The 69637-nt window shown below is 43.2% G+C and overlaps 2 protein-coding genes across 4 annotated transcripts; one reads left to right on the top strand and one right to left on the bottom strand.

Annotated features, from left to right (window-relative positions):
* Positions 1–9486: 9486 nt before the first annotated feature.
* On the bottom strand, positions 9487–23991 carry TMEM129 (transmembrane protein 129, E3 ubiquitin ligase). The gene is made up of 4 exons (XM_067567630.1): positions 23243–23991; positions 20823–21297; positions 15911–16070; positions 9487–14412 (listed from the first exon to the last, which is right to left on the bottom strand). The coding sequence occupies exons 1-4, from the start codon at positions 23445–23447 to the stop codon at positions 14164–14166; spliced, it is 1089 nt and encodes a 362-aa protein (XP_067423731.1). The 5' UTR covers positions 23448–23991; the 3' UTR covers positions 9487–14163.
* A 7335-nt stretch (positions 23992–31326) lies between these two features.
* TACC3 (transforming acidic coiled-coil containing protein 3) lies at positions 31327–57279 on the top strand. Of its 3 annotated transcripts, none has more exons than XM_067567675.1 (16): positions 31327–31486; positions 35408–35570; positions 35813–35958; positions 38683–39762; positions 41146–41227; positions 41804–41999; positions 43454–43506; positions 44042–44178; positions 44283–44376; positions 46486–46641; positions 48816–48892; positions 48972–49015; positions 52726–52886; positions 54526–54632; positions 54893–55013; positions 56379–57279. In XM_067567675.1, exons 2-16 carry the CDS (start codon positions 35409–35411, stop codon positions 56442–56444), a joined length of 2682 nt encoding a protein of 893 aa, XP_067423776.1. In that variant the 5' UTR covers positions 31327–31486; position 35408; the 3' UTR covers positions 56445–57279. The 3 variants fall into 3 exon arrangements, with proteins under 3 accessions (XP_067423776.1, XP_067423775.1, XP_067423774.1); XM_067567674.1 differs by having other exon boundaries at positions 44262–44376; XM_067567673.1 differs by having other exon boundaries at positions 44256–44376.
* Positions 57280–69637: the final 12358 nt, after the last annotated feature.

Raw genomic sequence — 69637 nt, 5'->3', positions numbered from 1 at the left:
GGGTTCCGAAAAACTAAGGTAATACACAGAAATATTTGTTTAACAGAAAGGTTTGTTCTTTCCCAGCCTTGCTTCTCTTACTGATTCTTTAGTGGCCACAATACATTATAGACAACCAGGACTTATATTACACAGCAGAATTGTGACTGTGTTGCAGGATCAGAAGAAAGAGTGGGGCAGCAACAAGGTGTCACCCATGTATTAAACATATGCATATCCATGTGTTCTTGCTTACTAGTTTCTGAGCTCTTATGTTGATGTTCTATGTAGGGAGACAGGGCTGATTGGAAATCCACATCTGGGTGGCATGACTTACAGGTGTTGGATCCCCTTTTTGGCAGATTGAGGAACAGAAAGGAGCAAAAGGACTAGGGCTTAATCATGGTTACCTATTGTGGTATCACCAAATAGTGCTGAACACTATTTGTGCTGGTCTACATTTAAATGCTAAACCATGTTCAGCCCCCATTCAGCTAACATGACTGCTGACAAACATGTTCTAACACATATTGCAGTCCAGGCCTGCTAGAACAGAAGAATCAAAGGAAGCTGGACAACACAGAAAAATATTAAACCATCTTCATTATTAGCAAAATGAGCAGATAATAAAAGTCAAGTATGTTCTTTCCCCAGCCAAATTTGCTCACATGGAAAGTTTCCCGTTAGGTTTGCTAGTTGAAAACAGTTCTTAGTCCAGGTGTAAGCTGGTGGCACGGTCCAGCTGGGGCATCACGACCCTTTCTCAGGCCCAGACTCCAAGAAAGGCCACAACGCCTTGGTCTAGGAGAATAAGTGGTGCCAATTACAAGTCTTTAGCCCCAGCCCCCGGCACAGTGGGCTTCCCTCACACTCTGTAGCCCTCTGGCCCTCATGTAAGGCAGGGCTGATAAGGAATCTACAGCCCCCAGCCTTCCAACAGGCGGGGTTAGCAAGCAGTCTAGTGCCCCCCCGCCCTCCAGCGGGCAGGGCAAGCGAAAAAGTCGAAAGGCCGGGGGCTCTAAACAGGCAGGGCAAGCAAACAGTTTACAGCCCCCGGCCCTGAAGCCGGGCAGGGCTGGTGAGATGGTCAATAGCCCCCAGTCCTCAAGCGGGCATGGCAGGTAAAGCGACTATAGCCCCCGGCCTTACAGTCAGGCGGGGCTGGCAAAGCTCGGTATTCTCTGGCCAGTAGTTCAGAGGAAGCCAAGCACTCCCGGGGTGGTTAGGAAAGGAGGGGGAAGGGGGACGCAGGCCCACCCAGTTGCACTGCGTCCCAGCCCAGGGCCCTATCAGTGGCAAACCACTTTGCCACTGAGGCAGCAGGGATTCAGCCACAACACGCTGATAGGTTTAGCCCCTCTCTAGTCGACTGTCCCTGGGCTACTTCCTCCCACCCTTTTCCTGGGTACCTGCAGCCAGATGTCTCCCTCTGGGTCACTGGGGTAGACGGCGATTGGGAGCCCCACGAGTCCCTCACCCTCGACTGGCGGCAGGTCCAGAAACTCCTCAGTGTTATCAGTGGACGGCAGCTCCTCCAGGTTGCAGGGTCCCAGGGGGTCCTCCGGTATACCAGGCTCAGTCTGCTCTAGTGGGTCCCTGACATCAGGCAGCTCCTCCAGGTCAGGGCTGGCCTCAGGGGGTTTCTCCCACTCCACAGTCTCAGGTAGCTTCTCTCAGCTACTAGGGCCCGGCGGCCTTCTCCAGTCACAGTCCAGTGGGCCCAGCAGTCCATGCAGGCTTTAGAAGTTCCGGTCGGTGGGGCAATTGCTTCAAACAGCTGCAGGGCCTGGATCAGGCCTAGACCGCAGCCTCTGAGAAGACACATATGCTTCTCGCAGCAGCTTCCCCCGACTGAGCTGCTGGGCCAGCCTTTTATACTTCCCTTTCCTGCCCTGGCTCCGCCCCTCTGCTCCCGGGTTGTTTGGCCTACAGGGTTTGGTTCTACCCAATAGGGGCGTCGCAACCCTTCCTCTGGCCCAGGCTCCGAGGAAGGCCACAGCACCTTGCTACACCAGGATTTATTCATAAAACATATTGAGCTAACCTAATGAAAAAAAGCAAGCTGTGCACTGAACTGCACACATCAGTTGCAAGTCAACAGTATTCATCTACTAGGGCTTTGCAATGCACACAACTTATCTTGGAACTTCTTTAACATATCTGTGATATGCAAGTGTGTTTTTTCCAAAAAAATCGATCTGTTTTTTGTCTTCTCATCAGAACCATTTTTTCCACTGAGATAGTAAAGTAATTTGAAATGGACCTAAAATAATAGTTAGAAATCTTTTTTTTTTTTAAATGGTGCCAGAAGTCTCATACTTAGGTGCTAAAACTGTAGACATTCTTACGGGCACTAGGCCAAATCTTCTTTCCTTTTCACCTGTATAGACTAGGAGAATTGAAGCAACTGGAGCTACTAGTATGAGGGATTGCTGTTTGCTAGAAGCTGGGAAATGGATGACAGGATGGGTCACTTGATGATTACCTGTTCCGGTCATTCCCTCTGAAGCTCCTAGCATTGTCGGAAGACAGGATACTGGACTAGACGGACCATTGGTCTGATCCAGTATGGCCATTCTTATGTTCTTATGAGAAGAATCAGGTGCTTTCTGTTTTGATCAAGTTTATTGATTAACTGATTGTTTAGATAATAGGCTTCTGCTATTTGCAATAATATGGACATCTTCATATCAGGAATTTATGGTTAGATCCAAAATAAGGAAACCAAGTAATAGCTAATTCTAGCATGCATGCATAATCTCCTTCTTGAAATAAGAGTTATTGGGTTCAATACGGAGGTAACTGGGTGAAATTGTCCCTTCTGGCCTTAAACACTATGAATCCATGAAAGGAAAAAGGAAAAAGGAAAAAGGAAAGAATTCCTTTTTATATTGGAAAATAATTCACAATGAAAGTTTACTCTACATAGAGGATATGCATTTTAATAGTTAAAAGCAAAAGAACTTAGAATGATTGTGTCAGCGGTTTCTGAAGTGGTACTGAACAGGATTTCTCAGCTCTTCAAGTTTCCTTTTAGACTTGGGAAGAAAGGCTGGGAATTTGGTTTTTGCTATGTTAAGTTTAACATGAGGGCAAGAAATCCAGGAGGAGACGATAGAGAGAGAGGCAGGATAATAGGACTTAAAGGCATTTATGAGTCTTCAGTAGTGCCTGTAAAGTGCCTGAAGATCATCAGACAGAAAGCGCTAGAAATGCAAAGTATTATTAAATAATCACACAGTACTTACTTTGCATTTTTTAATTAATTGGTGTCCTCATTATTTTGCCTTCTTCAATTGTAGTTCCCCAGTCTGAGCAACTTGAAACAGCCTAGAGCCTTCTGGTGTTGTAAAGCTGAAAAATAATTAAGTCGCCGCATTGATATTTGTTGCTCAAGTGCCCCTCCTAATTTGTTACTTAACTGACAGCAACCTAGGGTATATTTAATACTTCAGCTTCATGGCAGTATCAAGTAGTACAGAACCTGATATAACTTCAGGTTAAAGTGATGGTATTCAACCCCCTGGATGCATCTTGTCATTTTCAACACCGCCCTCAGCAGTCAGCAAACACAGAATGAGGAGGGAGGGGAAGGTTTCTTTATGAAACAGAGTTCTCACCATTTGACCAAATCTAATTGTTAACAGAACACCACTTACGTTTCATCCTTTTCCTGAATTTATTTTCTAATTAGGAGGCTGAATGATCTGTTATCTAAAACAAAATAATGGGAGTTGGGAAATTTCTATTTCAGTAATCGGTTGAGCCACTAACATCCTGTGACCTCGTAGAAACTCACCTAACTCCCTAATGTTTAAATCAAACCAACTGAAAATTGGGTAGTGTTGTAACAGGTGAGGATAGTAGGAGGTAATGTATCCAAAGTAGACCTTTGAAGTGTTAGTACCTTGTAAACGGCATCCATATCTGTGTCTTTTGGTGTTGTGCATCATAACCATATCCTCTCAAGTCCTTATTTTCCAATACATTAACTGTATTGCTTCCAGCACTAACTGTAAAGTTGCTTGATTTCTGTATAATAAAATGATTCTGAATGGCTGTACACATAGAGTCCTCCTAGCTATTTCACACCTCAACTCCTACCTCTCAAGATTCGCAGTAAGGTCTCCAGTTTGACCTATGACACAACATTTCAATAATTAGGATATTCTTAATGCAGAGATTGCTCTCCAAGGCATTGGTACCTCTACTAGTGTAAGCTTGATTTTCCTATCTTCTTCTCTGTTATAATCCAAGAGACCCTTTTATCATCCTTGTTGCCCACTTTGATAATGACTTTTCAATTCAATAAACTTCATGTGCCATGGTCCTCAAAATTTTACAAAGGACTCCTAGCCTTTTATTCAGCAACATCATGCTCTCTTTCAGTTTGTGTTCCACTTAGTTGCAAACATCCCAGCACTTTTTTTGTATCTGCTGCAAGACACCCAGAAGTAGATGCTTATCCCCACCATTTCCCCTGTGATCCCTCTTAAAATATGCAAGAATAAAACACAGAACACTTTGTAAACCAATTACCACATCTGATCTCATTTTGAGTTGTCACCAGTACATGATTGTAAAGAAAATAAGTATTTACTACCAGATTGTACTATCAATGAATGGGTTGAACATGTTGACAAAGGAAGAGGCTTCTATTTACACACACCATTCTCCACATTCATAGCAAAGGACATACTGACAAAGCACAGAATTTAAAACATATTGCATCCCATGGGTGTTTTCCATTACTGCAGAAGAAACTTTTAGATTCCAGCAGCTACAGTTTTCCCACTTACTGTCTCATCAAGTGTATTTTCCACCCTTTTAAATAAAGTGCTTGCTGCTTTTATTACATGAACTTAACGAATTATGTAGCCAGACTGAAAGCTCTATTCCTGTATAACAGAAGTCATATAAATATAATATATCATCTTTTGCTGGTTCTACAATATTAAATGTTTTATAATAAAGAGCTCAAGGTTACAGATTCAGAAAGTTGTACTCTTATTTAAAGAAAAAGGGACAAAGGCACCACATTTTGGATTGTTTCAACTTCAAGCACTGAATCTGTAGAATCTTTAGATGCCCCTACATGCAGTTTATGCCGAACTGGTATTTATCAAACACTAAGGAATCTGAATAATTTCTGTCCTTGGAACCAGTAAGCTGGAGGTTGTAAACTGCTGGAAAGTAAAAAAAATAGTCTTCCATTAGCAATTGAGTTGAATGTAGTCACTGCAACTTCATCCAACCAAAATGCAACTAAATTTACAGCATAACTACTTGAAGGTTATCATCACTCAAAATTCCAAAAGGATGGTAAGAGATTTGGTATAAAGATGTTTTAATAGAGGCTGTAGCACTGTGTAAGTGATCTGAATAATGTAACTACATCTTTTGAAAAATACTGTTCTAAATTAATGAATCTAGGTAAATGTGCTAGCTAATGCAGCAGAAGCCAGAAAGGTTTTTGCATCTGAAACAATGAAGAAGTTAGTATTTTAAAGAATTTTATAGTGAACAGCTTCCCCTCTCTCCACCAAAAAAAAAAAAAAAAAAAAAAAAAGCAGGATGTGAAGGCTTTAGCAGTGTTTACTATTGGACAGTCTGATTATAGAATACATGCCAAAGACTGCACTATGATGACAAATGTATTTATATACTATGTTTCATTGCACTATATTCCAAACTGCTTCATAAACAAGCTGATCACTTCATCCATCACCAACATGCAGCCATTTCTCTGGAGAAACATGGCACTTTCTCAGTAGGACACAGCTACACTAAAGGACACATCCAGACAAGAACTGATTAATACCTGGCGCAATGGAAAGCACAGAGTTAATTCCCCAATTCTTCACAAAAGAGTGTCGTGGAATCCCCAGCAACTTGGAATTGGAGGAAACAGGCTCAATGGGGAAGCCCAGTGGAATGTCTCAGTTAGTTGGAAGGAGAGTCAGGGAATACTTTTAAAAATTAAATATCTAACTTTTAATTTGTGTCTTTTCTGGTTTCCCCACCCTCTGATTTCTTAATCCCTTTTTGGGTTCTAGGTTACTTCAACAGAAGGAACTTCAGCCTCTTTTCTGTATCATACCTGGCTTCTGGTGTAAAGACAGTACTGGCTGTACATCCTACACTGTGAGAGAATGATTCTGCACTGATTCCAGATAGAAAACGTGCTGAGGCGTGAATGATAGTTTGCAACTGCAAAGTCAGCACTTTTTCAAATCAACAAGAAATGCGAGGGAACAAAAAGGGGAAGGAAGGGAAATTCTTGTTATTTTATTCCTGGCTTAAGAGCCTCAGACTCCCCTTCACATTTGCCTCTCCCCCCACTGATCATTTTCATTTCTTCTGACAGACAAGGACTATGAGTACCTCCCTGAAGCAAGCAACAGCAGAGATGACGAGCTATGGTTGTAAGAGACCAATTCCAGTCCATCTGTAACCCACTGAAATAGGCAGCACTTGAACACAGGGACACTTTTAGTGTATTTATTTCCTTTTTGAAAAATCACCCATTAACCTTTGTTTAATCTTCATCTGGTATGGTGGTCAGTTTCAGGGGAGTTATTAAGGCATGACAAATAGCATTTGTCCCCTAAGGACAACTTTCTATTTATGGGTAACTGAAGGCCATACAAGCTTCAGCTGGTTTGACATGCCTTTTGGATCAGACCAATATGGGCATATGACCCCATTGGTTCATATGAGCTCCTTGTTCATTTCAGTATCAGCTTTAAGGCCCTAATTCTAATTCACCCACCAAAGAAGGCCATTTAAGGCCAAAAAAGAAACCACTGTGATTATCTGGCCTGACCTCCTGCATAACACAGGCAACAGAATTTCACTCAATAATCATAGACTATTAGGGTTAGCAGGGACCCCAGGAGGCCATCTAGTCCAATCCCCTGCTCAAAGCAGGACCAACCCCAACTAAATCATCCCACCCAGGGCTTTGTTAAGCCAGGCCTTAAAAATCTCTAAGGATGGAGATTCCACCACTGCCCTAAGTCACCTGTTCCAGTGCTTCACCACCCTGCTAGTGAAATTTTTTTCCTATATGTCAAACCTAGACCTCCCCCAAATTTCTGAATTGAAACCATAACTTCTGGTTGAGCTAGAGCATATCTTCTCAAATCACTTCTTTTTGTCCCTCCGCTGATGGTCCTAAGGTTGAAACTGCAAGAAAAGACTCAAAGCATTCTTAGTACAAAGCTTTTGGTTGCAGGTTTCTCCAATCAGCAGAACTAAGGATGAGCCAAAATCTTGCCATATTTAGATGGCAGTCATCTCTTTGTTTGCTTAGCAACAGCGGTTGCAGTATGACCTGCCATTTCTCCCAGAAGTGCCGGTTTTCCTCACCCTTTTCTCTAACACGGAGAAGGTAAGAGGGTTGACGTGGGTTAGCATTTATTGGAGTCAAGGCGGAGTCTTTAGAAGAGATGAGTGAGGACAGATTAGGGGTGTGGCCTACTTAATGAGCAACATCCACCTGCTGCAGGGATCACCTCACATACAGGATGGAAGGAGCACAGAAGAATACATGAGATGTCTGCACATCTAGTAAACGACTCGGCGGTGGGGGAAGCTGTCATCACTGGTAGGGCAAGAGGAATACAGGTGCATGTAGATCCAAGGGGTGACTGGTATGTGGGCAGGGGAGCAACCCCACACAGGTCCTGAAGCTGACAGCAGAGCTGAGCAAGCAGCACCCTCACGCTGAGTTACAGCCTTGAACAGATTGGGCCACGCAGCCCCCCATGAGCCAGCAAGGATCATAATCCCCTTGGGGTTGGTGGGCACTAAGAGAGACAGGAACTGGCTACCATCACCCAGCCTATTAAGAATGGCACAGGATAGCAATTAGGAACCCAGGAGTCCCAGCAGAGGCTTGGACCAGCGGCACTGACACTGGTCAGTGAGTCGAGGCAGAGGCCTGCATGCCCCTAGCTCCAGAAGCACTAACAGAGGTCTGGACCAATAGATAGCCCATACAACCTTACTCTCACCACCGTCTATCTCACTCAGGCCACTTATATGCTTCCAAATCCCCTGTGCTATACCGCCTCCCATTCTCAGCTTGTTCTCCTATCACCTATCATCATGGTGACATTTCCAGCCTATTATTACTATGTTAAAAGTGAAGTAAGGCCTGCCACACCACCCTTGCCTCGATCCTGTTGATCAGCATCTAAACTTACTGAACACGCCAGGAGTTCTGCGCTTCTTTGGACCATTATACTCCCTCCTTTCCATTTCCTGCTACTCCTTATGCTAGGAAGATGTGACGGATTGTCTGCCACTCACTGCCTGACAGGCACCTCCTGCTGGCGTTTTGGGAATTAGCTCGTGGTGACACCCCCTGCCCGTCCACAGCCTGTGCTCCGTCACTCTTCCCTTTCTGCCATCATCACAGCTCTCCACCATCTTCACAGCCCAGCCCTCTGGCCAAGCCACAGTCCATGTCCCCTCCCCTCCATTTCATTTCAGGGAGGGATTCTTTCCCACCACTTGTTTCAGTGACTGCTGTAGTCCGCCGCAACTCCACTGGTGGCCTAGGCGAGATGGAGTGTGGCTTGGCAGCCTTCCCCAGCCTCCCTTCCAACTCCTCTATAGCCTTCCCCGAACCGCTTCCCCGTAGCCCCGTACCTCCTCCCTTGTATTAAGGCCTCAGTACCTCCTCTACCCTTGTCTCAGGACTTTCCGCTCTTGCCAAGCCATGGCTGTCAGCCACTTCCCTGTGCTGATCTCCCTCAACCTACCGGGCAGCCAGCCTTCCTATCCCTTCCTGAGCTCCTGGGAATGACTGCCCTGCATTGCTTGCTACTCTCCCTTTTAAACTGGGCTACTGGGTCCTGATTGGCTGCCTCGCCGCTCCTGCCCATTGGCTGCTTCTCGCCCAGCTCTCCTTAACCCCCTCTTGGCCAGTGCTGGGTAGGTGCCCCGCCCCAGAAGAGTATTCAACTTCTTGTGTCAGACTTGGCTGAGATGTCCAGGTACTACCACACTATAAATTATATTTATTTTAAGGTTTTCCATAGAGCCCGTCACTGCAGTGTCTAAGCACTGCCCACATAAGACAGCTCTATGTGCAGAGGTCTTTATTTGATTTAGTGGACTCTGCTCGTCTCCACTCCCTGGTCATTCAAATCATTTCTTGAGATATACATCTAGATATTTCATTCCTTATTTCCCCTTCTTCTCCTCTTCCCACTCCCCCATTCAGGTGATGGCTGGGAGACTTTGTCAAAGGAGGACATTTTGCAGCATGTGCTGAAGGCTGTCAGACTCAAAATTAGTCTAATCCAGAGGTACAGCAGGGTACCCTTTGGAGTATCCTAAATTCCCTTAATGCTGACTTCTCTTGGGCTAAGGATCTGGCCCAATATGTATGATCCAATTTAACTTCCACATATACAGTATTGTAACTGGTAAATATTAGTTTAAATTGAAATCAGAAGCATTACTCAAAATGAAATTAATTTTTAATTCAGCTCTTCAAACAGTGTTTAAACTGAGCTACAGTCATTAAAACCTCTTTCTTAAAGGCTAATCAAGTAAACTATAACATTCTAAAAGTAGATAAAGTACTTAGCTAAAAAAACTGCACTAAATCTTTGGGAGAAAGTGTAATGTGTGAAAAGTATTTCCATAAACTAAATCCGTATTCAACAGAAATTAACTCCTGAAATATCTCAAAATCAAATTTGTATCCATCCTGAGAAGTGGCACTGAGAAGAATTGCCTGGAAAGTCATGGGTCATTCAGGTTTAACCTGAGGATGTACACAGCGGAAGTATATAGAGATTTAATACAATGAAAATACACTAATCTGAAGTCACTGGTTACAGATCTCTGCCTTTGGACCATATATTTTGGTCTCAAGTTATACAGAGCCTCGTTATTACAATTTCATTCATAACATAGAATTGGTATAAGACACAAAAGTCATTCTTGGTTGGACAAAATTTCTTTTGTAGCATAGCACATTATGCTTGACAACAATGAATGGACACACACGTTTTGCCAAAGTTAGCTGAAATATAGATGCCACAAGTTTAGAAATATTCATACTATGGCAGTAGTACAAACTAATGTAATTAATGCCTGAATTTTTAGAAATGCATGGCCAGCACTACTGAAAGTGGAAATTGGGGATTTGTATTCAAATATACAGTACATACAGGTATATATACTAATTTTGTGTACAAGTTAAGGATGTAGAAGTGCAGACACTTTTGAAAATGTCTTAGGATTTCCACCTTAAATCCCTATTTCCAGGAAGTTGTTATTCTATAAATAAATATTTTACGTTACAAAATAAATTTGGCTATTTTTAAAGACCAACTGTAAAAAGAAGAGTTCTAAATAGTGCTTTTATGCTTTAGCATGTTATCAGGACACAGTGGAACATACTTTAAAAGTAAAAGTAATTACTTTCCATGGAAGAGAGAAAAAGGACCCTGTTCTCCCTATGCTTTTTAGGCCATTGACCTAATGAAGCCACAAAAATGGATGTCCATTCTACACTTAACTTAGTCTCCATTAAAGGATGCAAGACAATTAAGAAGTGGGGTGGGGAGTAGTGCAGTAAGAGGCCATTGCTCATTTTTGAATAGCACTAAATGTAAAGCTCAATGAGGTTTCAAAATAGTTAGTTCTCTAGTCTAACATATCCAATAAGATACTGCAAAAACAACAAGAGATCTGTGGCACTTTAAAGACTAACACATTTAATATTTGCAGACATAAGCTTTCGAGAGATTTCAGCTCTCTTCTTCAGATGCAGTAATACTGCGGAACTTAGAGGCACGATGGACTTGTTCAAACAATCTAAACCTCAGAAGCAGTTTATTTTAGGAATTTATGTCAATTAGTATTCATGACATTACACGCAAAAAAATTATTTTGGTAAATATTAGTGAGTATTCTAAGAGGCACTTCTATAGACACAGCATTACCCATAAAATGTGCAAGAATATTTTACATTTATATGTGTATTACTGCATTTGGTATGCTACATTATAAAGTGTTACGAAGCTCTACTATTATGACACAAAGTTCCACTGAAATTAAAACTTACATTCACTTCAAAAAGAGGCTTTTTATAGTTAAAAAAATAAAAAAATATGTAGTGACTCTACTGGGCAAGCTGCTCAGATAGTAAAGCTCTTATTAAAAAGACATATTGACAATCATCTTATTCTTACTTTATAAAAAAATACTTTGCAATTCTATAGTGCTTTTCAACCAAGGATCTCAAATCCTTTATGAATTAAGTTTCATAACACTTCTACAGTAGAAGAAGATTATTATTCCAAATGGGAAAACAGACATAATAATTGAGTAACCATCAGTGTCAGAGCCAAGTTCAGACTCCCATCTCCCTGCTGCAATTACTCCATCAAAGACCATACCTCCTTACAATTGCATTGTGCAAACTTGATTGAAAGAAATGGTTCATGATCCTTATTTGCAAAGATTATTATACAGTGGGGAAATGCACACACCTATTTGAGTGCAGAATTCAGCCCACTAAGACTGTGTAATGTAGGTTGAAAGAATACTGTAAATGCCACTTCAAAAAAACCTCTCCACAAACTACTGGACAGCATTTTAAATGATTAGTTAGTGTCTTGTTTTTATTTATTTAATTTATTTATTTTAATTTTAGACTTAGCACAAGCCTATCTGAAGCTAAGGAATTCAATTTGATTCTAGTCAAATAAAAAAATTGATGTCATTTAGCAATTTTTATGAAAGAGATTCAGATCCATGTGGCCAGCCTCCATGTCAAGTTTCCACTCCATATGATCTGAAACAGCTGAGATTTGAAACCCAGGAAAATCATCATTATTAATTAATATATAGTATAAATAGTAGCCAGTATTTCATAGTAAAGAATGCATGCCTTACAGTTGTGATGCATATCCAAGTGATTATTTTCCCCAAACACAAGTAGTTTGGCAGCTTACAAATGTAAATATTTAAAAAGAAAAAAGAGGTCTATGTATCATTTCTAAGAGCCCTTAGCCCTGTCCACAATACAATTTTTAACCATATTTGTAACCAGTTCTTGACATACCTGACACTAAGCATGGTTTTTGTGTACACACCACACACGCTGTGGCTATAACAAAGTTTAAATGAAATCTCCCACTGTTGCACCTCACTGCTTGTATTATTACTAGGATTGGCAGAGCTGTTTTTTAAAAAATCATTTTGGCAGATAATACATATATTTATTTATAAGCATTTATTTAGATTTTTATTTATTTAAATTTTCACCGTCGCAAGATATTATGTTTGTGTGTGTGGGTCAGACAATAATTATTTAATGATATTGAGATTCAAAATGTTAAAGCTACCTAAATGGCATCCCTGCTCTGCTAATGCCAGCATTACAACATGTTTTATATACTTTGGGGTGAGACGCTAATAAGTTCTCAAGCAGCATTTTTCTCACTTTGCCCTATCTATAAATTTGTTAGTACTGATGAAAATATTTTTTCATCAGTTTGTGTGTGTATGGTGAAATCGACCTTTGCTGACATATACCAATAAACATCTAATCCTCCAGAGCCTAGTTATTACCAATGATGGGAGTTCTAATGTAGAGTGGCTGCTGTCATTTTTTACAATATGCCATCTATTTCTGCTCAGAGAAGTCTTATGTGACATAATGATTAAAATGCTGGCAACCACTAGCACCTTGTCTACACTCCCGATGCTACTACCCCTTGTGGATCTGCACCAGAGGGAGGTTTTAAGAAAAGTTCCAGTGTAGACAAGGCCACACAGGCTGACATGCTAGTACTAAGGTTTTGTTGCACCAGGAAAACCCCTATGCCTTTCTGCATTGGAGCAGCTCCACTGTGGAAGCTGTAGTAAAGGAAAGCACAGGCATTTTTTACCACTGTATTGTCTAACCCACACCTTGTCTATACTACAACTTCCACCACTGCTACCAACAGTGCAAAATCTGCTTATAAATTGAGCTGGTGGAGACATACTCGAAGAGGTATGCAAAATTCTCCTATTAATGTTAAAGCAGTGATAAATGCTTATAATGAGGCTTCAAAGTAAAGCAAAAAAACCCAAAAACATTTCACTAATAATGGTCATACCTGAAACAGCCAGGATGGCTACATGTACTTATCCAGCCCTGACATCCCATTCATTTGGAAAGGCAGTTCCCTAGGAAAAAGCTACAGATTTTGACACAGCTGAACATTCTTTTGGATTACTCAGATAATTGAGATGCTTGATGCTCTCCTTCCAAATATGGGTAGATGTCATGCTTAACATTAGCATCAGCTAGAGAGTACTGAGACCCCAAACAGTACAGCTTGAATGAAAAGCTAGGTTTAGCTATAAGATGCTCTACACAGCACCAATAGCAGTTCAGGTTAATGAACTAAATCAATGACCCTTTTTTAATTATTCTTTTTGGATACTAAATATATCTGGAAACAAACTATTTTTTATTTTCTATTCCTCTTTGCTCTAAGATCACTGCAGAAGTAACACAACTTTGGGAGCAAAATTTCCTACATGTCTATAGTAGCTGATCTGTGGGCCTATTTTGGTAGAGAGGAAAAACACTGCACTGAGACATCTGTTTTGGGGAAAGTCCACAATGATTAATATGGACTTTACAAACTGATTCAAGATAAAGAAAGGTAGCTCACAATTTGAGCCTACTATCCTTAACAATAGCAACTTGCTTAGTACATCATATTATAAAGGAAAAATTAGCCCTTAGCTAAAGAATCATTAAACACCTGTGCTTAAAACCAGTAACTAGCAAAGCACTGAAAATATAGCTAGGTTACCAGGATTTCACCTAAGATATAAGGGAAGTCAATGGGCCACTATTATTGGTTTAAAGTGCATCCAAGAGTTTGGAAATTAAAAGCAAAAAAACCAAAAAAACTCAACAATCTAAATTGTTAACTGTTACGTTAGTGAATAAAAACTGAGAATACATTTTGAGGAGTGGGGAGGAAACAAAAATAAAATGTTGGGCTGCCATTTGCAGGGCTTTGAAGAAGAAAATTCCAGAGCTTTTACCTCTTCAGAAGCAGAAGAGCAAGAAACAAATCTAATGGGGCTTGAATCCGACCCTGCTGTGAATATATTGATTTCAAAAAATAAATTGTACCAAGATATTATTCACTGTATTATGCAAACATCTAAAATGCAAAATTTGGCTCGGCAGGTTGGACAAGGCACTTGACTTGATAGCCAGGTCTCTGGGTGCTGCTGATCCTGCCGGCTGGCAAACCATTTCCCCATGCAAGTCAAGCACCACATAGGACGACAGTAGCATTGCTGGCATTCTCCTTCATTTGGCTCTTGGCAATTTTTAACAAGCTTGATGTTTGCATTAGTCTGCATGCACCCTATACATGGCTCCAGCTCCTATAGAAAGAGAAAAAGAATAAAAAAGCCATAAACTGTATAGCAAATTATTACTTTTACTGCTCTTCAACATTTATGAAGCTACTAGAAATTTTATGTTTGTTATGTATTTTCCTTCCCCCAAAAGGAAGGAAGATATATTGGGTGAAAGCCTGACTCCAGTGAAGTTAATGGGTGTTTTTCAAGAGGATTTCATCCACTGGGAGTTTTCCAGCAAATTCTGTATAACTGAAAAGGACAGACTATCTGGGCATTTATCCACAGTTAGTCATGTTGAATGTATACCTGCACCCTCTGGGTGAGGTGCAAGCTGGAAGCACTGTTATTAATGGTTTTATTAATAAAATAATAATAATAGTAATTTGCATTGCCATTGGGATTTCCAGCCCATGCTCTCAAAGCACTTTACATGGTCCAGCAGATAGGGCATTAAACTGGGGGGAAGTAGACCTGAGTTCTGGTCTCAGGTCTTTCAATAATTTGTGTGGCCCTGGGCAAGTCACTTAACCACCCTGTGCCTCACTTTTCTCATCTGTAAAATGGTCATAATCATACTTACCATACCTTGTAATACCTATACCTATAAATGACAAGTGCCAAGTATTATTTACAATCAGATTAGCCTCATAATTTCCCTGCAAGATATTATTTTTGTTTTACAGATGGGGAAAACTCAGACACAGAGGGATTGAGTACCTTGCTCAGAGTCACTCAGAAAGTAAGTCTCAGAACTGGGGAGATATTCTAGATCTCCTCATTCCCATTTCTGTGTTATGTTAACAGTTACCATAACCTGTAAACCCAAGTATTTTGCTTAAAGCTAGCACAAGTAAAAAGCGCTGTAATAAAGTGACTCTCTCTCAACTCAATAGCTGTACATTTCTGAGTCTGAAAGTTCATTTCCATTGACACCTCATCTTTATTATTACTGAAGAAGACTCAAAATATTGTTTATAATCAAAGTAAGATCCAGATTAGGAATCATTTCATGTATTAAAGGATAATAGCCCAGATCCATAAAGGTATTTAGGCACCTAATTTCCACTGATTTCAAAGGGAATGAGGTATCTAAAAATCTTTAAGGATCTGGGCCCAGATCTAAAGTAACTTAGCTCTCCAGAAATGCAATATGTAAGGTGCAAGACTAGCTAAGGCAAATTGTAAAGACAGGGTGTGCTCATCAATTTCAATTAATAAGAGTTGTGACTCCAGCTCTCTGGACAACACATGGAAATGTAACTGCATTATTTCCAAATTTCCCAGGTAAAGCCCTAGCACTGATATTAAATTAAAGTAAAACTCCTCATTATATTTCCTATCCTCCCCAAAATGTAATCAATCAATGACTTCTCCTAGATCAAACAGCAGAAAAAACAGCCAGGTTTACTTTACTAAATATTTACTGAACTGTAAGATAACCACTATACAAAAACAGAAATAATAGATTTGACTATGTCAGAAACAATTATTATAATGCCAAGTGATTAGAAAATCCCACCTGATTGCTGGGAACAGGGTATGTCGGGTTAATTTCCACCAGACATGTAAAGGTTTCCAGAAACAAGTCACTGAGGCTCTGATGGATCACAACATTAGCTGCATTACGGATAGGAGCATGAAGTTTTTCTCGTAGTTCCCCATACTCTGTGGAGTTCAACCTAAAGAAGAAAGATTGGAACAGAATGTCACCTCATCATCCATTTAAGTAAGAAGAGAAAATTTATCTTGCTTGCTACTTTGAAGCATAACATCAAAGTGAATGCCCAGAAAAGTTGCATAGCTTGGTGCAGTCTGGTTTCTAATCAGAATAAATAAACTTTGGGCACTTTTTTTTAATTTGGTAAAAGGAAAAACTTTATTCTCTTTTTCCACAGGTCAAGAAAAACCCTGAAACCCTAAACTTATTCACTCTTTTTTAATTGTTGTGGTTGATTCATGTGGGACCATATTTTCAAAACTGGCTTGTGGTCTTGAGTACCCAACTTGAGATACCTTTGGGTTGTTTCTTCGGAGATGCTGAGCACCAACAGCTCCCACTGATTTCAAGTGGAGTTGCAGGTCTATGACACCTCGGAAAATCATGGCCAACTTGAGTCAAACTGGGGTTCCAAAAATTGGGACACCAAAACTTTGAAGTCATTTTTGAAAATGTTGGTCTTAACCATTCACAAAAGGGGCGAACCTTACAGTCCTGAAGAGTGAAGCCATCCCTTTAGCTACAGGACAGATATAAACTGGATAGTGTGTGCTTCCCCACACTGACCATCATCATGCTTCAATCCAGACCTAAATGCACAGCTACTAGGATTGAGGGTGTAGTTCAGACTTCATGCTCATTCAGATCCTTGGCCTCTCTGCCAAGATTGCCAGCAAGAACCATACAAAAGATTAATTAAAATATGACATAAAACCAAAATAAACCTTGTTCACTAGTAAGTGTAAACCAACTTACTGAGTCTCTGCAGGATTTACATATGTTACTTTGTCCAGTCCCTTCCCACCACCCCCATTTGCACTCACTCATTTATGTCATGTCTAAATTCTTGTTTGTAAGATGTCTGGGGCAGAAATCAGTTTAGTTATTGGTCCTGTCAGGCACATATATAGGTGCAGTACAAATAAATAAGGGTGTTAATTAGTGTCTACCGTTGTACTGCTTTTTATGATGTAGAATTATGGGTAACAGAACCAAGATTCCATGTTTCACATAGGCTATACCTAGGGTGACCAGATGTCCCAATTTTATAGGGACAGTTCCCATATTTTGATCTTTTTCACACTTGCTATCTGGTCATCCTAGCCATACCTAACAGCAATTAGATTATAACAACTCTATGTCACTATTGTCCAGGATTGAATTTAAAGCCAGCAACATTGACTGTGTCCACATTAGGCTATTTTTGCTAAAGTTTCCCACTCTTGCTTTACCACCAGTTCAGCTCCACAGTGGCAATGCTAGTTTATATATGGCACCCGGTGGCCCCCAAGCACTGCTATGGGCAGGTCACCACAACATGGGGCTTAAAACCTGTGGCAGAGGGTGACTTGTCTACACTAGGGCTCTCATGGGTGCTACCACTGGTGGACCTGAACCTGCGGTAGCAATAGTGAAAAACTGTAGCAAAAAATTCCTAATACAGACAGGGCCATAGAGGTAAAGGATCTATATCCTATGGCTAATTATCTACACTATCCATGTTCTTTAACTGTGATTTTCTTTTTTAAACCTGCTCTTCCCCTATTTTGAGGCAGCATGGTAAAACAGCACCAGTTGTATTCAGAATAAGTCACATTAACCAATATACTCAGAAGCAGTCTTGCTTCAGATATTGAAGGCCCACAGGAAGAATCAGGATGTGAAAGGCAATTACTGCTGTCTCTTTCTAGGAAACAGCAGCCACTAACACAAAACTCTGACAGTGGGAGAATAACTTCAGGATCATGGTGTGCTCTTATTTGGCCAGTGCAGTTTGCAGGGACACTATTAACTGTTTGTTTCTGTCACAGCCAGAACCAATAAAGAATACTCTTCCAACAATTACTAGAAAGAAATCTTTCAAGGCTAAAGCTCAGCTGATTTAACACACCAAAGTGGAAAACTCTTGTCTACAGCTTGTAAAGTACTTCAGCCTTTACAAGTTGATCTTAAATACTGATCATAAGTAACTGAAAACAACACATCTTGGTTTGACTACATCTTAATTTCAGTAGCCTGAGATTTTGATAGGTAATTTAACCTACGATAAGGTATACTTAATCCTGCCTCAGCAGAGGGGGATGAATTAGAGGACCTCTTGTGGTTGAAATCCCTTCCAGCCCTACATTTCTATGATATTTTAATCTAGGGGATATAATCAGACCAAATATTACTGAGATAAAGGTACAATATGTAGGAGTCTGCAAAACAAAATACATTTTTAAAAATTGAAAAAAGGAAAAGGCACAGTTCATGAGGATTGCATCTAGGAGATACTTTAAATGAGACATTCCTGTGATAACATGCATATTTGTAATGTACAGGCTAGTGTGTGTGTCACCACTGGCCTTGGCTGAATGGAATCACATCTGCTCAAGTGTTTGTGATGCTGCCTTTTGGTGGCTGTGGACTACAGAGTGGATAAATGCCCTAACCCTCATGTTTTCTGAACATTCAGGGGAAGAATCAACTGCAACTCCAGGAAGGCTGAGGAGGGTTTAGTGGCAGGTATGGGGGGGGGAGGGGGGGGTGATGTGCTAACTGGAGCAGCAGAGGGGAGTAGTGGAGAGCGAACTAGGGGTAGGCAGAGCTGTAGCAGGAGGCAGGTGCAGGAAGCTTTGCAGTGGTTGGAGAAGCACAAAAGGCAGGGTATCAGGAGCAGAAAGAGAAGCCCCAGTATTGGTTAGAACTGCTGGCCAGCTGCAAGATGGTAGAAGCTGGAACTGGGCATGAGGATCATTGGAGAGGTAAGAGAAGCTGAAAAAAATCAATCAACCGTGTGAGAAAGGCATGATTCAGCCCTTTGGAGAGCTGTTCCAGTGCACCGTTAAAGTGAAGAATTATAGTAATATTGCTGACAATAAACAAAGGTATTCCTTCAGTGCAAATGGTAGAGGCTTGTGTCTTCAGGGCAGAAGGTCCTAGGTTCTCATGTTAAACATATGTGATGTCTGGGGCCTTGTTCACACTAGGGAATTTTTACAGAAACTTTCCACTGTTGCCAACACTGGTGCAGCTCAGGCTGTGGTTATGTACTCATGCTGCACATAGAGGGAAGAGGAAATTTTGTCCTATGTCCTATTATGACTTAGTTAAGTTACATCTACGTTATACCTATGGAGGTTTGCTATTTCTGCATTTGCTTATTACAAGAAACTTTCTGACTTTTAAAAACTATTCCTGGTGCTGGTTTATTTAGCCACAAAAGGAAAGCTCTGACCTTTCTTTGGAAAAAGTTACAAAGGCAAGTGTCTAATTCCTAACAGTAGATGTGACTTTACTATTGCCTCATTAAAACACAGTTGAAATAATCAGCTAATAAATAATCTTTGTGTCACTACCTTTAGAGCTCTACACACCTGTGTCCCTCCCTAATTATTCTCCTTTGTCAATGAATGCAGTAGGCTCCCTCTTTCCCACACAATCTCCACAGCTCTGCAAATGTTCCCAGATTGGTCAGCTTTTCATACAGTCATCTGGGCCTTCTTCCATGCTTCGTGTAACCTCTCTGAGCTATCCTGCAAGGGTCCTGCCCTATCCACTTTTAAATCTCTCTGTCATGGTGTAAGTCAAGTTGATTTGTATATAAGTTGTCCATTACTGTGGCCTTTTCCTAAAAAACTCTGTCTACTTAATTGTCCTTAGACTAAACTCCTAGGAGCAGGGACCATCCTTTTTCAATGTTTGGAAAAGGCATAGTGGGTGCCACTGTATATAAATAACAGCATATTCAAATTGATGGATTAGTAGCTTAGAATAGGTTTGAATGTATCTGCTATTGCAGCTTAGACGTCACAGCCCTCTAACATTTAAGATTTAGTCTGTCAGTCATATCCACAATCTGTCCCATCAACTAGAAGCTTACAGATTCAGTTTATGTAAATGGACACTGTCAGCTACCTTTTCAAATATATAGTTTAAAATACCCTTTAAGAAGCATGAATAAAAACAAACAGGGCTTTGTTTGTTTACTCCTTTGTGAGACAGCATTACTGAAGATGTCAGCATCACTAAAAATAGCATTTGTTAGCTACATGTTGCTGCAGAACAGTAGGTTCATTTAGTTCCTACCTAAACAGTGACTTGTAAAACAAAAACAATAGAGAGGGACAGCATAGAAAACAGAACATTGGTATTTACAATTCAGAGGACATTCACTAGCAGGATTTTAAATTTAAATCAGATGAAATTTGGGGCCAAAGCTACTTGTCCACTTCTCTTTAAATTAGATTTGCTTGCAATGTGTCACTGTGGTACCCTCAGAGCTGTGGTTGTGTTATGTAGGTTTCAAAGGAAGAAGGGAATCATGGATGAGTCATGGCCAATTTTGCTAGAGTCATTGATTTTTATCACAATTTTGTCAGAAGAAATTTTCTTTTGTTCCCTCTTCTCCTCCATCCCTCACCCAGAGCTCTTCCAACCATTTCCCTTTCCCTCTTTAACATGCTCGGGGAATGAATAACTTGTTCCTCTGATTGGCCAATATGCCTTCATTGCCTTACAAAGATAGCAATCTCCCTGAACAGCATCTTTCACTGCACGTTTGTGGTATTGGAGACAACTTCCTCCGTAGGCAGCAAAGGGGAGGTGTCAACACCCTATAAGTTTTGGGATCTGTCACAGCAACAGCAGATATGACACATGCACTTCCCTAACCATCATCAAATGGCATACATTGTACATGGCATAACACTGCAAGGTTAATTTGTTTTACCGGATATCAAACGCTTTCACATAGGGATTAATACTGGCAACCCTGATTGTGAGGAACTGCACAGGCATGTTTGAATCAGGCGAGAGTTCATGTTGTCTGGAATCTATCACCGTCAGATGAATGTCCTGCTGTTGGGCAACATGTAAAATGTATGTGGTCACTTTAATCACCCAGGTGTCTGTAACAATCACCCTTGCTCCTGGTGCTCCAGTAGCAAACTTGTCAATCCTCCTGAATTCTGTATTGATGGAAGAAGCCACTGCCTTCCAACTCGACTGTTGAAGAGCGTGAAAGGCAAGTGTCTGAGCTAAAGGATGGTTATCCCAACCATTCCGTGACCAGTAATATGCCAGGATGCCGATGACAGTCGGAGCAAGAACAGCCAGTGAGAAGAATATTTTCCAGCCTTCTGAGGCCTGGTAGAAATAGAAAAGCTGTTTCTCTGGTGCTGCAAAGCACATGCCAATGTAATAACCTGCAAAGAAAGATATTTTCTTTCAGAAGACAATAGAATACACACACACACACCAATTGATCTTACAAGTTCATCTGGTAGGTGAGCTCAACTCTAGGTGACTTCTTGTTTTTAGGGTGGTGACTCCAATTCCAACCTTCCTAGCCTGAGTCTTTAGAAGGCATTTATTTTTACCAAAATTATACAGTTAGTAAAGGGAGGTCATTCCAGTTTGCTGAATAAATAAATCCATATCTCTATATAATATATAGTCAAACCTAGCCAACTGGGAATTACCAAGAGTAAAATTCAAGTGGTATGTATATAATACTCAGGCCCCAGAGATGGAATTAACCCCATTATTCAAAATTTGACAACTTGGAGTCTTTTTTAATTTTATAATAAATGGATTCAGACGTTTGTCTGCACTGCACTACCACCCTGAACTCTCTTTCTGTGCTTGTTTGCTTCCTTCCCTCTCTTGGGTTAGTTAATGCGGCCAGAGCAGGTCTTCTGATGACAACAGCAGAGAGAGAGAGGATTTCTCTGCCAGTGGTGCAGTTTCATAATTCACATGCAAATGTGATTTCGTACCTGTGAGTTACAAGATTTCTCCTCCCACAATGATTATTTTGTTTAACGCTGCAAGTCAAGTATTATTTATGTTCACTTATAATGCCTTATTAGAGTGGTATAGAGACCCAGGATACTATGATTGGGGTGAATGCAAAACTGTTTTTATTTCCTGTTTACACAGAATTTTACCTCACAACAACCTACACCCTAGGAGCCACCCTCAACTGTGGCTCTAAACATTCACATCTAACACCACATGCAGAACCTTGCTATTTGCCCCACTGTCTGGGAAACGCATTATTGATTGTTATATTCTGCAAATTACGAAGTAAACAGTCAGTAAAAAGGTCAAAAGATGCTGCAACTCACTATATTTTTGCATTGACATGTAGTTTTATTTTATTTATAATATTTTATAATGTCTGAGTAAATATTCTAATAGAGAATTTTTATAAAACAATTAATTCTTAGTAATACTAGATCTCACTACAGCATTCTGATATTAGATCTCCACTCATAGGCAAGGCAAGACTATCATTATTTTGGTACAAATTACTGAGGTTCTGATGTGTATGAAGGAATCGCTTCACCTCACAAGTACTTCTGATGTGTTTGTGAATTTACTAAAGAGATGGAAGAATGTAAAGACACTGAAGCTATGGACAAGCCCTCAAGTTTCAAAATCTGGTTCTCACCTCAGTCCCCTCCTCCTCACACACAAGGGTCAAGGGGACACAATAGGGTGCATTTTTCAAACTCACAGTGCAGACAAGGCTACATTCAGCAAAGTGAGGGTGCAAACCACAGCAAATGAAAGAGATGAGAAGGGGAAACCGCACTGTCTGGAGATTGGTGACAGACCAAGGTCCAGGCTTTCCCCACACAAAGAGTCCCTGTTAATGTGCTAGTGGAGCTGCACTGGGACAGCCAGACAGCAGGGATTGTACACATACCATCTGCTTTCACTTTCTTCCCCTTTCTCCACCTCCTCAGCTGTTACAAGACTGCATATCCCCCAACCCCTCACTGCATCCCCCGAGCTATTTCCCTCCTATACTCCCCATTCTCCATAGCCCCTCAGTTAACCTCACCCAACCCCTCACCCCTTCGCCCCCCAAATCCTACTGCCCATCCCCCCAGCCCCCTCGCTACTCTCCCCTTCCCCACTCTACTCTCCCCCACCACCTTCCCCCGCCTCCCCCACGGGCCTCCCCGCTACTCTCCTCTTGCCCCCCAGCCCTTCCCCATAGCCTGTCCAGGCCGGCTACTCACCCCCCCCTCGACTACTTCGACTACTCTCCCCCTCCTCCACTCCCTGACCCCGAGCCGACTCCGCTTTCTTGCCCCAGGCAGCCCCCGGGCCGGTCCGGCTCGCGGGTCCCCGCCTCACCGAGCGGCAGCAGGCCATGGGCCAGCATGGTGCCGGTGCTCCTCCGCAGGTGATAGTGCACGAAGGCCGCGTCCTCGCTGCCCAGCCAGCCGGCCAGCAGGCTCTGCACGGTGAGCCCGGCCGAGCGGAACTCGTTGGGGGTGAAGACGAAGCAGACGGCGAAGACCAGGTAGGCGAGAGTGAAGGTCACGGCGGGGCTGTCCATGGCGGCTCCGGCTGTGCTGGGAGAGGAAGGTGGGCGGCGAGCCCGGCTTCCCCCGCTGCGCAAGGCTGGGGATCCCCGGCCTGGCCTGCGCCCGCCCCGCGGCAGGATAGCACGCCGCCCCCAGCCGAGCCGGCCCGCTCCGGGGAAGTTACAGCGGCGGGGGAGGCCCCTGGGTGCGTGGGCGTGTGTCCCCCGGCCGGGCCGGGCCGCGCCGCCTTCCCGTCCCGAGCTCTCGTTAACCCGGGGGGGCTGGAAGGGTAAAGCAGAGTCTCGGCTTTACGTGTCAAACGACCAAGTTTCCAGCCCGCGCCCTTGTGACGCTAGCCTGGAACACGTAGCCAGAGCAAACAGCTCAGGAGCGCGGAAAGCTCCGAGCATCGATTCGGCCCAAAGCCCGCCAGTTAGCCAAAGTCCCCCACCTCCCACAAGCATCCAGGGTGGGGCGTTGCGGTCCAAAAACCTCCTGACAGTAGGTCCCTTCATTTTTAGGACGAGCCATGGCAATTTCACACACGGGGGCTGATCTGGCCAGGCTCCTAGTAGGGCTGTTGCAAGCTCCCTACCAGCCCGCTGCGTGTGGCTGAGTCAACTCCTCTACTGAGAAGCCAGCAAAGCATGAGTTTTGTGCATAAAGGCTATATAAGGGGCTGCCAACAAGAGATCAGTCCCGGCTCTGAAACTGACTCCTTCTGTGGTCTTGGTCAAGTTACACAAACCAGCATTTTCCAAGTTGGGCACCTAACTTTAGGCAACCAAATCTAGAAGTGCTCGGCACTCCTAGCTCCCACTGACTTAAACAGGAGCTTTGAGTGCTCAGCATCTCTAAGAATTAGGCCACTTTTAATTTTAGGCACTTTTAGTTTGGGCGCTTGGGACCCCTGCAACGAGCGTGAGCTCCGAGCCTGCGGAATCGGTCAGCGCTACGCCCGGCTCGTGCGGTGCCTCGTGGTGTTGGACACCATCAGATGGTCCAGGGACATCTACACGGCACACATCACCGGACACCGACAGTACCAAGAAGAACAGGCCAGAGTGCCATCATGAATCGGCGACGAGATGGGAATCAAAAGCCTTTCTCTAATAGATCTTATGTACTGAAGGATTATCTATTCCATAATTTTCACTCAATGAGGGTCAACCTGCTTTTATTACCATATCTACTTTCTACAAACCACGCTTAAACATAACTTTTGTATGAACAACGTACCCTGTTACCCGACTGCTTGTATTTTAAACCGTCAAACCTATTACCCTCCATCTGGGATACTGCAGATTATGCTTTCCTTGTACTCTCCAAATTCCAACCAAACTCTATACCCACTGATAATCTGTACATTATGCCTGGATGTCCAGAAACTTTCTTGTTTAAACTCCGTACCTGATCATTTCTATAAACGTTATTTTCAATAAAATGTTTTACAGGCCTAGCTAAAAATGGTAAGGCTAATCTGAATTCTGAAACAGCTATTAATGTGCATATAGTATATGCAGGACTGGGGCTTGTGACTGAACAAACCTTCCTCTGGGCTTACTGGTGTGTTTGTGTTGTCTGTTTAGACTGTGAGCAGGGACTGTCTCTTAATATATGTTCGTACATTGCCCACCAAGTGAGGCCAAGACCCTGAGTGAGACTTCTGGGACTACTGTAATACAACAGCAGATGGATAACAGAGGTGGCATCATGCAGTGTTGTAACCTGACATTAAATAAATATTTTTTAAAAACCCAAATGGGTACAAGGTATAAAACCAGATATATACTGTGGAGCCCTAAGTTGATGTATTTTTGCTGACAACCTTTTTGCACTTTGGCACCACTTGAACGACCTTGTGCCTAGAAAATATATTGAAATTAAACTGAACTGTTATGTGTTTTACTATGTGTCAACTGTCACTGTCTAATGTAGCATGTGAGGTAGCCTTTCTGATGAAAGAACTCTCACTGATAGAAACTAAAAACAGTTTTAGCAGGTGGGATAGATCAGCAGGCTCATCAATAAACAAACAAACGAGCGGTAAGATTTCTGTTGTGGATTTATTCTTGAGGATTTTAGACTCAGATTCTCAAAGGTATTTAGATGCCTAAATAGATGCCATTGAAATAGATGCGAGTTAGGTGCCTAAATATCTTTCATGATCTGGGCCTTAGAAGTACAGTAGTTTCAATACAATGAGGGGAAATGATTGGTTTATCTAAGCAGGGGGAAAAAAGCTTTGCAACAATCAGGGGACTGAGTGTGCAAAAGGATTAAGTCAAGAGAAATCCATGTGGTTTTGCTTGTCTGTGTGGATCCCTTTACAGAACTGAGACCTAGGTGTGGAGCTTGGCTTTCTATAGACCTCATTTCTGACAGTTAAATAGAAATCTGATCCTGCACTGAATTCTGCATGGGCAGACTCTTGTGCCTGTCTGATGTCAATGGTGCTTCATGCAAGTGCAGGGGTCTACTGTGAAGAGAATGGGAATTGGGATCTAGCTGTTTTCATAGCTTCCAACACTACGCCATATAAAAATCCAATTGAGGCTTCAAGTTCGCAGCCCTGCCTTGTAACTGCACCCCATACATTTATGTGGCCTTGTGATCTAACTAGGCTTTATTTTCTAAAATGTCCCCCTTTTCAAAATGGTTCACGGTATACACACAGAGAATTTAAAGAAAAACAAAGTGCTCTTGCTGGAAGGTTTCAACTTAACACTATTTCTTAGAATTCATAATGATAACATACAAGAACCAAAGAGAAAGACAGAGAGAAAGAGATACAAAGCTGCTCCTTGAGGCAGAGAGGCACAGCTTATTTCCCCTATTTTCTAGGCTTGTTCTTTCCAGATAGACTATGCTGCTGCTCCCCTCCCCTGGCCTGCAAGTGAACCTGGAACTGCCTCCCTACACACACTCTCTTAAAGTATAGTTTGCAAGTCCAACACAGTCTCAATACACCATAGAAAGGGAAAACACTGGATTTTGCCCCTGTATACTATGAAATTCAAGCTAGGCTGGGCCTACTTATAAAATTAAGCTTCCAGATATTGAGATATATTCCAGATAATAAGAAACATATTGCAGAAATATGGTGGTGGCTGGAATCCCTTTTTGAAAAGAAGGATTGCTTCTTACTGCACTGCACGTGCTGTTTTCTTCTTTACATATGTCTGGTATTTCATCAGGATAACTGCCTTTCCTATTGTAAAGCATGAAGGATTCTTTCTCCAAGAATCAGGCAGCACAGATAATACTGAAGAGGTTTATTCACGATACCGGGAAGTCTGATATATCAGGTTCAACTTCATGGTGTTACAGTGGTCAATTATATACGTTTTCTTATCGATTACATAGTACGTTTAAATTCTTTATCTATTCACTTACAAATACAAACATTGTCCCATCCGGAGAGAACAACAGTGATAATGATCATTACATACATGCAGAAACACTTTAACTACTCTACTTACATCAAGGATCCTAGGGCTACACTCGGGCAGGAGTAGGGTGGAGGCAGAAGGGGGATCCTTACAGATAGGAGGAAGGCAAGACAGAATTTCTAAAAGAAAATGTGAAATTGGAATCACTAAGAGGACACCTGGCTTCCTGAGCCATCGGATGTTTACACTAGCCATTGTTCTTGAGGGTCAGGTATGCTGGTTAGACTTTTAAGTGAGTTTTCGGCCTACAACTTGTTAGCTGAAAACTGCCTCAAGCCTTACACTATCATTAATAGCCCCTCTTGACTGACCAGCCTCCCTAAGGAAATTATCTTCTGTAATTAACTCATCTATACCTCAGTGGCTCTGTATTTTTCAAGGATACCTTTGATCCTATCTTCTGATGGGTACTACCTCAGGTATTCAACTTGCATCTCAGCAAACCCCAACCCCTTTTGTTAGGAAAGGATGGAACATTGTGACAAACAACTGCTGGATTGTTGATTAAACAAAACCCAGGTGGCTAAGACATTCTTAGAAACACATAGGTTTCATTTTTGTTTAGACTTCCTTTGTTCTCTCATGTAATTACCAAAAATGCTTTGAAAACACTGAATTTAAGAATATAAAGAAGGAAGCAATTCCCCAAACAAGTGGGTTTCAAGACTGAGAAATCATTCCAAACACAGAACTGTCACCTCGCCCAGCTTTCTTCTGAGACTACAGATCCAAGCTCTCAGAGAAGCTGTCAAGATTTGAAACCATCACCTCTTGCCTGCATTGGTGAGGAAAATTGCTTTTGCAGCTAATATATACTGGACTTTTGGTTTGGGGGCTCATTTTATAAGTGTAGTAATTAGAGCTTTTCTGTCATTATCGAATGAGTGTCATATCAATTCCTGAGCGCACTAATATCAGTTCCTAGTTGGTCAGATAGCAGCCCCCATTGAGATTTATGCACAGATCTCTATATCCCTACAGGATAAGGGTTCTTCATACGAATAGCCATACAGGGTCAGACTAATGGTCCATCAAGCCCAGTATCCTGTCTTCTGACATTGGCCAGCGCCAGATGCTTCAGACGGAATGAACAGAACAAGGCAGTTTTGAGTGATCCATTCCATTGTCCAGTCCCAACTTCTGGCAGTTGGAGGCTTAGGGAACATGGGGTTGTATCCCTGGCCCTCTTGGCTAATAGCCATTGATAGATCTATGCTCCATTAACTTATCTAATTCTTTTTTTAACCCAGTTATACTTTTGGCCTTCACAGCATCCCATGGCAATGAATTTCACAGGTTGACTGTGATTCATGTGAGTAAGAACTGTAGGTTTGGGCCTTACATTATTCTTTCCAGAGCAATGTTTTATGTCATAATATTTACATTTTTCAAAAATAAATAATAGTTTTATTATAGCATTGGCTTGGTACTTCATAAATACCAAAGGTTGTTATCCTGCAAAAGGGATCCACTTCTGCAGACCCCTGTCTCACACAAAGTCTTGTGCAAATCCAGGGACTGAATCCTGACGTGAGGTCAATGCAGGTGTAGTGATCCACCTGTGAACATCTTATTACAGAGTTGGTGTCCATGTGAACATAATAATAATTGCAGCCTTTTGCAGTATTAGGACATAAGAAGGCCATACTGGGTCAGACCAATGGTCCATCTAGCCCTGTGTCCTGTCTTCCGACAGTGGCCAATGCCAGGTGTTTCAGAGGGAATGAATAGAAAAGGTAATAATCAAGTAATCCATCCCAGCAGCCATTCCCAGCCTCTGGCAAACAGCAAACCCTGCCCATCCTGGCTAATAGCCATTGATGGACTTAGCCTCCATGAATGTATCTAATTCTTTTTTGAACTTCATTATAGTCTTGGCCTTCGCAACATCCTCAGGCAAGGAGTTCTACAGGTTGACTGTGCGTTGTGTGAAGAAATACTTCCTTTTGTTCGTTTTAAACTTGCTGCCTATTAATTTCATTTGGTGACCCCCCTAGTTTTTGTGTTATGAGAAGGAGTAAATAACATTTCCTTATTTACTTTCTCCACACCAGTCATGGGTTTATAGACTTCTATCATATCCCCCCCTTAGTCATCTCTTTTCCAAGATGAAGAGTCCCAGTCTTATTAATCTCTCCTCACATGGAAGCTTTCCCATACCTCTAATCATTTAGTAGCCCTTTTCTGTACCTTTTCCAATTCTGATATAGCTTTTTACAGATGGGGCGACCAGATCTGCACGCAATATTCAAGATGTGGGCAAATCATAGATTTATAAAGCAGCAATATGATATTTTCTGTCTATTACCTATTCCTTTCGTAATGATTCTCAACATTTTGTTAGCTTTTTTGACTGCTGCTACACACTGAATGGATGTTTTCAGAAAGCTATCCATAATGACTCCCAGATCTCTTCCTTGAGTGAATCCAGCTAATTTAGACCCCATCATTTTATATGTATAGTTGCGATTATGTTTTCCAATGTGCATTACTTTGTATTTATCAACATTGAATTTCATCTATCATTTTGTTGCCCAGTCCCCCAGTTTTGTGAGATCCCTTTGTAACTCTTCATAGTCTGCTTTGGACTTAATTATCTTGAGTAGTTTTGTGTCATCTGCAAATTTTGCTACCTCACTCTTTACCCCCTTTTCCAGATCATTTATGAATATGTTGAACAGTAGTGGACCAAGTGCAGACCCCTGGGGGACATCACTATTTATCTCTCTCCATTTTGAAAACTGACCATTTATTCCTACCCTTTGTTTCCTATCTTTTAACCAGTTATGGATCCAGGATGACCGCTGACTTTGCTTAAGAGCCTTTGTGAGGGACCTTGTCAAAGGCTTTCTGAAAATCTAAGTATACTATATCCACTGGATCACCTTAGTCCACATGCTTGTTGACCCCCTCAAAGAATTCTGGTATATGGTGAGGCATGATTTCCCTTTACAAAAACCATGTTGACTCTTCCCCAACAAACTGTATTCATCTATGTGTCTTATAATTCTGTTATCAGTTTCAACTAATTTGCCTGGTACTGAAGTTAGGCTTACCGGCCTGTAATTGCCAGGATTGCCTCTAGAGCCTATTTTAAAAATTGGTGTCACATTAGCTATTCTCCAATCACCTGGTACAGAAGCTGATTTAAATGATAGGTTACATACCACAGTTAGTAGTTCTGCAATTTCACATTTGTGTTCCTTCAGAACTCTTGTATGGATACCATCTGGTCCTGGTGACTTATTGTTGACTTTATCAATATGTTCCAAAGCCTCCTCTAATGATACCTCAATCTGGTACAAGTTCCTCAGATGTGTCACGTAAAAAGAATGGCTCAAGTTTGGGAATCTCCCTCACATCCTCAGCCATGAACACTGATGCAAAGAATTAATTTAGTTTCTCTGCAGTAGCCTTATCTTCCTTGAGTGCTCCTTTAGTATCTTGATCATCTGGTAGCCACACTGATTGTTTAGCAGGCTTCCTGCTTTTGATGTACATAAAATTGTTTTTCTGTTAGTTTTTTAGTCTTTGGCTAGCTGTTCTTCAAATTCTTTTTTGGACTTCATAATTATATTTTTGCTCTTCACTTGGCAGAGTCTATGCTTCTTTCTATTTTCCTCAATAGGATTTTGCTTTCACTTTTTGAAGGATGCCTTTTTGCTTCTAACTGCTTTTTTTTACTTTGATGTTTAGCCACCGTGGCACTTTCTTGGTCCTTTTACTATGTTTTTTAAATTTGGGATATACATTTAAATTGAACCTTTATTATGGCATCTTTAAAAAGTTTCCATGCAGCTTGCAGGGATTTCACTTTTGGCATTGTTCCTTTTAATGTCTGTTTAACTAACTTCCTCATGTTTGAGTAGTTTCCCTTTCTGAAATTAAATGCTACTTGAAATAGATAACTGCAATATTTATATTGCAATAAAATAGTTAAATAATATTTATTTTAGATTAAAATAATTATTTGCCAGCTTACATTTTGCTGTAATACAGACAGTTGTGGGGCTGTTTAGTGACCTATGCTCAATATTAGTATATATATTACCGCAGGCTCCTTGTAGGAAACATTTATTTGAAGTAGAATATATTTTGGTCTCTCATTGCCTTTCCTGAGATCAGCAGCATCAGTCCCCGATTCTGTGGAAAGCCAGTGGGGAGAACTTGGCGCTAAGCCACAGTCAGTAGGCAGCAAGAGGGAAAAGTCTCGTCACACCCACCCCCAGAAAACTACATTTCCCAGCATGCCTCACGAAGCATCGCTTCCCTCTTGCGGGACTTGGCAGTGGCGTGGCCGCAAACTGGGGAGCTTTTATGGGCTGGGTGCCCGTCCTCCAGCCCGTTCTCTGATTGGTGTGTTCATACCGAGGCTGCCGCTGACTTGGAGGAATCCTGGCCTGTCATTGGCCGAGTCGAGCTAACGTTGAAATTTGAAATCCTGCGGCGGGGGGTTGGGCTAGGGCTGCTGCGGCCGCCGCTGGTGACGGACGGTGGGTGAGTGAGTGGCTGGCCGGCTGGAGTGGTGACGACCGGGAGAGTGGCTGTGAGAGGAGCGCGGGAGAAATCCGGGCTGCCGAGCGCACAGGCAAGGTCTCGGGCCTGGGGCTCGCCGGCAGGTAGGAGCCTCCCTTGCTGCTGGGTAGCTGCCGGGGCGGTGCGGTGTGGTGTGGTGCGGTGTGGGAGCCGGGGGGCGCTGAGATGGCGGGGCGGGGCGAGGTTTGTGGGGTCTCCGCTGAGGGATGGCGTGGGATGTTCTGGGCGGTGAGGGAGGGTCTCTCTTTTTTTGGGGGGGCTAGTGGGAGTTCCTAGGCGTGGTGGATTTGGCTGGCGCTACGGCGATCGGCGCCCTGACCAGAGATGGGGACACTCGTCTGTAGATCTCTTGTGAGGCTCACCGACCATCTCCCGTCGCTCCCTTTTCTCTCTCTCCGTTCTTCCTTCCCCATTATTTTAGCTCCGTGGCTCTGTGGCTGCTCTTCGTGGGAGTCACTGCTTCGTCATTGGCTCCGCTGGCGATGACCGAATGTCTTGGCGATGAGTCCCAGCCACCCATGGGTTGTTCCTGTGAAATGAGTTACTGGGGGAGGGGAGGGGACAAGGGGTTTAATGATCAGCTGACTTGACCGTGACATGACGGAGATTTCTGCTCACTGCTGAGACTGATGAGAATGTTCGTTTGAGTCCTGAATTACTGTGGCAGGCTTGCCTTTGGGGCTGAAACTTACTGAGCATGGATGGCTTTTTGTAGTTGGGAAGTCTGAGTAAATCAGCCTAGCAATGGTGTCTTCTAGTTGTAAACCAAAATCAGTTTTTATTTATTTGCTACCAACTTCAATGTTGAGGATTTTTTTTTATGTTGGTATGGTCATCCCAGAGACTATAATCTTAAACTTAGCACTCAGTAAGAGTATAAACACTGCAAACAACTTAGTTTTAAAAAATGTGCCATGTTTTTCACAAGCCCAAGGGATCTTTAAATATCTGTTATTCTGTGAACTGTACATAGACAATATACACATGCCAACATAGCTTCAAGGGCAATACTATGCATGCCTAGTGTTCTATCTGTTCTTCATGTCCTGTTTTCTGCTGAACAACTGGAGGCATTGTTCATAATGTTCCACTGAAATCTCATCTCTCTGTACTGCAAATATTCAACATAAACTTGAAGTATGCAGGAACTATATGGATGTTTGGGTATACTGTTGCTATGCACTTCAAGTTTGACAGAGATGCCAAAATATACTACTAAAAGGATTTAGCTGTGTGTCTTCTAAGTTCAGGTTTTGTGCATTCTGAGGTGTACACAGCACTTGGTCTTAGAAACTTGAGGTGACATTATCTAATGATATTGACAATTCTGAATATGCAATTGCAAATTGGTGCAAATGCCTATACCTAATTTGTCTCCTTCACTAAAACATAAAGCAATTAAATGTTAAATTGTTAAGATTTTATGTATACACAAGGTAGAAAACTCAGTGATGGCTTTCACATACTATCCTAGTCACATGTACACATGACAATTCTTACAGTCTTATCTTATGGTATATTTATGCAAATGGACCAAGTTATAGTTATTTGCTGTGACAACTTAACTTGTGGAGCTAAGATCTCAACCAAATCAGATAGTCTGCTATCTGCAGCACTACTTCAGAGGTCAAATATTTACAATGATTTTGTTTCAGAATGTAGAAATGGTTGCTAATCTCTGAAAATCTGGATATATGCGGTGTGTGCATATATAGTGTCTTAAACTTAGCGCTGGATCTCTACTGTACACTTGTTTGTCTTTTAGTGGTCTTTTATTAACTTTTCCAGCACCAGCTGCTTAATGAATGAGTATAAAAGCTTCTGAATGGTCCTTGTCGTGTAAAGAGATCTGGTCTTAAAAGGATATTGTTATCTTAAATCATATCTTAAACTTTCTATTTTATATGCTGACTACTTTGAATATTACAACTATAAGTCTAAAAATTCAATTCACTGCTGCTCACAGGTTTGTGTATGTGTTCTCTCCTTTGCTTGGACAAAAAGCAGTAAGGTTAACTTCTCAGAGCTGTAATATGTTTATATAAAAATTGCTTAATTTTTCAAATCTCTCAAAAAAAAATCTAATTTTGGGTCAAAGTTTGAGTTGACTTTGTCCCTTTAAAACAAGATGTGGGCTAAAAAGAATAGCAAAAGTGCTTTAACTCCTGCTAAACTTCCTTGCATGCCCTGTCCCTTTTTTAAACTTTCAGATAGATAGTTCTTAAACATGCAAGAGTAATACTAGGCATTTGTAACTCTTATCAATCCATATCTATAAAATGACAAACAAATGAGAAAAATGTCAGAAATCTCCAGAAGTAGGCAGCAAAAACAAGAGTCCTGTAGCACCTTAAAGACTAACACATTTCTGTGGACATAAGCTTTTGTGGGCTGCAACCCACTTTGTCAGCGTGAAATAGAAATCACAGATAGGAGGTATATATATACATCCAAGGGTAAGAAACATAACAATGGGGAGGGCAAGTGCTAACAAAGTCAGTTCAGTTAAGCTAGATGAGGCCTATTCACAACCCTTGATTAGAAGGTGAGACTGTGTGAACAGTGACAATTACTTCTTGTAATGAGAGAACCATTCCAAGTCCCTCTTCAGACCCAGTCTGATTGTGTCAAGTTTGCATGAGAGTTCCAGCTTTGCAGTTTCTCGCTGAAGTCTGTATTTGAAGTTTTTTTGTTGAAGTATGGCAACTTTCAAGTCCGTTACAGAGTGTCCTGGGAGATTGAAGTGCTCTCCTACTGGCTTATGGATGTTACCATTTTTTATGTCTGATTTGTCTATTTATTCTTTTGCATAGTGACAGTCTGGTACATGGCAGAGGGGCATTGCTGGCACATGATAGCATATATTACATTAGTAGATGTGCAGGTGAATGAGCTCCTGATGGTGTGTGGCTGATGGTGTCACTAGAGTTGATGTGCAGGCAGAATTGGCAATGGGGTTTGTTGCAGGGATAGGTTCCTGGGTTAGTGTTCTTGTTATGTGGTGTACGGTTGCTGGTGAGTATTTGCTTCAGGTTGGGGGACTGTCTGTAAGCAAGGATAGGCCTGTCTCCCACAGCTTGAGCGAATAGAAGTAGACAGAATCCAGTGCCAAGGTCAAAAACACCAGCATATATAGAATATTAATTATTGAATACTTGCTTTCACTTTGCTCTAAACTTACCTTTCTCTTGTCCTTGATTAAAAACCCACTAAAAAGTAAGCTTGCTATAAATAGTGCTCACCTAGGTCACTCATAAAACAAATCCGCCTACAATGCCTAATGAACTGTGTATCGGCTCCTTTAATATCAACGGTAATGTTGCATGGAAAAATTACATTCTCTATAAACCTCTTGTCATGCTAAAATGTCATACACAGTATTTATGTAAATAAGACCCCAGCGTCTTATGTGCCTTACCATGTCTGCTTGAACTGTTGAGTCACAAGTTCTATCTGAGGGGGATGAATAACTGACATTCTGAAAAAGTAGGAAGAAATGCATATTACACCTATATATGCCCTCTGTCTCACTTCAGAACATTGACTCTTAAGACCTCTGTTCAAATAAGGAGTTTCTAGGAACTTAATCATGATGCAGTATGAATAAAATGTAGACATTATGCAGGCTTTCTTTTTCCCCCTGCAAAAGCTATGGCTACACCTAGCTTGAATGTCCTATGACCACTACATGACTGCACATTCCTGTCAGGTTTGGATGAAGGGAGAGGAGGAAAGAGAAGAGAACTGTAGTGACCATAGTCTGTTCACCACTGTCAAAGGCAGAGTTACATAAAATATTACATCAGCATCTGCTTTTTCAGTGTATTGTAATATGTTAAACTTGCATGAGGATTTTGAATATTAGTAAAACTCAGTTTGGCTGTTTATAGTCTTTCTTCACTAGCATGCTAGGCTGACTATTAAGTGTCTAGCTATCTGAAAGCACAGCTGTCTGACCACACCTCATTCATTTTTATGGGCATGTACATGTGTTTATTTTCTAGAATGAGTCTGCAGGTTTTAAATGGCGAAAACATCAGTGTTGATCTAATGGCAGAAAGCTGTGCCTTCGTTTTTCCACCACCAGAGTCCACAGGGAGACATTCTATCCTTCGTCCATCACAGAAAGAAAATCTGCCACCAAAAAGTGTAGCAAAAGCTATGAAGGTATGTCCTGCATTTATGTTGGCCTGGTATACACTGCCAGTGAAATTTGGCGGCAGTCAACGGGCGTTATGCAAGCTACGCAGAGTTTGCTGCCATCAGTGTAGACATAGCCTAAGTCTCTTCCTTCTCAACTTTCTATGACCTCAGTTTTATGAGAACAAACAAATCACGTATGTATTGTTTATTGGGGGCTTCAAAATATTCAGCCAGAAACTACTTTTTCTTTTTTTCCCCCCTCAAAGGTAACTTTTCAAACTCCTGTGCGGGATCCTCAGACTCTCAGAATCTTGAGTCCTAGTATGGCAAACAAACCTGAGAATACCTTTACGCTAGATGACTGCACTGAAGCTCTAGGGGACTGTCCTCTATCTGAATCCAGCAATGCTGTGTGAGTAATACACGCTATCTTCTTGCAAATTATTAAGGCTGTTAGGCATGACTAGTCTTTGAAAGTCATCCTCAACATGTATTGCATTCTCCCATTAGAAACTTGTCTAAATGATCAACTCTGACACTATTTTATATTTGTCAGCAAGTTCAAAATTAAAAACGATACAGAGGAGCCTACATAGCTGGAGCAAAAGTACCTTAGTAATAAGCAGTATTAATAAGGTAGTTTGCAATAGTAATTCCTTGCTTCTAGTCTCCACCCTTTCACTGATACTGGTCAAGGAAGTCTGATGAGAGGCAATGCTTGAGAGATACCTTGAGCTAATGATGCTGTGAAGACAAGACCATAGACCTTTGTAAAACATGTACATGACTAATTTTTCAGTGGTAATCACTTAAGTAATTATCCTAAAAAAGAACAAACACGCCAATCTCCAAGATGGCTAAAAAAGAACTGGATAATCTTTGACTATTGATCAAATTCTGCTCTCAAACCCATGCTGTCCCTCTGAACTGCAACAGCAGTATTTCGATCTAGCTCTTTAGGAATGATCAGTAATTTCTTAGTTGTAATTCATATGCCAACTAAACTTCTTGTTCTTATACCATTTAAATATGAGGGCCTGACATGTAGGGATTAAGTGAGTTTTACTGTGGCAAAGTGAAATGCCTACTGATGGTGTTGTACAGTCATGATTAGGCACAAGTAACCGCATCTCAAGAGCAATTGCTTTTGTTGTATGTTGTATGTTGTTGTATGTTCCTTTCCCCATGCTACAATGAGAATCCTTGTATTGCTGCACAGTCTAGTGCTGCATTGTACTAAGGAGCATAAGGACTTATTTGAGGAGTAGGAAGAAGAAAGTACTACAGACAGAGACATTCCAACAAGATCACTGTAGTGCGTAGTTCTCAGGCTCTTATTGGGTTAAGTAAGGAAAGAGGATGGCAGGGGTCTTAGACAAGTCTTGCAGAGAAGGGACTCTCTCAGACAGGATTTTTCACTATGGTCTCCCCACCCTTTCTTGCTTCCAACTTTATCAAGCTAGAACTTTAACTGGGTGGCTTTTAATTGTTTTGCTGTGTAGCTTTTCTGTGGGTGGCATTCATAAACTATTTTTGTACTCTACAAAAGAGGCATAACAATATGAGGAAATACTTTTTTCAGGAAGTAATGTCTTAACACTTTATAGTCTGTACATGAGTTACTAATAAGCAAACTTGAGCTCAGAGAACTCTGACATGGGGAATGTAACTTTAGAATGTGTGTCTTAGAGAATATGCATAATATTTCTATAATCTATTCACGTACAGTAGTCAGTCATTTCTTCCTGTCACTCCAGAGGCCTCATCTCCTGGTTTTTGTTTTCCCTTTCTTGTATTCTTCCTTGCCCCTCTGTTCTGAACACAGTTGTTGAATGCTAAGACTTGCTAAATAAGTTTCTGAGATTTTGGCATATGTGTTTCATAGATTGGGCCGTGGGGCGGGGAGGGGATGTTCACGGACAACAACAAAAAGTCAACTAAAGCACAGTGACCAGAGAAAGCAAATAATGGAATGGGAGAAGTGAGTCATGTTATGACTTGATACAGTATGCTGATGGTCACCCTCCTTTCTTACAAACCCTTTATGAATCTCTACAATAGTCCAGAAATGTGAACCAATACCTGTATCTAAGTATAGTAGGGGTTTTCAATACTACTGGTTCTTTACTATTGCTGTACCTATTAAGCCTGTCCAAAGAGTTATGCTTTGAATTTGTCTCTCTTGTAAAGGAGGGTGGGTGGGGAGAGAAGAAGGGTGGGGGGTTGACAGTGTGTGGTCACACGGAAACAATATAGCGGAGGAGAACTGACTTCTCCTTTAGGACAGCTCTTGCTGGCTTTTCTCTAATCCATGAACTGCAAGAGACCAACGGTGGTAGGCTCTTGCTTTTATGGTAATCGCAACCCTCTCACATCCAACTCTTGGCATGAGAGTTTGAAAGTGATTATTTTATTATTTTTTTAAAATGGTGTCTTAAAATGGTTAATTATTTAGGGCTGTCAATCTCAGTCAGTGCATAAAATTAACCCAAAACAAATTAATTAGATTAAAAAATAGTCAAAAAATAATTTTCATTCACCTTATACAAGTCCACTCAGTCCTACTACTTATTCAGCCAATCACGAAGACAAACAATTTTGTTTACATTTACAGGTGATAATGCTGCCCACTCTTATTTATAATGTCACCTGAAAGTGAAAACAGGCTTTCACATGGCACTGTTGTAGCCGGTGTTGCGAAGTATTTATGTGCCAGATATACTAAACATTTGTATGCCCCTTCATGCTTTGACTTGTAGGTTCTAAAGTTTTGCTGTTTTGTTTTTGAGTGCAGTTATGTGGTTTTTTTTAAAAAAATAAATAAATAAAAAATTCTACATTTTTAAATTGCACTTTCACGATAAAGAGATTGAACTATAGTACTTGTATGAGGTGAATTGAAATACTATTTTTTCCATGCAGATTTGTAATAAAAATAATATATAGTGAGCACTGTATACTTTATATACTGTGTAATTGAAATCAATATATATGAAAAGGTAGAAAAAAAATGATACATTTAAATTGGTATTCTGCTTTTGTTCAATAGTGTGATTAAAACTGAAATTAATTGCAAATTTTTAATTGTTTGACAATCCTACTAATTATAAATTAACACTTTATTTCTGTGTAACAGAAATCAACAAGCAACTGAATTTGAGACTAAAACTACTAGAGAAGATGCACAAATACAGGAGAAGGCCAATGTTATTCCTTATCCAGATGATGAGATGCTAGTGAAAAGCTGTGGTGCATACAGCATTGATTTTGATAACTTAAACAACATCAATCCATTCCAGAGTTCTTCCCAGATGCAGAATTCTCCTGAAAGCCTGAAAAATTCTCCTGTATTAGTATCTACCAACCCTGAAAAGGCTTCTGAGAAAAATGATAAAAATTCTATGTCACTAGATGATACAGTTTCTGTTACTTCCCTACTGACTGCTGCAGTGTCTGAGAGAATAAATCTAAATGAAGACATGTTTGTTGACGTGGCAAAAGAGACAGTTTCCATGGACGTAGTGGTGTCAAGTAATGAACCCAAACCAATTCCTAATGACACTGAGCAGGGTATAAAGCCCATTTCTGGTGAAGTCAGCAAAACCGACTTTTCAAAGGAATCAGCACAAACACAGAATTCTCCACCTTCTGCACAAGAGTCCTACAACTTTGATCCTAACAGCTCTGATGTAACACATCCTTTCAAAACTGGGGGATCAAAGCTACAGAATTCTCCAGTAGCAGAAAGAGCTTCAACAAATGAGTCAAAACCTGCAGAAGAGGCTGTCCTCTCCAAGGCTGAACCTGTAAAATTAGAATTTGACTTCACTGATAACACAGCTAGTAAAAGGCCACCTCCGAGGAAACTAGGCAAAAGGCCTGGAATTAAGCCGCCTTCCAAGAAAACAGCTATAGCTCAAGCGAAAACATTGGAGAGCTCGGAATCAAAAAGCAAGATTAAAACAGAAAATGAAATTCCTGTTTCCAAACCATCGTATAGCTTAGACTGGGACAAATTTGATGATCCAAACTTTAACCCATTTGGAGGAGGTTCCAAAGTTTCTAGCTCCCCCAAATGCCCTAAATCCAGCACTGAAATAGCTAATCAGCAAGCAGAACAGGATAGCACCTTACTAAAAAGGGAATCTCTTCCAGCAGAGCAGATGAGCAGAGTTGTTGCATATGAGATTGCTGAAGAAAGAGTGTCTGAAACTCAGTAAGTAAATCTTTATAATTGAACTTGTAGAACTGCCTCAAGGACTTTTCAGGGCAAGATGATGACAAAAATTAATGGGTGCAAAAATCTGTACAGTTCTGAGAAATCTCTGCTGGTGTCTGACCAGATTTTTGTTTTGAGACAGTCTAAAATTAAAAATACCTCTGCCCCTCTTCAGAAAGTGAAAGATAAGAGCATCAGATGTGTGCCTGCTCTCTCCTCCCCTTGCCCCTTCCCTCCCTCCCCCTTTCAAAATAACAAAAGTGGGAAATTGGGAAGATATACTGATTCGTCACACTCCTTCCACTGAATTGTGGACTTTAAAGCTTGGAGAACTATGGATTGTTCTGCTCCCTGCTACTGAGCCTGCCACTAACTGGACAATTATTCTGTTTTACACTTAGCCTAAAATCGATTCCTCCTTGGGGCCAGAACTTCACCTCTGGTACCTAACCCTAACGTTCTTGTGGCGTAGGACAAGAGCTAGCATGGAAGAAATGACTCTCTCTTGTTCATCTTCTCATTCTATAGTAGGGAGTTAACGCTGCTTTCTGGTTGCGTACACTACCTGCAGTATAAATGCGTCTCTGGAGTGGGAAAATTAGTAGTAATATCAAGACTCTGGAGCTTTCCTCCTCTCTAGTTAATTTTAGAGGGTATGATGTTGAGTTTTGAAATCCAGTTTTAACCACTTACATGCCAACGACTTTACTATGGAACATATTGGAAACAAGTATCTATCCAGAGTAGAGTTATTTCATTTGATATTTTCATTTGGCAGGAAGGAGTAATAAGTGTTCAGTATCCTGGTTGCACATACAGAGTCAACTATTACTATTAAACTTAGGGTAAATATTAAATTTACACTGCCATCAGTGAAAAGTATTGGACTCCTAAAATGAGGTTTTATGGAGTGTCTGTAAAAACTTTGCTACTGATAGCAGACCATGTGAAGTTAGAAACTTTTTTTTTGGCAGTTGAGGGGTAGAAAGCTCCTATGAATTCTGGGATTTAACTCAAACAAAGCCCATCTTCACAGAAATGCTGCAGGTTTTAGAAATAGAAACCTCTTTAAAAGTCTAATCTCCCTGCTTTTTGCCAATGGAAAAGGCTGTTTGGCCATTCTGTGGCATTCTATACATCCATGATAGCATTCTAGCTTTCACGGGAGGAGTATGTAAATTCATTCTTGCATGCTGACTGTTTAAATGGCAACAAACTCTCCATTAACAGAGACCACTATATCTGGGATGGGGTGAGGGATGGGGTATAGCAAGATCTCAAATTTTCTATGCTTAAATGATTCTTAGGCAGGCTTATGAAAATTTTTGCAACTTAGAACTGACTAGATTATTATGACTTTAACCATCTGTTTTTCTTCAGGGAAGCTAAACAGAGTGAAGCTGAAGACAAACCTGCAGTTCAAGCAGAAATTGAAGAGAAATCCTCAAGAGAACTAGCTGTGGTAATGTGTATATATTTAAGATATCCAGTTCTTGGTAAAACCATTATGTTAAAGCAGTTTTCTATTTCTAATAAAGTTGCTCTTCTCCCCTTCTTGCATCTTCTTCAGTCTAAAACTGTAGCTCTTACAGATTCTCAGACTTTTACAATGAAAACAAAATTGTTTTTTAAAAACTAATGAAAAGAAGGGTTGGGTCCTTCTGTACCAAATCCATTAACTCACCCTGACATAACTGAAGGGATCAAATCAGTATCATGGAACATGCCTATCTAAAATCTCTTAATTTAATTGAGAGCATAAAGTGCACAGGATTGAAAATTTAAATCAAGGGTGGGGAAATCTGATAAAATGCAGTCCTGCCTGATGTGAGGATTAACACAAAGCATTGGGTTAACATATTCCTGCTGCCATTGAAGTCTTTCTCTCACCCTCCTCCCTGGACTTTGATTATCCTTTGAAGAGTTATGTAACGAACTGATGTAATCATCACTAATGTGTTTAAGTGCAATAGATACATTATGTCAGTCACACTCCCAATATTCCATATTACAAGCGAAGTGTATGTCTACCTTTCAGGAGAAAAAAACAAGCTCCAGTACCTCACCTGTTGATTTCCCCAGTCAAGATAACTTGCCTTTAATTGGCGGCGGAAAATCTCTTTTGGGTGACCAGGAATGTGAAGCCAATTACAAGAAAACTGAAATGGCAGTTGATATAAATGATCCAACAGCAGTCACTGAACCTGAAGAGTACTTCAAACCCTCAACAGAAGGTAAAAGCAGTTGCTCTTGGCAACGAGCTGCAACAGAATTGGACACAAATACCGTTTTAAAAAAAACACTCTTTATGCCGTTTTCCTCTCTTCTGTTTAAGTTACAGGAACATACATTGTATTACCAATTCCAGTTCTTAGTGTTTCAGCCTGCCTATCTTTAAAGAGACAATCCTTAAATTCAGACAATTTCCTAACTTTTCCTAAGATTACTATAACTAGCGATTTAAAGGAAAGACATGTTACATTTGAAAGCACTATTTATGGTCAGTTTCCCTTTAATAGTTTTCTGAGATTGTGTTTCCTTCCTGCAGGTACCACCCAATAGCTATTTTTAAAGTTGGGGGTGAGAGGAGTAATTTTAAAGCCACCAAAACTGGCAGGGTTATCAGAGCAAGTGGAATATCCAAAAATACACTCCCTCCCCCCACCCCCACCCCAAAAAAACCCCACCCCCAAAAAAAACAAACAAACCCCACCTGACTAGATTTCAAGTTGATATTGTCCCGTCAAGCAACTGACCATAAATAACCAGGTGACAAATCCATTTATTATCCAAACAATATCACCACACCTGTTCAGTGAAAATAACACCATTTCTCATTGGTTTCACTTGGCAGGATGTAACATTAGAAAAGCAATTAAGTTGAGACTTATTCTTTTCAGTTCATAAAAACACATTATTAAAGTGTCAGCTATACAAAACAAAAACCTCTTGAACAATCTTGACACTACATTTACTTCACAACAAACCCATAGGATCCATCTGTGCTTTTTATAGCACAAATGGCCTTCTGCATTTTTATACCTTAAATAGAGAAATTAAGTGCAGAGTTGCAATTCTATTTACAGAAACCCCCCCTGACAGTATGATGCATAATTAAGACTGAGTACAGTTCAAGACGAGGGCTAGTTCTGTCATTGCACATTGTTTATTTGTTCCGCCTTTTACAATCTATCACAAACCTCTTAATACTCCGGTTGAGTTGGTGGATCATTTTGGAAAACAGACTATGGTAATAGCCACTGTATGTGTAAATCTGTGTATAGATTGAACTGTCAAAACTTGTAAGTGATGTTCTGAAATGAGAGTGTTCATAGAAGAGCAGCGTGTCCATTCTTGAGGAGACCTGCCATCTTAAACTTAAAGATGTGCACTAGCTTTTCAACCACATCAAGACACTTGAATCATTGTGTTCAACTCCCTCTGCCCCAGATAAATAACCTGTGTTTTTAAGAAGGGTGGGTAGGTTTTTTGTTTAAGTGCCCACTGTTTTTCTTCTAGACTGAAGTTCAGGGTTCTTTTCCTCCTGCTAACAACTGAATCTGACTGGGGGACAGAAGTTTCCCTTTGCTTTCCATCAGTTTCATTTTGATGACACTTTCCAACTGCTCTACTAACAACTATATGACAGCATTAAATTGTCATTGTTGTTAATATATTTCTTTTCCAGTTCTAGGAATGGGCATAGAAATAGACTACCTGGAACAATTTGGTACTTCCTCAGTAAGTACCTGATATTTAAAGTTAAACTTGTTGGGCAGAGTAAGGATGGGGAGAGAACAATAAGATATAAGTCTTTCTCTGCTAGGTTGCAGGTTCAAATGTGGCCCAGTTGGGAGTAGTAGTGAACCATCTCATGGAGGCAATGGGTTAAGCTCAGTCTTTTACATGATCCCACTACAACAAGCTGCTGTCCTTGTTGGCGGTGTAGTCAAGGCTGAGGTTTGAATAAGCAAGCATACGTTCGTTTACTTTAAAGTAGGCCCTTCCAAAACAGTGATAAGAAACTGGCAGAACAGTGTGGGGAAGCTTGCACTGCTAGTGCCCTGATCTGTGAGCAGACAACTTCAGGTTCACTGGTTGTTAATTAAGCACTTTTGAATTGCCCACAGGTCTATAAATGTTTTGTCCTCTAAGGTCTATTCTAGTGTGGTAGAAGTATTCTGGAGAGAACAAACCACTTGGAGTGTCTGAGTTGGCTATACTACAAAGTAACAAATCCTTCAATGTGAGAAATATCTTATGTATCTCTCCCCAGTTTAAAGAGTCTGCTTTGAGGAAGCAATCTTTGTATTTGAAGTTTGACCCTCTGCTGAGAGAGAGTCCCAAAAAGCTGGCTCCTGGTACTTCTGATACAACAACCAAATGTGTAATTAATGCACTGTTTCAAAGTGGGTAAGTATCGATTTAATCTAAACTATAGCACAAACTTGATTTTGAACACTCTAATTTGTTATTTGTCCATATGTTAGTTTTAGTCCTCTTTCTGACTTAAACAGACTATCGTTGGAGACCCCAAAGCCTGCAGTGAACTCCCTTCAAAATGAAGAAAAGCCTAAAGGACTGGATCTTCTGGGAACTTTCCCAGCTCCAGTAAGTAAATCCATAAACATGTCAATTTTCACATTAGTGGATTTTTGGGTAAGTTCTTCTAGTGGAAAGAATAGACAACCTTTATCAACTTCTTGCCTGCTTAGTGTTCATGCACTGCTGTGGGTTAGAGTGTTGATATCACAGTTGCCGATCCCCTCAAACCACATATATGCAGTCTCTCTGTACTAGGTGAATAACAAAACTGAAACAATACAAGTATTGCCAAGAGATTTTCAATGGCTTAATACATATAGACCACCTCTGAGTTTTAAAACTACAAAGAAGCCAGTCCAGTCTTCTATTCTAGCCATAGGGATCTGCAGGAGTGTGTTGAATCTCCATATGAATTTCTAATTAAACCAATTGCTTACTGTTCTATAGAACTACAATGAGGGTGGCCTGCCCCTTTAAGGTTCTGAGGCTGGCTAGCCCTGCCTGACCCACCACAGATGGGATGTGGGATTTAGTTAGTGGAACCTGCTGCATATGGAGGAGCAGATTCCTATAAAAAGCTGCAGAAAGGGGAGTAGTCCGGGGGAGAGAGACAACACTGAAATGGAAATGAGAGACTAGAGATTGCTGGAAGTGAGCAGGCTCCAGCAGGAAATCCTGGGTCTTCAGGGAAAAGGGCTCCAGACAGGGAAGGTCTGGGAGACTCCCAGCAGGAAACAAGATTACAGTCTTGGAAGATTGAGGACTTTATCTTGGGATTTTTATTATTACTCTAATAAAACCATCCCCAAAGAGGGTTTTGTTAAACCAGAGAATTTGTTTAGGCACCTTGATTGAGAATGGGGAAACTAAGGCCAGGTGCCTGCAGAGTAATCTCAAGAGGCAGTTGGTCCATTCACAAGGATCTTCATATTTACAGTATTTTCTAGCCCCAATATTGGGTAATAAAACTAATTTAAATTTTAATGATTAACTTAAACTGTTATAATTGATGTCAAAACAAGCTTGATAGAAGCCTTATCACCAGAGTCACTGCCCTATAATTGTAATATTGTGCTATGTAATAGCATTTTTGTTGGTCTTTCTGTTTTACTATGGCAAATAAAATCAAAGCCATTCCCTGAATTTCTAATGTCTAGGTCAGTGGTTCTCAACCTATTTTCCATTGTGGGCTGCATATGCAGTTCTCTGTTATGTGGGCTGCATCCACAAAATATATGTACTACCTCTATGGCCTTGAGGATGGTCTGCAGCTGAGTGTTGATTGGGCAGCAATCAGTGATTGAGAACTGCTGGTCTAGGTCATCTCTTCCTAAAAGAGCAGTTAAATGTTACTATCTCAACATCTTTTGGATTAAAGTTACACTAGGGTATTGTCAGAATACAGCAATTCAGGATAAGGAGGAAATTCCAGCACTAAGAATCTCGTGGGGAATCTCGCTTGCTTGCTTACTATAACCTTAAACTGAATTCTTACAAAATCTTGTGTGACATGAAGAATTTCACACTAAGGTAAAGTTGGTAGAATGGTTCTCTGTTGCTGAATAGCATGGATCATATCTCTGAAAAGTGGCACTATTAATGATGTGCAATGTTTCTGATGTTAAACACTAAAACAGGCTTGCTCTTGGCTAGTGAGCTCCTAGACTGGTGGGATTGCATGTTGCCTTTCAGTCTCTGGAGGCAGTTCAAATTCCTGTTTCAGTCAAAGCATTCTTTTCTCATACAGCTGAACCCACCTAAGGTGAGAAATGGGTTTTCACTGCAGTTCCTCTGCTTCTTGAATGAGCAGCACTCAGTCTGTGCCAAATTCTACAATTAAATGTAAAGTTTTAAACTAACCACCCTTGTATGATTGTTTTATGTGGATTAATATCTGTATGTAGGTCTGTTTGCCCTGTCCTAATGCTGAACTTGTTGGGGGGGGGAGCTGCTTCTGTCTCTGCTGTTCATGAATAGGCAAATAGTGCAGTGTGCTGCATTTCAGTATAACTGTAGTTCTACAACATCTTGTCAAGTTAGAAAAATTACTAAACAGCTTATGGGGATTGCTTTGGGGTTAAAATAACTTGGATCCACTGATATCATTTGAGATCATTTGAAAGTCTGAATAGATAGCCACTCAACCTTTTTTTTTTTTTTTCCTTCTCCACAAAGGATACACTTCCTCTAATTCCAGATATCTCAACCAGTAACACTTCACCGCTCTCTCCTTTTCCTATGCCAACCAACACTCCAGTTGATGCTATTATAGAAGTGCTGAAATATAGCCAGAAAGATATGGATGCAGCTGTTGAAACAGTTAAACTAGAGGTAAGAAGCAAGCTTTAAAAGCCTTTAGGAATGTGGCACTTAGAAAAGACTTGTCATTATAATATGCAAACATTTCCCTGTTTGAATTACTCAGCACATACTGGGCATCTATTTCAACACTTGTTATCCCTACTCTTGAGGTTCTGAAGTACAGTGCTCCATTCCTAATGAGTTACTGCTTGCCATGTGCATAGGTGGATGGAACAGCCTGCATCAGCGCACTCAAGAGCTGGTGATAGACTTGCCATACACCATGTATCAAAATCTTCTGGATGTATTACCTTTAGGCAGGGTCCATCCAGCGCTCCTCAGTGGTGGAGGAGACTTGACTAGCAAGATGCCGTTTTGCTTTGTTGGAGGCCTTCAAAAAAACTTTAAACTCCTATATAAAGGGACCAATGTAAAATCATTCCAAAACAAGGTTTTATAAAAGTGAGGCAAGATGACACTTGCCTCCGCAGCTTGCTCCTGAGCAAGCTATCTAGAGGAGAAAAGGAACAAAGTCTACCAGCTGTACTGAACTACATGTGGTGGGGACCATATTTAAGAGGAGCACATCAGCCATGGTGAAAGATCCTTTAAATGGAGCCAAGCAAGGCAAGTCATGTGACAAGGTGTGGCTTCATCTGCCATAACCTTGCTCTCATTTTTTTTTGGAGGGGCCAGAGAGTAATATTAATGGGACCATTGCTCTCCATACTACAAAAGGTGCTTGTCATGAAACGGATTCAATGCTAATTTATGAACAGTGTGGTCATCCCTAAATTATTGCACTTGCTCTTAAATACTAAATAAACTAGAATTTACAGTTAAACTTAAGTTGGATGTTTAACTAAAGGGATACTTTGTCAAAGAGTGCTAACTTTTTATGTATCTCTTGTCCCAAATGATCTCTGCTGAGGTGGCAGTGTCTAGTTACACAAACTGGCAGAGGTGCATTTTGTAGATAGCTCTTTAAGGAAAAAATTCAGATTTAATAGTCGCTTTTCCTTGTTTTCATAGAATTTATTTAGCAAAGGTTTTCAAACTGGCAAGTCCCACTGAGAACAATGGGGCCAAGGGTACAGAATGTGCTTAATAAAGATAGCCAGTACAATCATCTGCTCTTTTTAGTGTTTCCCCTCTTGTTCCTGAGAGCATGGGGTGTACCATCTTCTCTAAGGCAGTTTGTTCCCCAGTGGGAGACAGTGACCATATTTGCTAAAGGCAACATTCCTGACAAGAACAGGAGATGGCAACCACCTTGAAAAGACCATTCTTGATGACTTTTTTTCTCTGAAGGAGGAAAGCTTTTTAATGCCCTGTAGTGACAACATGAGGAGGAAAAACCTTATCTTTACAAATCAGTTTCTTCTAAGCTGGAGCCACAAGCACTAATATAACTGCATGATTATTGCATGGTTTCACTACAGGACAGAATCATGGTTGTCTGAGCATTAACTTAACTGTGCATTTCAGACCTTAACAGAGAGCCAACCATTTAAAACTAAAACTATGAATTTCCTGGATTTATAATGCTTGCGACTAGGATAGTTACCACATAGCTAATGGAGTTTTACCCTAAATTAGATGTTTTTCTCAACTATGACTCAATCATCATGTAACTTGTGTGAGAATGTAATGGTATTCTTGTTCCTTCCAAATTTGTGTGAACAGAAAGATGGATTCAACCTGCAAATTGACCTTGACTTGAAAAGATTAGAAGAGTTGGCTGCATTCTATGAGAGTCGATGGTGTAAAACCTCTAACAGTGAGGGAGCAAGCTGCCTATATCACTAATTAGGGGAAATCTGCTTGGAAAAACAAGTCTGTGATCAGTGTATGAAGAAATAGAAAACTTAGTTTTGCTCTGTGGTACAACAAACACCAGTACTATGTGTACAGGGATCACAAGTTACCTTCCATGCTATCTGCATTAAAACAATTTTTGTGTGAATCTTTTTGATTTAGAAATGTTGAATATTACAATGAACATGGGACTAGTGATCATATTACATCCTGTAGTCTACTGGCCTGTCTCTGACTGTGGCTTTCTTCCATAAGTGATACTTATGAAATAGTGTCCATCGGGAAAACTTTACCCTCTGTCAACATCTCTTTAACATACCCTTCAAGTTGTTCTGAACATCAGTTTCTCAATCCCTGTTAAGTAAATTTAGAACTTTTTTTTTAAGGTTCAAGAAAAGCAGAAGGAAGTTTTGGAATGGAAAAAGAAAAATGACCGGCTTTATATGGAATACCTGGAAATGGGGTAAATGCCTGCTAATTGTACAGCTTGACTTATTCCTTTTGATTGCTTTCTCTAATGTATCTTCAATATTGTTTTTTAGAAAAATTGTTGCAGAATTCGAAGGTACAATAACCCAAATGATGGGTAAGTATCCTAAGTAAATGGAATGCTATTTGAGATGGCTTTTGCTTAGACCTGAAGGGCACACTAAATATATAGTAGTTGGCTTTGACACACAAGTATCTTGTACTCTTCTGGCTAGTACTTTAGTCATCCTGTCGATACAGCATTACACATTGTATTTGTATTTCCAAGGATTCAGTATCCGAGATGAGAGCTGGCTAGTAAAAACAACATGTTTTAGGGACAGATTTCTGAAGTAGTGTGTGTACGGTTGTATGCATCTTAATTACACATCTAGGGTACTTGCTTGTTTGTTTGACTTGTGCAGACACATTTCTGTAGCAAGGCAAGTGCCTAATTTTTACCTAACTTAGGTATACACAAAATTGCACTGGGTCAACTTCGGAGAAACTCATCTTTTCAGTAATGGCCACAATATGGCCCATAGCTGTTCAATTCTAGATGGTCCACTGGGAGCTACAAGTTCCTGATGCTTAGTAAGGAACATCCACAGCTTAGTTGGTTGTTCTCATTTACTACCTACCAACCGTTATGCTTCTGTAGTTCATGCACAACCATATCACTTCTGACCAAATGTCAATGGGACCCTCTGGTTTCTGCTGTATTCTGTGTATATGATTCCTAAACTGCAAAGGCCTGGATTAACTCATGTCAGCCAAAAGTTTGTATATTGAGTCATAAGACTATGAGAATGGCCATATTATTGGTCCATCCAACCCAGTTTCCTGTCTTCTTGACAGTGGTTGATGTGAGTATACCATGTATTTATACAGTAGCATTATGATTCTTTGTCTTATCTATTCCTTTCCTAATGGTTCCTAACATTGTTAGCTTTTTTGACTGCCACTCCACATTGAGTGGATGTTTTCAGAGAACTATCCATGTAACTCCAAGATCTCTCTTGAGTGATAATAGTTAATATAGACCCCATCCTTTTGTATGTATAGTTGGGATTATGTCTTCCAATGTGCATTACTTTGCATTTATCAACAATGAATTTCGTCTGCCATTTTTGTTGACCGGTCACCCAGTTTAGCGAGATCACTTTCTAACTCTTCACTGTCTTCTTTGGACTTTACTCAATATAGTTATTTTGTATCATCTGCAAACTTTACCACCTCACTGTCTTTTTTCCAGATCCTTTATGAATATGTTGAACAGGACTGGTCCCAGAACAGATCCTTGGGGGGACACCACTATTTACCTCTCTCCTTTCTGAAACCAGTTAAGACAGGAGAAAAAGGATAGGAATAAACGTTTATTCCTATCCCCGTTTATTCCTATCCTTTGTCTCCTGTCTTAACTGGTTACTGACCCATGAGAGGACCTTCCCTCTTATCCCATAACTGTTTACTTTGCTTAAGAGCCTTCAGAGGAACGATGTCAAAGGTTTTCTGAAAGTCCAAGAACACTATATCAAGTGGATTGCCTTTGTCAACACGCTGTTGATTCCCTCAAAGAATTTTAATGGAATAGTGAGGCATGATTTCCCTTTACAAAAGCCATGTTGGCTCTTCCCCAACAAATCATGTTTGTTCATGTCTGATATCTGTTCTTTACTACAGTACCAGGCAAATTGGTTGAAACTAAAATTAAGCTTACCAGTTTATAATTGCCAGGAACACCTCTGTAGCCTTTTTAAAATATGTGGTGTCACATTGGCTATCCTCTAGTCATCTGGTACAGAAGTGACAGGTTCCATACCACAGTTAGTAGTTCTGCAATTTCATGTGAGTTCCTCCAGAACTCTTGAGTGAATACTCCGGTCCTGGTGACATATTACATTTTAACTTCTCAAATTGTTCCCAAACCACCTCTACTGACACCTCAATCTGGGACGGTTTCTCTGATTTATCTCCTTTAAAAAAAATGGCTCAGGTGTGGAAATCTCTCACATCTTCTGCAGTGAAGACTACTGCAAAGAATTCATTTAGTTTTTCTGCAATGGCCTTGTCTTGCCTGAGTGCTCCTTTAGCACCTTAATGGTCCAGTGACCTCACTGATTGTTTGACAGACTTCCTGCTTCTGATGTACTTTGCTGTTTTGTCTTTTGCTAGTTGCTTTCTTTTTTTTTTTGACTTGCCTAATTTATACTTCATTTGTCAGGTTTTTTTTTTTTTTTTTTCTATTTTCTTCAGTAGGATTTGACTTAGATGCCTTTTTGCCTCTAACCGCCTTTTGCTCTGTTTAACCATGGTGGCAATTTTTTGGTCCTATTACTATTTTTTAATTCATAGAATATTAGAGTTGGAAGGGACCTCAGGAGGTCATCTAGTCCAACCCCCTGCTCAAAGCAGGATTAACCTCAGATAAATCATCCCAGCCAGGGCTTTGTTAAGCCACAGCTTAAAAAACCCTGAAAGGTGGACATTCCACTATTTCCCTAGGTAACCCAATCCAGTGCTTCACCACCATCCTAGTGAAAAACTTTTCCTAAAATCCAACCTAGACCTCCCCGCACTGCAACTTGAGACCATTGCTCCTTGTTCTGTCATCCACTACCATTGAGAACAGCCTACCTCTATCCTCCCTGGAACTCCCTTTCAGGTAGTTAAAGGCTGCTATCAAATCCCTGCTCGTTCTTCTCTTTTGCAGACTAAACAAGCCTAGTTCCCTCAGCCTCTCCTCATAAGTCTTGTGCTCCAGCCCCCTAATAATTTTTGTTGCCCTCTGCTGGACTCTCTCCAACTTGTCCACATCCTTTTTGTAGTGGGGGGCCCAAAACTAGACACAATACTCCAAATGCGGCCTCACCAATGCTGAATAGAGGGGAATAATCACTTCCCGTGATCTGCTGGCAATGCTCCTACTAATGCAGCCCAATATGCTATTAGCCTTCTTGGCAACCAGGGCACACTACTGACTCATATCCAGCTTCTCATCCACTGTTACCCCAGGTCCTTTTCTGCAGAACTGCTGCCTAGCCAGTTGGTCCCCAGTCTGTAGCTGTGCATGGGATTCTTCTGTCCTAAGTGGAGGACTCTGAACTTGTCCTTGAACCCCATCAGATTTCTTTTCGCCCAATTCTCCAATTTTTCTAGGTCACTCTGTATCCTATCTCTACCTTCCAGGGTATCTACCACTCCCCCTAGCTTAGTGTCATCTGCAAACTTGCTGAGGGTGCAATCTATCCTATCCTCCAGATCATTAATAAAGATGTTGAACAAAACCAGCCCCAGCACCGACCCCTGGGGCACTCTGCTTGTGACCGGCTGCCAGCTAGACATGGAGCCATTGATCACTACCCATAGAGCCTGATGATCTAGCCAGCTCTCTATCCATTTTATAGTCCAGTCAGCCAACCCATACTTCAACTTGCTGATAAGAATACTGTGGGAGACTGTATCAAAAGCTTTCCTAAAGTCAAGGTATATCACGTCCACCACTTTCCCCATGTCCACATTTAGTCATTCTAAGACTAAGCATGACAAATCTGTGCATCACTTAGATTATATCCTTAAACTTTAAGGAAGACTCACGTTTACAAGGCTGACAGTCCTACAATGGTTGTCCTTTGATGGTCCTTTAAAGAGAGCTCTGCAGGAAAAATAATATGACCTAGTGTGCTGATAAGCATTAAAGATTTAGTAAGGAAGGTCTCACTATGCTACAGTAATATCTGGTTTTATGTCTTTAGTAACTGGGATGAGAGTTTTTTTGGGTTTTTTTAAACAGCAAACACCCATCCCTCTTGCATTTTCCATCTTTAGATGATGCCCAAAAACAGAAGGAGCTTTCAAAAAAGGAAAACCAGAAGATACTGGAGGAGAAACAGCAAGTTATGTCAGATCTGAACTCCATGGAGAAGTCTTTCTCCGAACTCTTCAAACGATTTGAAAAACAGAAAGAGGCTTTAGAAGGCTATCGCAAAGTAAGATGATAGAATGACTTTGGTACCATACTTCCAAATCACAAATGAGACTAAGGTCCTGACGAGACTGGGGAAATAGGTGGTCTAAAACACCTCACTTTAGATTAGGTGCTCAGATTTTAAAATCTTTAATGTTAGGTTGTCACAGTCAAAATTAGATTCCCCCTACAACTATAGCTAGCTAACCTCTCAGATGTTGAGCCTTGTCTAGTTTTTTAAGTCCTGTTGTAAAATGCAGTAAGTGTGGGGTGTTTTTTTTTTTTTTTTTAAATCCATTTTTAACTGAAAGTATTCTGCATCTTTCTGGCCATCTTGAGATTTGTGTCAAAATGCGGCTAGCTCAAGGTCATGTTCTTTTCTATAATTAACAATTGAGTGAGTGACTCAGGGAAGGAGATTAGATATGTGTACAAAGGCAGCCTGTCTCTGGATTATTCATAGGTACCAAGGCCACAAGAGATCACTGTGATCACCTAGTCTGACACGTGTAACATAGGCCAAGATCATTTCTACCAGAAGTGTCTGGTTTGGGATCAGGAGAAGTCTGTCTATTACACTAGCCCTTGGAGACCCTAACTTATTTCATGGCTCCCTTGTGCCAAAAATATAGGAACCAAGGAGGACCAGGCATTTGCCCACTTGTTCTGTCCGATCTTAAAGTTAAACAAACCAATTGAGGGAGAAGTGGGAGGAAGGACAAAGGTAACAGATCATATGTGTGCTGTCCAATCTATGGCACTAATGTGACAGGTTGTATTCTCTTACCTTTTTACATAAAAAGGAGGTGCTGGTGGCACTCCATAGCTATGGTTTTGCTACTTTTTGTTGTTGTTGTTGTTATGACTAGCTCCAGCATAAAGTTGCGTTGCAGTTTTTGTGCCAACCTCTTAGTTGAAGTTCAAAATCACTCTTGTCACTGGAATCTGGGTCAAGGTCTGGAACAGGCTGTCTTTCTCTCTCTCACCCTATTTTTATTGCAGTCTCTGCTATGCTTTTCCAGTACACAGGGATCACTGGAGGCCTGATGCCATATGGGGTTTTCTTTTTGCTAAAATCCAGGTCTGGGGTGGCAGGGGAGAGTTATTTGTCTTTTCTTCTCCCAACCCTCCCACTTTACTGTAATAGCTTCTGTTGCACTGCACTGTTTCATACTTGGTATTAAATATTTAATACCTGATTCAAATGAAGCAGGGTTCAAAGCCCGAATTTCCCCATGATTTTGTACCTTTCCTGGAAGAGGCTGGATTTAGCCTTAGTTTGAGCCAGACTAGGGAGTGTATTGATTGATTGATGGAACAGAAGTTGCACAGAATGGCAAAAGTGCGAGAACCTGGTGGCGTTTGGTAGGGGAAGAGACAAAAGAAGATGAAGTTGAGAATACAAACAAGGATGAATTTCTCCTTGTTTGCATTTGAAGATGAGTGAGTCTAAAACCTAGAGGTGGGAGACAGAGTGGCTGGGTGTCAAACACCAGATCTTTCCCCATCTCTATCATTAACCTGTTTGTGATCTTGAACAAATTTTTTTTTTTTCTTCACAAAATTGTAGTGGTAGAATCTTGTCTGCTTCATGGGGTAATGAGTCTAAATGCAAGCCACCACACTGCAGCTAATTGAACTCTCCCATTGTATTGGGGTAGAATGAAGAGGCTCTGAAGAAATGTGTTGAGGATTATCTTGCACGGATTAAGAAGGAAGAGCAGAGATATCAAGCACTGAAGTCACACGCTGAAGAAAAACTGCATCAGTGAGTACTTTCTCATTCCCTATCCCTGAAATTTGCCTTATCTGTAGGGTGAAATTCTGGCCCTGCTGAACTCACTAGCAAAACTCCCCTTGACTTCAATGGGGGGGTGGGGAGGGGTCACTTAATGTCTTAATCCCAAAACCTCTTTTGGAAATATTGTAAACACTTCTGAAGTGGAAGAACTTAGCTTGACTTCAGATCGTAACTTGCTAGCTGTTTCAATTAAGTCAGATTTAAACCTTCGCTCACTTCCATTCCAGAGCAAATGAAGAGATTGCCCAGGTACGGAGCAAAGCCAAGGCGGAATCTGTAGCACTGCAAGCTTCTTTGCGAAAAGAACAAATGAGGGTACAGTCTCTAGAAAGAAGCCTTGAGCAAAAGGTCAGTCTAAGTATCTGCTATGTGTGAGTGATTTAAACTTGTAATAAGCTGAGTTCTAAACTAGCATCAGAACTCATGTTCTCATGACTTCAACTGTGAAATTGACTGACACAAAGGAGTTTTGATTTTTATGCCTCAAATTTTGGTATAGTAGAATCCTTTGATACTGAGAGATGGAACCTATCTACCCTTTCAGAGGGATCTATTGTGAATAATGGGTTCATTTGCATATATGACTCTCAGAAGTGACTAATAATATGTAGACTTCAGCTAGCATCCAATCTTGGAACTGTTGAGTAGTTCCACCATTTCAAATACAGATTCAGGTTGCAAGTGGAGAGAATATCTTGTCCTGGGAATGTCTTAAATATGATTCCGATATACCAGTTCTTGGTTCAATTTGATACTAATAGCATTGACTATCATGTTCCTGTATGTACACTTGTAGGCCATTAATGTCTGAGACAGTATTGTTGTCTGACTTCTTTTTAATGGCCTGAATAGTCCGGTCTGACAATCTAGTACTCTGCAAATGCAAGGTTGCATATTTGCATGTAAATTGCTATTGCATAGCCTAATGGCACAAACGGGCTTACCAAAGATGGGTGGCTCCATTGTAAGTTCTTTAAATACTCCATTCATGCAAAGCTTTTTCTCTGCTTTGGTATGTCAGTAAAACCAATGCTTGTTACTAGCATCCTGCTCCTCTATTTAATTGATCCTATAGTGCTGTTGAAAGAAACAGAGTTGAAACTATTCCTGTGATGCTACTGACCCTGATGTCTCTTCTTCCTGTACCCAGTTGTCCTGGAGGGAAGTCCCACACCCAACCTACCTCCTCCAAAATAACTTTACAATTCTGTGTAGCCAGGATCACACTTTCTACTTGTCACCATAAGGATTAACTAGTGGCACCACTGAAGCATTTTTAAACACTCCTTCCTTTAAAAGGAGAATGATAGCACTGACCCCCAGCATCACTCATAGTTTCTTATTGAATTGCTTCAGCCATTTAGGAAGTGGAAAAACAGGCACCAGGCATAGTGGTAAAGAGAACTTACAGAAGTGTGCAACCGACTGGACAGTGAGTGTCCTTAACTTTCCAGGCAGCATCTAAAATTTAGACTAGTCTCTACTGTTAAGGACAATGTAATGTAGCAGTCACTTCAAAATCTAGTCAAAATGTGCCGCCTTAGGATGCTTTGTTCCAAGTCTTTCATTAATTCTATAAATGCAGTAACATTTACAATGGAACTCCTGTTCCACACAGCACCAAAAGTGCCGTGACTCCTTTGACTGCAATTCTGTGATATGAATGTACATTGCAGTTTAAATTCTTGACTCACTAATTTTTTGTTTTAACAGGCAAAAGAAAATGATGAACTAACAAAGATCTGTGACGACTTGATTTTAAAGATGGAAAAAATTTAATAGTTGGTTGGACTGTTTTGTACATATGTTTGTAGATTCTTGAATTCATTCTGTCCTCTTTCTTTGTTCTGTGAGTTGTTTTTAATTATGTATGGGGAAAGTAATAAATAGATTTCACTTGTTCCTTCACATAATGTTGGCTGTAAATTAGCTATGAATGTGCAGTGTCTACCTAATTTAGAAAACACTGGAATGAATAGGTTCACCAAATATCTAGTGAAAAGTCAATTGAATAAATGAGCAACTAGTGTAAGTTTCACTCAAATTCTGTAAATAAAATAAGTTTGGACATTCATATGGCTCTTAATCCCTTAGCTTTGGCAATCTCATTAGGGGCTCTGGACTAAAGAGCTCAATGTTCTACTGGCTACACCAGCCCTCTTTGCCTTGCAGGTTAACAAGATGTGCATCCCAAATACCTTTGATGCATTTCCCAATGATATGGAGCCCCTGACACTGACTCACAGAAATACCAGATACTCTGCCCTCAAAGGAGCAGCATACCCCAGTTTTACCTTAAATCTTCACTCCTGTCTTATACCAACACTTGTAATAAAACACAAGATTTATTTAAGCAAGAATACTGATTTCTCTAAAAATCAGTAATGGAAGTAAATTATTACAATACAAAGCAATCCTAAAACCCAAAATAGGGCATGAACTTATTAATAGGAAAGATAACTATCTAAATAGGCTTCCCCTACACTATGTTCATTCTGCAGAGCTGGCTAGCTTCACAGGAACCAGGATCCAGTCTTTCATAGAAAAGATGGCTCCTCATTGATTGGATCCAATCAAAGTGCCTCTTCCCCATGTCATGTTATACTGCAACAGTTTCTTGTCTTTATTCATAGGGTCATCCCCAGTCTGTTTGCAAGGTTTCCCAGTGGTTTCAAGTGTTTGCAGTTTGTGGGTTTCATATGCCACTTATAAAGGCATTTTGAGATTCAGTTCTCTAAAACCTCTCTGTGACCTCTCCCTTCCTACAGTCCAGTACTAATCTCTTCGAATTCATACTGCATTACTATCCATTTGATTTTTCATATTTAAATTAATTTAGTGTTCATGAAAGTGACAGACTGATATAAAGTTGTAAGTTATTCACAGAACAGGTACCTCAGACAGCAAAAGCTTCCGATGCTTTTCTGTGACTGGGGCTAGCAGGGATGATGTCTAGGCATAAAGGATACTGATGGTCTCTGATTTGCAATGACTTTAAGCAGCTCGTCTTGTAGTGGAAAGCTCTCTACTCTATCAGTGGTCCTAAGAACTATCGTCTCCCTGGGATTTTTTATTTTAATTATTTCCATTAAACATTCTTTGGGAATTAGTTACGGTGATGAATCTTCATGGATTTAATTATTTTCTAAGAACAAGACTGCAATGCCACATGTTTCCACAAGATGTAGCTGCTGCCCTTTCAAATAGATTATATTTTATATGTAATAATGTGAGGAAACAATACCTACTCAGTTTTCTCTACTTGTGCAATGCAGTGGGTTCTTCTTTGAGTGCTTGCTCATGTCTGTTCCAGTTAGGTAGGTAGGTAGGTGTGTGTGTGCGCGCGTGCGCGCGCGCGCGCACCACGTGCATGATTGCCAAAAGGTTTTCTCCCTCCCATTCCCCCCCTGAAATATCCATAGGGTCAGCTCTGGAGCCCCTTAGAGTCATACATCCATATTACTCGATAAGGGCCTGCCGACCCTCTGCCTCCTCAGTTCCTTTTTACCGCCTGTGACAGTTGGCTGGAATCCATCATCTCTTGCTCAGCAAGTGTTCTTTTCTCCCAGTGATTCAAACTATCATACCAGTAAATAGTTTCAATTAGCATTAACAGTTAGCTGTTAAGAACACTTATTAGTTAGGTAATTTAGGCAGATCTCCTTAGGGGATCAGCCTTTGTTCAGGGGCCGTGGCATGCCTCGCTCCCCTGGATTCAAACGGTGCGAGGGGTGCAAAAAGCCCATGCCAAGGAGTGACCTGTACTCCACGTGACTTAAGGGTCTCAGGGAGGCACACCAGAAAGACCAGTGCAAAATCTACAGGGGATTCCACCCTTGCATTCAGAAGGATAGGAGCTGGAGGTTGAAGTTCTTCCTGATGGAGGCAGCCCTTCGACCATCTTCGAGCCCGTCGGAGTCGGCATCCAGTGCATCGGTGTCTGTTAGAAGCACTCCTGCCTCTATCTGTGACCTGGTGCCAAGGAAGGACTCAAGTACTTGAGACGGTTGGCACCATAAAGAGTCACTGGCACCAAGAACAGCGAGTGCTCGTTACCAGTCCCCAGGAAGACACATAAGAAGTCAGCTAGAAGCTGGTCACCCACTCCAACACCAGCAGGCGTAACGAAGATCGTGCAGTGTGACCCAAGTCAGACCACTAGAATCGCAGCACCGTCAACTCCGGCCCCAGAGAGGGATGTGTCAAGTCCGCCGCTGACCACTCCCCCCTCAAGGGAGTGGGATGAGGAGGGGGAGGACATCCAATCATCCTCCACCCTGGAGACATTTGAAGCATCCGGGGAGCTCATCGAGAGCCCAGTGCCACAGCAACTGCAGCCCTGGGGATGACTACTGGAGGTGGTAGTACGGGTGCTGCATAAGCCAGTACTGTCCAAGGGGAAACCCACTTTGATGTCCTGAAAACCAGTGCCCCGTCACTGGCACCAAGGGCCATCGCGCCACCATGATCTCCAGGAAGCAGGTCTAGAGTGGAGTCTGAGGCTGACTCCTTCACCTCACAAAGTCGGTGCCAAGATTGAGATGTCTGACTTTTTCAGTGCCATGACTCCCTCCTTGGCAAAACCCATCCCAATGGCCATTCTGGACTGTTGGCTTTCCACCAAGCACTGGGACCCCAATCCAGTTGGTCATTGTCCCTAGTGTCGGGGAGCAGGTTCCATCATACTAGAGCAGAGACTATCTCTTGACACAACACTAACACTGGTACCAAGCAAGACCTCAAGCCCGGTCACAGCACCAATTATGGAGGCACCTATGCCAGTATCAAGTCCAATGCTGCCAGCACCATGGAGGAGACAGATTGCTCGGTATGGTGGAATGCTCTAGGTGCCGACAGACAAGAGATTGGCCCACTGAGGCAGTCCTCATCCTTCTTGCCGGATGCTACTCCAGCACCAGCAATTGAGGACAGCAGGGCACACCAGGACCTTTTCCACCGCATTGCTCAGAACGTGGGGGATCCAGGTCGAGGAGATCTCTGAAGGGGGCACAGACCCAATGACTGGCATAGTGTCCCCATCAGGGCCGTCAAGGGTGACCTCACCATTAATTAGAACTATTTGACAAAAATATGAAGTCAATGTGGCAAACCCCAGCCTCCATTCCCCTGAGTGCAAAAACGGTAGAGTGCAACTACTTTGTCCCATCTAAGGGTTACGAATATCTGTATGCCCCTTCGCCCCAGGCTCCCTTGTCAATGCGGTTGCAAATGAGAGGGAAAGGCAGGGGAGTCAAGGCCCTACACTTAAAGCCAAGGAGGCCAAGAAAATGGACCTATTTGGCAGGAAGGTGTATTCCACCAGGGGCCTTCAGCTCAGGGTGGGGAAGTAACAGGCTGTCCTGAGCAGATACTCATTTAACACTTGGGGGTCCATTCAAAAGTTTACGGCGTCTATCCCTGCTGACTCTAAGAAAGAATTTGTAGCCCTTGTGGAGGAGGGCAAAACAACAAAGGCATCCTTGCAAGGGGCTCTAGATGCAGCTAGACCTATGACCTAGAACTATGACCTCGGTGGTGTCTATGCATTGCAGCTCCTGGTTGCAAGTGTCGGGCCTCCCCACGAGGTCCAACAGACGGTGCAAGACCTACCCTTTGAAGGACAGTTGCAACCAGACAGACACAAAATTGCACAGTTTAAAGGACTCTAGAGCTACCCTTAAGTTCTTGGGTCTGCACACTCTGATGCCCCAGAGGAGGCATTTTAGATCACAGCCTCTTCCTCAGTTTTACCAGCCCCATCAGAGGCAGGATTTTAGTTGTAGGAGGGATAGAAATAAGAGAAGGCCCTACCAGTCCTCATCTTGTCAACACGAGGGCCCCGCAAAACAGCCCCCGGGCCCAAAACAAAATTTGAGGGTGCGTTCGAGAACCGCATAGCAGTACAACACTTGGATCCTCCGCCCCTGCTATTTTCAAATGGCTTCTCATTTCTACCATGCATGGACCCAGATTACCTCAGACAAGTGGCTCCTATGCATGGTAGAACTGGGATACTCTATCCAATTGCACTCCCCCATCACTTTTCTGCCCCCCCTATTCCCCATCACTCTTCAGGGACCCCTCTCACGAGCAATTTCTAATCCAAGAAGTTCAGCAGCTCCTGGAGGTGGGAGTGGTGAAAGAGGTTCCCATGGAGTTACGGGGAAGGGCTTTTTACTCACGGTATTTCCTAATTCCGAAAGCCAAGGGTGAACCTCAACACATTCATAAAGAAGCTGAGGTTCTCTCTTCGAGTGATTGCTCATATGCATTCCAACAGAGGTGAGTGCGCGCCCCGTGCACGAGTCTCCGGAAGCTTTTTTGCCCTAGCAACCCCCGCAGGGTCGGCTCCGGCGACCCCTGGAGTGCCGCGCTCATGTCGCGGTATATGTAGCGCCGCCGACCCCGCGGGTCCCCAGTTCCTTCTTTCCGCCCGTGACGGTAGCTGGAACGCTAGTGCCCCTTGCTATTATATGCAAGTAGCAACCCTTGTTTTTTTTTATGTAAATAGTTCAATAGTTGTTAATAGTTGTAGTAAATAGTAGTAATTGGATAGGGTTAATAGTTAAGGACTTTCGCCCTTCGGGGCTTGCACAGCCATGCCGGGATCCACAGGATTCAAAGCCTGCGTGGTGTGCATGAAGGCCTTCCCAGTCAGCGACCCCCATGACAGGTACCTTCGCTGCCTGGGAGAACTGCATCGTAAAAAGCGCTGCAAAATATGCAAAGCCTTCAAGCCCCGGACACAAAAAGAACGTGATGCCCGCTTGAAGGCTATGTTAATGGAGTCAGCGCTTCGCCCTGACTCCGAGCCCTCCAGGTCGCCGGCGGCACCGAGTGTCTTGTCGGTGCAGAGCGCCCCGCCGGCACCGACCATATCGGCACCGACCACATCGGCACCGACGAAATCGGCACCGGCGAAAAAGAAGCGGCCCAAGGCCGTACTTATGGACTCCCCCCAGCGACCGGAACGGCTGGGGGCGATTCAGGAGATGCCCCAGCCCCGTGCCATGGACATGTCGGCACTGGCATCTCCTCGCAGGGAGCCTCCCCTGACCCCGGGGGGTGGGGTAGTGCCCCTGCAGGGACCGTCGACGCCAGAGGCGTTTGCGGCTTCTCGTGCCCTCATGGGCATGCCCACGCCTCCGTCCCCCCCTCGGCCGAGGGTTCCGGGAATAGCGTCTCGGGGTAAACCCGCGCTGGGTTACCCCGGTGGGTGGCAGAGACGGCAGGAGAGGTCTCCCCCCAGACGGTCAAGGAGGGGCAGCGACAGCTCCCCTCCTAGCTCCGACCACGGGTCGTTGAGCCCCTCGGCACTGCGCCGGCTAGGGCGGTCCCGAGACGCCGGCAAGAGGCATCATAGCTCAGCCTCTGAGGGTTCCCGATCCCTGGAATCCCGGCACCGATCACCAGCCCATGCCTCGGCACCGGCATCTACGGCACCGAGAGAGCATTCTGGGGGACGCAGTCCGGTGCGCTCACCCACCAGCGGCCGGCACCGATCTCCTCGGCGGAGATCCCGCTCATCCAGGCGCTCTACGCCTAGAGACACTCGGCACCGGTCCCGCTCCCGGCACCGATCTGATTCCCCGAGGCACAGCCGGCACCGGTCTCGCTCCCCAGCTTCCCGGTACCGATCCCGTTCCCCAAGGTGAAGCCGGCACCGTTCTCCATCTCCGCTCTCAGTACGGAGCAGAGGTCGACGCTCCCGATCCCCAACAAGGAGCCCGGCGCGGGTCCCGGTGGCCGAACGCAAGTCCCGGCACCGGTCTAGATCCCCGGTGCACACTCCGCGTAACACGCAGCGGAGCAGGGAGACGCGTCGTGAGACCCCTAGCCCTGTCGGCATCGTGGCTCAGCGCGCTTCGGCACCGGTAGAGGCCCCAGACTCCGGCCGCCGGACAAGCAGTCCCCGGGATCGAAGGGGCTCCAAATCCCCGACGCATAGCCCGGTACGGGCTCCGGCACCGGAGCACACGGCACCGACCGTTACGGCACCGCACGAAAAAGAGCTGACGCCAAGACGCCGCTCCAGGTCTCCACCTTATAAACGCCACGCGAAATCGAAGGCGCACAGGAGGCATTCCTCCTCTTCCTCCAGCCGCTCCCCCCACGCCGGCGTCGTCAACATCGCCAGGACCACTCCGGGTCATCTAGGAGTACTTCTCGGGAGCGGGGAGATAGGAGCCGCGGATCTAGGAGACACCACGTGCACGGCTCCGTCACCCAAGGGGTCTCCTCCTACGCGGCACCGGGACCGGTACCGCATGGATCCTACCCGGCACCGGGAGCGGTGCCGTCATGGCCGCAGGGGCCTTGGCAATGGCCGTACTGGCAATGGGCACCACAGCCCACACAGGGCAGGGGCTCGGTACCCTCCATGGGACCTCACCCCCCACCCCCCCCTCAAAGCCAAGGGGAGGAAAGGAACTCTTCGGAGGAAGAGTCTGATCCATTGGAAGGCCCATCCACGGGGCCAATTCCTCAGTCTTCCTCTTCATCCCTGGCAGAGACAACGGCGAGAGATCGGGGGACCCCGCTGCCGGACTTCAAAACTCACCAAGAGCTCCTCAAGCGCCTGGCAGAGAATTTAAAGCTGGACATCAAGGAGCTGGAAGAGGAGGAGGACCCCCTCTTTGGAGCTGTTGGGCCAGCAGGTCCAGCTAGGATCGCACTCCCGGTTCATGAGAGTGTGCTCAAACTGGTTAAGCCCCTCTGGGAGAACCCAGCCTCAGTGGCGCCTACCTCTAAGACAGCAGAGAGGAAATATTACGTGCCACTGCAAGGGTTTGAGTACTTGTTTAACCACCCATCCCCAGGGAGCCTGGTCGTGGACGCTGTAAATCAGCGGGACAGGCAGGGGGCACATGCAAATACTCCCAAAAATAAGGAGAGTAAGAAACTCGATCTCTTTGGGAGGAAGGTATACTCCACAGCAGCGCTGCAGCTCCGTATGGCCAATTATCAGGCGCTGCTGGGGCGCTACACTCTGAACCTGTGGTTCTCCCTCCAGAGGTTTCTCCAAGGCCTGCCCCAGGATATGTTGGCAGACTTTACTACACTGGTCCAGGAGGGCTCCTTGGTTGCCAATGCTGCCCTTCAATCGGCTAGTGATGCCACGGACGCAGCGGGGAGGGCTATGGCCTCGGGCATAGTTATGCGCAGGGCATCCTGGTTACAGTCCTCCGGACTCTCGCCTGAAGTGCAGCAGGCCATTCAGGACTTGCCCTTTACGGGAACTGGCCTCTTCTCTGACAGAACGGACGAGAAGCTGCACGCTTTAAAAGATTCGAGAGCCACCTTGAAATCCCTGGGTCTCTATGTGCCACAAGCAGCTAGGAGGCAGGGTCGACCACGCCCCCCTAGGCAGCAGCAGCAGCCTCCACCGAGACCACCCCCAAGATCCCCTCAGTCGAGACGGGGCAGGGATCGGTTCCGACAAGGCAATCGTCGGGACCACCAAGGCCCAGCTGGGGGCTCCCAGCAAGGGCCGCAAAAGGGTGCCAAGCGGCAGTTTTGACGAGACGCCCGAGGGTGGCACCTCCCCCATCTCCTGGAATACTCGGACTTTCATGAACAGACTGCGTCCGTTCCTTCCCGAGTGGCAGAGCATAACCTCAGACCGCTGGGTACTGAGTATAATTCAAAGAGGTTATGCCCTGAAACTCTCTGCCTTCCCACCGGACCTTCCCCCTACCCCCCGTCCCTCTTCAGGGACCCCTCTCACGAGCACCTCCTTATTCAGGAGGTGAATGCCCTCCTCCTCCTGGGGGCGGTGGAAGAGGTTCCTCTTCAGGAAAGAGGCAGGGGGTTCTATTCCCGGTATTTCCTTATCCCCAAGGCGAAGGGAGGCCTCAGGCCTATTCTGGACCTTCGGCGTCTAAACAGGTTCATCAGACGCCTCAAGTTCCGCATGGTCTCCCTAGCTTCCATCATTCCCACACTAGATCCAGGAGATTGGTTTGCTGCCCTCGACCTACAGGATGCCTACTTTCATATTTCCATCCTTCCGGGCCACAGGCGGTTTCTACGATTTCAGGTAGCTGGGGGCCACTACCAGTTCTCGGCCCTACCCTTTGGCCTTTCTTCAGCTCCCAGAGTGTTTACAAAATGTATGGCGGTGGTGGTTGCCCACCTCCGCCGCAAGGGAGTTCAGATCTTCCCTTACCTAGACGACTGGCTAATCCAGGGCCAGTCCAGAGTCCATGTCCAGAACAGCCTGACACTGACTTGCACAATATGCAGCAGGCTGGGTCTGCTCATAAACGAGCAGAAGTCCACCCTCACACCAGTACAACGAATAGACTTTATAGGGGCCACTCTGGATGCAGTTCAAGCCAGGGCCTTCCTCCCGCAGCCCCGCTTCGAGGCAATGACTACCATCATAGACAATCTCCACAGGTCCCCCACGACCACAGCCAGGCACTGCCTTCAACTGTTGGGTCACATGGCGGCTTGCACCTATGTCGTGAGGCTCGCTCGCCTCAAACTCAGACCCCTGCAGGGGTGGTTGGCCTCTGTATACGCTCCGGCCAGGCACTCTCTCGGACGGGTAGTCACTGTCCCAACTTCGGTTCTGAGGTCATTAATTTGGTGGACGAACCCCATGGAAGTATTGAGAGGGGTCCCCTTTGCAGAGTTGACACCCTCCATAACCCTGATTACGGACGCTTCGGATGTGGGTTGGGGGGCCCACATGAGCAGAGACCTCAGCACGCAGGGCCTCTGGTCAACACAGGAACGAAAGCTCCACATCAATGTACGGGAGCTCCGAGCAGTCCACCTGGCCTGCAAGGTCTTCCTCAATTTCCTGAAGGGTCAGGTAGTTCAAGTCATGACAGACAATACTGCTGCCATGTTTTATATAAACAGGCAAGGGGGGGCTCGCTCATCGGCCCTCTGCCAGGAAGCGACGCAGTTGTGGGACCTTGCGGTGAGACACAACTTTCATTTGTCTGCCTCTCACCTCCCTGGGGTCAGGAACGACGAGGCGGACCGCCTCAGCAGGTCGTTCTCACCCCGCCACGATTGGTCACTACACTGGGAGGTGACAACTTTTCTCTTCCGCAAGTGGGGTATTCCCCAACTAGATCTATTTGCGTCGGCATCGAACAAGAAGTGTCCGAGGTTTTGCTCCCTCCGGGGGCGAGACCCGAACTCCATCTCAGACGCCTTCCTCATACAGTGGACGGGGGCCCTCATGTATGCCTTTCCCCCCGTCCCACTACTTCCCAAAGTACTCTTGAAAATAAAAAGAGACAGAGCCAATGTTATCCTTATCGCCCCGGCGTGGCCGAGGCAACACTGGTACAGCCTCCTGTTGGACCTCTCTATAGCCACGCCGATACCACTTCCGAAACGCTACGACCTGCTCTCCCAGGACCGGGGTCGCCTGCTGCACCCAGACCTGGACTCCCTACACCTGACGGCATGGAGGCTTTGTGGTTGACGGAGGGAGAGAGGGCCTGTTCGGCGCAGGTCCAATTAGTCCTACTGGGTAGCAGAAAACAATCTACCCAGGTGGTGTACAAGGCTAAATGGAAGCGTTTCACGGTTTGGGCGGCCTCCAGGGGTGTCCCGCCCAGTTGTTCGCCCATTCAGACGATTCTCGAGTATCTGCTCCACTTGAAGTCGCTGGGCTTGGCATCGGCCTCCCTCAGGGTACACCTAGCGGCCATTTCGGCCTTCCACGAACCACTGGAAGGAAGGTCGATCTTCTCACACCCTATGTCCATTAGGTTCCTCAAGGGGATAGAGAGGCTATATCCGCAGGTCCGTGACCCGGTGCCTCTGTGGGATCTAAACCTGGTCCTCTCCATGCTGACAGGACCCCCCTTCGAGCCTATGGCTACATGCCCCTTGCTCGTCCTCTCCTGGAAGGTAGCCTTCCTCGTGGCCATTACATCGGCCAGGAGGGTCTCCGAAATCAGAGCACTAACCTCGGAACCCCCATACACGGTTTTCTATAGTGACAAAGTGCGACTGAGACCCCACCCAGCCTTTTTACCTAAGGTGGTGTCTCAGTTCCACTATAACCAGGATATCTTCCTTCCCGTGTTCTTTCCCAAACCACACGGTTCGGAGGAGGAACGGAGATGGCACTCGCTGGACGTCAGAAGAGCCCTAGCCTTCTACATTGAGAGAACAAGGCCATTCTGGAAGTCAACACAGCTGTTTGTGGCAGTGGCGGACCGGATGAAGGGCTCACCTGTCTCCACCCAGCGCATCTCCAACTGGATCACCGCGTGTATAAAAACCTGCTACGAGCTGGCGAAAGTGCGACTCCCAGGTCCCGTCACCGCACATTCTACCAGAGCCCAGGCCTCATCCGCGGCCTTTCTGGAACGAGTGCCCCTGCAAGATATCTGCAGAGCAGCGACCTGGTCATCGGTACACACCTTTACGTCCCACTATGCCATCGTGCAGCAGGCTAGAGAGGACGCGACCGTGGGCAGAGCCGTATTGAGAAGGGCTACTCGCCAGTGACTCCTACCCGCCTCCAAAGGTATGGCTAATTAATCACCTCTGTTGGAATGCATATGAGCAATCACTCGAAGAGAGAAAACAAGGTTACTTACCAGTAACTGTTGTTCTTCGAGATGTGTTGCTCATATTCATTCCAAGCCCACCCTCCGTCCCCGCTGTCGGAGTCGGCAGAAAGAAGGGACTGGGGACCCGCGGGGTCGGCGGTGCTACATATACCGCGACATGAGCGTGGCACTCCAGGGGGCGCCGGAGCCGACCCTGCGGGAGTTGCTAGGGCAAAAAAGCTTCCGGAGACTCGTGCACGGGGCGCGCACTCACCTCTGTTGGAATGAATATGAGCAACACATCTCGAAGAACAACAGTTACTGGTAAGTAACCTTGTTTTTCATATGGTCCCCCTGGCATCATTCATCCCCTCACTGGATCCAGGAGATTGAGGTTGACAGCGGCATACCAATGATGCGTATTTCCATGTGTCGATCATCCCAAGACACAGGAAATTCCTCAAATTCGTGGTCAGCAGTAGCTACTACCAGTTTATGGTACTTCCATTCGGCCTCTTGACCACTCCCAGAGTCTACAAAATGCATGGTGGTAGTGGCCACTTTCCTCAGAAAGCGGGGGACACAGGTCTTCCCATATTTGGGCGATTAGCTGATCAGAGGGAAATCCAGGCAGCAGGTAGAATCGGCCACAGAGTTCATAAAGCTAACATTTACCAGTCTGGGCTTCTTGGTCAACGCACAAAAGTCTGTCCTCACCCCCACACAAAGAATAGAGTTCATAGGGGCAGTGCTGGAATCAAACAAGTCCAGAGCCTAACTGTCAGAGGCTCGTTTTCGCAACGTTCTCTCTATCACAGAGGAGTGGAATCGCTACCTTATGGTCACAGTCAGAAGCTGTTTAAGACTGTTGGGTCAGCTGGCAGCCTGTATGCAGATAGTTCAGTATGCCAGGCTACATCTCAGACCCCTACAAACCTGGCTGGCTTCAGTCTACTGCCCCTCCTGGGATTGTATAGACAAGGGGGTATTGGTCTCATCACCGGTGATAATTTCGCTCAGGTGGTGGCTAGACTGGGGAGTGGTCTGTGCAGGGGTCCCCTTCTCGAACCCATAGCCCATCATGACACTGGTAACTGATGCCTCAGACTCGGGCTGGGGGCCCACCTGGACCGGATGAGAATCCAGGGTCAGTGGTCACAAGGGGAGTTGTCTGCTCATATCAACTTGAAAGAGTTGAGAGCAGTACGGTTAGCATGTCAAGCCTTCAAAGATCACCTGAGGGGCCAGTGAATCACACTAAAAACAGACAACATGACAGCGATGTTTTATATAAACTAACAGGGGTGCTCGCTCCTGTTTCCTGTGTCAAGAAGCCCTCAACCTCTGGCACTTCTGCATAACTCACAAGATCCATATAGAAGCGTCATACCTCCTGGGATCCCAGAATGTGCTGGAGGACTTCCTCAGCAGGTCAATAGCTACCCACGAATGGTCTCTACATCAAGAGGTGGTGAACGACATCTTCCAAAAGTGAGGAATTCCCCAAGTGGACCTGTTCATGATGAGGTGCAGCAGGAAATGCATGAAGTTTTGTTCTTTCCAAGGACACAGCCAGAGCTCAATAGCAGATGCCTTCCTCAGGTCCCTGGTCAGGTTGCATGTTCTGCACTATTCCATTGATACACAAGGTCCTTCTGAAAGTGAAAAGAGACCAGTCAATGATAATCCTGATTGCCCCAACGTGGCCATGCCAACATTGGTTCACCACATTGCTCAAGCTTGCTATGGAGACTCCAATCAGTCTTCCATTGCTATCAGACCTGATTACGCAGGATCGAAGCTGCCTTTGTCACCTAAACCTGCAGTCTCTTCATCTCACGGTTTTGGAGCTCCATGGCTGAACCAGCAGGAGCTGTAATGCTCAGAGCAGGTTAGAGAAATCCAAATGGAAAGCAGAAAACCGTCCACAAGAGCTACCTACAGGGCAAAGTGGAAGAGGTTCTCCCTCTGGTCCCAACAGAAAGGGGTTTCCCCAGAGGCTTCACCTATACCACTTATCCTGGACTATATATTACACCTTAAGCATCAAGGACTATCAGTGTCCTCTCAAAAGGTCCACCTGGCGGCAATCTCGGCCTTTCATCCGTGGGTAGAGGGCCGTTCAATTTTCTCGAATCAGATAATGAGCCATTTTCTCAAGGGTCTTGACAGACTGTTCCCTCAAACTCGTCAGCCAGTTCCTCAATGAGACTTTAACTTGGTTCTGTCTGCACTGATGAGACCATCATTTGAACCATTGGCAACATGCTCCATCTTGTACTTGTCATGCAAGGTGGCCTTCCTGGTAGCCATTACATCAGCTAGGAGGGTGTCGCAGCTGAGGGCCTTGACGTTGGAACCTCCATACAGTGTTTTTCAAGGATAAGGTTCATCTGCGGCCACACCCGGCATTCCTTCTGAAAGTGGTCTCTGTTCCACTTT

The sequence above is a fragment of the Emydura macquarii genome, unplaced genomic scaffold (genome assembly GCF_026122565.2).
Source record: "Emydura macquarii macquarii isolate MOO-44397 ecotype Brisbane River unplaced genomic scaffold, CSIRO-AGI_Emac_v2 contig_2795, whole genome shotgun sequence".
In the NCBI taxonomy this organism is placed as follows: domain Eukaryota; kingdom Metazoa; phylum Chordata; order Testudines; family Chelidae; genus Emydura; species Emydura macquarii.
Note: the sequence above shows the minus strand (reverse complement) of the source record. Positions and strands in the feature narration are given on the sequence as shown.

Bases quoted from the DNA above. Each gene is read 5' to 3' on its own strand.
- TMEM129 (XM_067567630.1), bottom strand. From the start codon at position 23,447: ATGGACAGCCCCGCCGTGACCTTCACTCTCGCCTACCTGGTCTTCGCC. The intron at 21,298-23,242 runs GTGAGGCGGGGA...CTTTCTTTGCAG, and splicing joins CCATGGCCTGCTGCCGCTCG to GTTATTACATTGGCATGTGC. The intron at 16,071-20,822 runs GTAAAACAAATT...TTTCTTCTTTAG, and splicing joins GTGAAAGCGTTTGATATCCG to GTTGAACTCCACAGAGTATG.
- TACC3 (XM_067567673.1), top strand. From the start codon at position 35,409: ATGAGTCTGCAGGTTTTAAATGGCGAAAACATCAGTGTTGATCTAATG. The intron at 42,000-43,453 runs GTAAAAGCAGTT...TTTCTTTTCCAG, and splicing joins CTTCAAACCCTCAACAGAAG to TTCTAGGAATGGGCATAGAA. The intron at 43,507-44,041 runs GTAAGTACCTGA...ATCTCTCCCCAG, and splicing joins AACAATTTGGTACTTCCTCA to TTTAAAGAGTCTGCTTTGAG.